General features: G+C 36.8%; 4 protein-coding genes and 1 long non-coding RNA gene across 21 annotated transcripts; 2 read left to right on the forward strand and 3 right to left on the reverse strand.

Moving 5' to 3' along the window:
- Positions 1-6,770: 6,770 nt before the first annotated feature.
- On the reverse strand, positions 6,771-28,641 carry LOC103708067 (putative pentatricopeptide repeat-containing protein At5g13230, mitochondrial). 17 transcript variants are annotated; one of them, XM_039133428.1, is made up of 7 exons: positions 25,723-28,641; positions 23,331-23,521; positions 11,183-11,297; positions 10,922-10,974; positions 9,075-9,336; positions 8,776-8,856; positions 6,771-6,991 (listed from the first exon to the last, which is right to left on the reverse strand). In XM_039133428.1, exon 1 carries the CDS (start codon positions 28,471-28,473, stop codon positions 25,978-25,980), a length of 2,496 nt encoding a protein of 831 aa, XP_038989356.1. In that variant the 5' UTR covers positions 28,474-28,641; the 3' UTR covers positions 6,771-6,991; positions 8,776-8,856; positions 9,075-9,336; positions 10,922-10,974; positions 11,183-11,297; positions 23,331-23,521; positions 25,723-25,977. The 17 variants fall into 17 exon arrangements, 13 of the variants coding, with proteins under 13 accessions (XP_038989356.1, XP_038989355.1, XP_038989353.1 ...); XM_039133427.1 differs by adding an exon at positions 7,642-7,756 and having other exon boundaries at positions 8,776-9,336; XM_039133425.1 differs by having other exon boundaries at positions 8,776-9,336; positions 23,331-23,387.
- A 2,950-nt stretch (positions 28,642-31,591) lies between these two features.
- LOC103708124 (GDSL esterase/lipase At5g03980-like) lies at positions 31,592-34,399 on the reverse strand. Its single transcript, XM_008792903.3, has 5 exons — positions 33,812-34,399; positions 32,925-33,137; positions 32,688-32,836; positions 32,141-32,414; positions 31,592-31,970 (listed from the first exon to the last, which is right to left on the reverse strand). Exons 1-5 carry the CDS (start codon positions 34,068-34,070, stop codon positions 31,735-31,737), a joined length of 1,131 nt encoding a protein of 376 aa, XP_008791125.1. The 5' UTR covers positions 34,071-34,399; the 3' UTR covers positions 31,592-31,734.
- A 1,245-nt stretch (positions 34,400-35,644) lies between these two features.
- LOC103708065 (acyl carrier protein 1, chloroplastic-like) lies at positions 35,645-39,102 on the forward strand. Its single transcript, XM_008792828.4, has 4 exons — positions 35,645-35,863; positions 38,293-38,391; positions 38,528-38,650; positions 38,721-39,102. The coding sequence occupies exons 1-4, from the start codon at positions 35,792-35,794 to the stop codon at positions 38,850-38,852; spliced, it is 426 nt and encodes a 141-aa protein (XP_008791050.1). The 5' UTR covers positions 35,645-35,791; the 3' UTR covers positions 38,853-39,102.
- A 574-nt stretch (positions 39,103-39,676) lies between these two features.
- On the reverse strand, positions 39,677-42,253 carry LOC120113016. Its single transcript, XR_005514753.1, has 2 exons — positions 41,776-42,253; positions 39,677-40,830 (listed from the first exon to the last, which is right to left on the reverse strand). It is a non-coding gene; the product is annotated as an uncharacterized LOC120113016 (long non-coding RNA).
- A 7,272-nt stretch (positions 42,254-49,525) lies between these two features.
- LOC103708064 (RNA polymerase II C-terminal domain phosphatase-like 3) lies at positions 49,526-56,159 on the forward strand. The gene is given in 20 exon segments (XM_039133938.1): positions 49,526-50,222; positions 50,297-50,503; positions 50,683-50,728; positions 50,731-50,796; positions 50,798-50,824; positions 50,925-50,980; positions 51,086-51,146; positions 51,231-52,454; positions 52,456-52,650; positions 53,468-53,727; positions 53,858-53,936; positions 53,938-54,004; positions 54,007-54,065; positions 54,158-54,227; positions 54,230-54,297; positions 54,419-54,687; positions 54,768-54,879; positions 54,973-55,230; positions 55,370-55,416; positions 55,638-56,159. Coding segments are annotated over 20 exon segments (3,585 nt in total). The 5' UTR covers positions 49,526-49,869; the 3' UTR covers positions 55,699-56,159.
- The last annotated feature ends 10,418 nt before the right edge of the window (positions 56,160-66,577 follow it).

Genomic DNA, 66,577 nt, shown 5'->3' on the forward strand with positions numbered 1-66,577 from the left:
CGAGGAATGCTTAAGCAATAAGATATACCAAACGTTTGATTGCCCCAGAGGCTTATATGTTCGTAGCACACTCAATTCTCAGTGCCTCGCATTGGTGTCTATAGTAGGTTATCATGAATGCTAAGGAGCGGTTAGTGTTTGTTTGTATGCGAGGTTCCAAGAGTACTTTTTTTTCGCTGACTTTATATTGCTAAGCCATTGAAGTACTCTTCACCTCAAAAGTACAAGTAAAAGTATTTTTCTTATTGGTCATAGTTGTAGTGGATATGTCTTACCTTGATGCACTCATGTAATGATGTATATATGAACTAATTAAAGTACCGCACCGAATTTAGTGCATGAAGACTCTGAAGGTCTAATTCTTAATAGGAAAGAGCCACATCATGTCTTTGAAGATAATTAAAAAAAAAAAAAAAAAACTTTTTTTGCAGCAGACACTCTAGAGGAACGAATGGTCAAGCATGCTTTGATCCCATGCAGTCTATGATCAGTTTATAACCAAAAATGATTCGGTTCCCTGTGTGTCTAGAAAATTTAAAACACCAATGTCACGAGGCCCAACCATGGTACCAAAAATAACTCTCTGCTACATGAGAGATGAGGAGATTGATGCAGTTCCCAGGGTTGGTGCACTGCATGATGAGCTTGGGGTATAAAGCACCAGCCTTTCATGAAATAAGAAATGCATCTCCGTCTTTTTTAAAACTTTTTCTCTCTTTTTTTCAGGAAAAAAAATGGGCTCTTAAGCATTTTGGAATTCATGACTAACTACTTATTTTGGACACAATATTCACTTTGATGGGCTTCCCAACTTGGTCTCTTGTCATGGTCTTGTACAATTAATGTTTGCCTAGTGACAATTGGATCATTGACTTATTGGTCTCTATATGGATTTGGGTAATGGTTTAAGATGGAGAATAAGTTTTAACTTTTTTATTTATAAAATCTTAACAAAGCAAAACTATGAGGATTTTAAATTAAGCTTAGGCCCCATCTTTGCTTGTCCTGGAATCTTTTTCATCTTCAATTTCTCGCGACTCGCACTTTTGCTAGTGGTGTAGGGTAAATTTGATGGTGATGCTTTAAATTGCTAGATTACAATTGTCTATTGCGCCTTGCATGTCATAGTTTGTAGTTGATGCTGATTTAGAAAGGAATTTGTTAACCACTGAATCACCAAAACGAGTGGTGTTTCTTTTTGAGAATAAACAAAAGAATGTGTAAGTAAGAGTCCCTCTCTCTCTCTCTCTCTATAAGTACACAAATTTACATTTGAAATTGTTGGTGCTGCAATCCTTCGGAACTAAAGATTGTAGGAGTTATTCAATCCATAATCAATAGGCATCCATATGTATTGCCATTGGCATAAAAGTTAACATTCATAAAAAAAAAATTCATAATTTGAAAATGTCACTAAGCACCATTTTGTTAAAAAAATGTACATAAGCCTAAAAACAAATAAAATCTTTTGACAACTTCTAATGATTTTAAGGGTTTTTGCTTTCCATCCTCAAATTTCATTCTCTTCTTTTGAATTGTTGGCGATTGTTACATTCTTCACTTATATATATTTGAGGTTACTCATATATATATATATATATATATATATATATATATATATATATATATATATATATATATATATATATATATATATATATATATATATATATATATATATATATATATATATATATATATATATATATATATATATATATATATATATATATATATATAAATGAGGAAGCTAACAGTATAGCTGATTGTATGGCAACTTATGTGGCCAATTATACAAAATCAACATTATGGGATTCTAAACCACATCTTTCTGTTTCTTTGTTAGATATTTTATTTGCTGATGCTCACATATGTACTTATTCTCATTTGGTTTAATTTATCCAAGTTACCAAAAAAAAAAAGGCAATTACTTTCGTTCTTTAATTCTTATGTACTATCAGTCATTTCAAAAAATTTATGTAATATAATTAATAATTTGAAAATGCATCACTTAAAATTTAGATTAAGGAACCTCCTCCAAATAGAATAGTGCAACCATTACAATTTGCAAAAAAATAAAAAATAAAAAATCAAGGGCTCCTTCTTGCACAACCAATCTATGCAAACAATACAAGCACAATCTATGCAAATAACTTTTCTTGGCACAATCAATAGTAAAATTTAGCTATAAAAAAGAAATCCAAACCCCAAACCACACTGGAAGGATTGCTTCAACTCTTTTGGCAATTGCCTTCAAGAATTTCTCATACATGCTAAACAAAGTAGATAACTTCAAAATTTTCACCATGTCTATTATAATCTTAAGTTCATGATAACAACAACATCATCAATAATAATAATAATAATAATAATAATAATAATAATAATAATAATAATAAAATTTGAGTTTAATAAGAATGAGAATATAATATTGAACGAGGAAAAGGTAATGATGGGCGAAACAGAAAAGCTGTACAGTTTGGGAATACGTTAGCAGGTTCCTTTCGTTCAGAATAATTTATTGTTATTTTGTTGGTGGGTCCCATCGGTGGCAGAAGGCCTACCTCCCATGAAGCCCGGCTTTGCACGCGCGGTCAGGAGTTGGCCGCGGGTCCCGCAAACTACCCCTCGCCTACATCCATGCAAAGCGTGGAATTCCGTGGGCCCGCCCCTGTCGGGAATTATGCCCACGGACGTACGCAACCCTCACCGTGGGCCGCCACCACCATAGGACCAGCCAAATAAAAATAAAAATAAAAATAAAAATAAAAATAGTTACAATACACACATATGGAATGCCCGTGAGTTCCACCGATTACTTAGATGCAGAGGTGCAAATAGATTGAGTCGGATTGGGTCGTGAGGAACTTCGACCCAATCTGGTTTCTTGCTCGAGTTTTAATTTTGGACTCAGACCTAACTCGATAGAAGATCGAGTCGGATCGGGTACATCGCTACAATTTTTAACCCAACTGATCATTTAGATTGGATCAGATCCATGTATAATTCGGACCCGACCCAAAAATTCAGGCCCAGTTTGGGTCAACCAATGTATAACTTTAGTAAATAATTTTATTGATTCGAATCGGATCGAGTTGGGTCGTAGGATTGGAAATCTAAAATTATCCAAATTTCAAATGGATCGGATCAGATCGGATCTGAATCCAGTAAACCTAGATCCGACCCAGAAAATAGAACGAGTTCAATTTTGGGACCCGATCCTACCTCATGAATCCTCCAAAATAGATCGGGTCGGACCTAAGGGGGTCGGGTAGGGTTGGGTCACGGAACAACCCGGCCCATTTACAGCTTCACTTGAATAGTGCTCGTTGGAGTTGGGTCACGTATGATGGTTTCTTTGTCATGTCGCCGTAGAATCAAAGGTTTCACTTTAATGGGCTCTCTCATGATTCCCTTAATGTGTCATCCCTTCAACTCAGACCTTTTCAGACCAAGTTAAAAATGAGTAAAAGCTAGGGCTTTCCTTGAGAGGTGTACCTCATGCTTACCTTGGTAGTAGTAAACTTATACTTCTAATCAAAACTAGTTATCCTTCAACTGCATCCATGTTTCCTTGTGCATACTACTTGTTATGCTACTGGTTCTGATCTCTAAGCAAGTAATTATATATGCAAGTACATTTGATTAGATCAGTAAATTGATGGCTTTTCTCACTTTTTGGAAAGAGGAGATTAATTGGCTTGTTGGTGCACATGATGGGCTCTTTCTTTTTCTTCTTGATGCTGTTGTCTTTGATGCCAAATCAAAGCTTATGGATTGGTTGTTATGGTGGATCTAATTGCAGCTAAAGTGCAGACTTTTGGTGGATCACTTTACAATTGCAACTCTAGTCTTTTTGATAATTATTACTTAATTTAGCTCTAAGGCAAGTAGAACCAAAGGATCCAATCATAACCAGTACAAAGAAGTCTAGCCGAGTAAATTAGGAGCACCTTTCTCATTTATTTGTCTTTTTTAGGTTAATTAATCATAGCATGCACATTTATACATATAACAAAAACAATAAAGAGAGCTAGGTTTCATGAACTCTCTCTCTCTCTCTCTCTCTCAAGTGTGTTCTAGGGTATGCATGCACCTAAGGGAGAAAAAAGGGACTGTGTATGGATTCCCCAAAAGTATTATTTGGCTTGGTCATGATGGGGGGGTGGTGATGTTTTGAGTTAGAAGCATGGAAAGGAAGAAAAGGCAGGGAATATTTGGGGGGCAGTGGCATGCAAAGGGACCTCATGCATGTTTCTTCTGTTTGTTTATTCATCTACATATGTGTGACTATTTTATATACACTACGGACGCAGGTTTATATAGTATAGTAGCTGACATTTTAGGTACAAAAATACTTTGAAAATGAGTTATTCTTTTGATGGGAATGTGGGTGTATGAGCCCATGGCCTGTCATGGTGAAAACAAGGAGGTGTGGACGTGAGGGAAGAGAGCTTTTTTCTGGTGCTACAAGTATTAATAAATGTTGAACCTATTGGAACGACACATGCAATGCAGGACTGCACAAAGGGGAGGAAACCTATCCCGAGGGAAAGTTTGGCTTCCTTTTCTTTTTAATAGGAGCTTTGGAATGATCACATCTTTCTTCTTTCCACCACCTTTGTCACCGCCCACTAGTCAGTAGCCATGCTGAGACTCCCCAACATGCCCCCAAAAGGTATCTTACCATCCACTATCCATTACATCATAGTTTGAGAGACAAATATATACATAATTTCCTAAAAGATCACTCACTTTCCCAGGATTGCAAAAGGAGCAAGGGTGGGGGAGGGGCTGAGAGAGAGAGATTGAGAGAGAGAGAGAGGGACTTAGCAATTACTAGCTAGTGTTAATCCACTTGGAACTGAAGAAGAGTACATGTACATAGTTGTCTTGCTTCATTTCAAATTAAAGCAGAACAAATATTCTTATATTGAAGCAGTAAGTTCCATTGTTTATATCTACCATACCATACTAAATCTTCAAGTGTGCAATATTCAAAGAAACTTCCTGTTAAAGTCCAAGCATAGAACTCTAACCATTTCTGCACTCTCTCTCTCTCTCTCTCTCTCTCTCTCTCTCTCACTTACTCATTCACACACACATTTATTGCTGCTTTGCTTTTGTTGGGTGAATGGCACAAAGCACATCAACAATGTTATAAGGGTATAGTTGAAGTTGTAGGTCATCCAGATTGTACATAATGACAACATTAAGGCTGGGTGTAACAACTTAAGTGGCTGTTGAGCAAGGGTCATAGATTTATATTTTCAGCAATGCAATGTAGGATGTCAATGGGGAATAGAGCTGAAAATTATGCACCAGTATTAGTCTAGGCTTTGAAGAATGGTCAACTAACTGAGCCAACATTTGGATCTTATACCTTGACCTGGGTTGCTCCCATTACTTCCATATGAGACCAACTATTCTACCCCTTTGTGGCCATGCGTGACATGAAAATTAAGGTCGTGAGTGATGGATCTAGACACTCAATTGGATCTAATCGAATTTGAGTCGGCTTAAATCTGATTTTCAAGTGGAGTGAGGTGCCAAACAACTAAGATAAGGATGCATGGCTACCCTAGTTTGTGATTTGCCAATATGAATCCAATACTAATCATTTATAACAAATTTACTTTGTTAGCATCTATTTACAATAGAAGTCCGCTAAGTAAAGGTCTTCAAGGCGTGTGTGCCTCATAACTAGACTTAGTATCAAGGGGCCGAGCCAGGCTCCATCCAAGGTATAACTATAATTAGTCAACCCAGACCCAACCTAGCCAAGCCTTCCTGACTTCGAGCTTCAAGCCAGATTTTGGGCTTCCTTATTTTTTTTTTTTAATTCAAAAAAAAATGACTAGCAAAGGAGAGGGAGGAGGAGGAGGAGGAGGACGGCGGAGGCAGCGACAGTTACCTAGGGTTACTTGTTTATCTGGGCCGGTTCAAGCTGGGCTCCGCCAAGCTTCAAGGCCTAATCCCGAGTCAGGCCTGATTAACACGAGGGATCATATTTCAAGCCCAGCCCAACCCAGCCCAGCCCAGCCCGCTGAGCTTAAAATATAAGCCATAACACGTGGTCTTTGGGCCTGAACGGGCCAGTGAACACGTCCACTACTGGCTCTTTTCCATTAATAAGCCCATATCTAGAGTTGGGTCTTCACTAGGGCTATGTGAAAGTAAAATGTCCCAACACAAACCTAAGTAAAAGGGCTTCAATTTATATCTTCTCCATCATCTATGGATTTATCTGATTGTAAAACCAAGAGAAACAAATATTCTGATTGCTCTATAGTCAACAAATTTTGGACCTTAGAAACAAGGATCAACAACTTAAAATTTGTCACAAAAACCACTTTGGAGAATAACATATGTTTGCAGTCCTCAGGTCATTTCTGAATTATTGCTGTAGAATATTAACATTCCATTCTTCCTTCCTCACTCTTGTTACTGCTCCTAAAACCAAGCTATGACTGGAATGCAAACCATGCATCTTCTAATCGAAATTCTTTACCATATTGGAACTCCCAAGTTTCGGTATAACCTTTTGCGCTCGACCAAAGCCAGTGATTCGGGCTGTATCTGCACTCCCCAAATGTAGGGCAAAACAATTACAATGAACAGAACAGATGCTTACAGTACTTCGGTCCCTCCTCGGCACATTAACTGGGGAGAATTTTCAAGTATGAATCTAACCATCTTTTCCTAAGAAAAAAATAACCATATTTATTCTAATTTAATCCAAGTAGCAATATTTAAGGTAGATGCATCCATTGCCAAATATGAATTTATTTTCAGAAAATCGATTAACTTCCTCTTCGGATAGAAAATTTGTGGACAATGGTATGTTTCAGATGGCACAATTTGATATCTGGATGATGGATCAGCCATCCATTTTGCTAATCAGACACATCACATCGATCCATGAGTATGTGGCACTTTTCCTGTTGCCATAGTTTCAAGATGGTGGGTCTTGATTCCTGCAACCGACAACCTAGACAAACAAATAAGATAGAAAAGTTAAGCTCTTGAAACCAAAGTGCCATCAGCTATATTACCTACCCACTATATGAAGACTGGAGACAAGTTCATGTACTAATATCAGCAACTACTAGTTAGGCATAAAAATCTGGGCATGTTCATGTGAAATGATAGGCAATTCCAAGAAATCTCGAACGATAAAAAGATTAAAAGAATGTCCCCATGATGGACAGCCAAGTCATTTAGTTAAATGCAAATCTCAAGTCTAATCTCTCTGTATGATCGTGTAGAAGTTTAACTTCGACTTGCTGCTTTTGATTATTCATGACAAAGAACTTCAACCAAACAAATGATACTGACATATAAACAGTCATCAATTAGATGGCTTTTAAAGTAGATCTAAAGATATCACGTATGTGAAGCTGAAACTTTAGGCTAAGCTCTTGGATTGCAAATGCTTCAAATATACAACTTGAGATTCATTTCCACTGACTAAGGGTAGGTAAAAGAGTGCTTCGCAAGGATGCGTGACTATTAGAGAAATCTTTATCTGTGCAACTACTGTTACGAAGCATCTAGGTTTTCCAATCAGCAACCCTGCAAATAAAGAAAAAAGGGAAGTAGAAAAGAAGAAAAAGCAACAGAGAGCAGAACGTTCATAACTTATTGAATAACGCCTGTGTAGTTCTCAGGTCAATATTACTTGCCATTGTTCTTGCACCTTCGGTCTCAATAATGACTTCAGACTCAGACGTGGTTAAAACATCTTGGCACGTAGCTATTGAAAGAGACAGAATAACAGTTATGACTTTCAAGCAACGATATGTTGATTAATGGTGCAATCAATATTTTCAAAAGCTTTTTCCTTGTGAAAGATACGTAGGTGAGCATGTTATCTTTGCTCCTGAATTTTTCCATCATAAACAATTCGCTGTGGTATCATGAACACTGCAATGTACAGAAAAGGAACCAAAATGGCTAACAAAAGAAAACTTTTTCTATGACCACAGTGTCACATTCAAAATAATAGTAAAAAAAGATTCAAATCAAGATATCAAAGATCTTGGTTTCATAATTAGATGTTGAGTTTGATGGTAAATGGACCTCTCAGGTTGTGATGAACCATATTGAAAAGCCCTACTTGTTTAACTAGGTCTCTAAAGCCATTACATGCAAAGTAAATAGACAGGCTAAAGAACGAGGAATGTGTAAACATGATTAGAATGTCTTTTGCTGGTAATTGATGCACAGTGCCGTCAGACAAGGATTTGATAATAGGCTTATGCTTAAAACTGGAGAATTGTTTATATATGGAATCTTTCAGGTCTTAAATAAGTCACGTCAGAAAAGGGTGCAATTACATTTGGATCAGAACGCCGGTAGTAAGAATATCAATATTAACTGCTGACATGATGTTGCATGTAAAGGATCAGGCACTAATTCTTCACTTGTTTTTCCACCATGCTATAAGCACTTGAAAGACATTATTCTTTACAAGAAGTTCATAAGATTGAAATAGTAAAAAAACTATCCTATCTAATTAGATCAAGCGAATGATCCATTTCAAAAGAAAACAGAAAAGAATAAAGTTTTGATGTTAGAAATTAACCAAAGGAATAGAAAACATGAAAATATGACAAAGATAACGAGAGAATGACCAACCAAAAAATAAGAAACTGTCTTACTCCTTACTCAAGGAAAAAACAAACCATTTCAAGACACTCAAAACAAGAACAAACCACTTCAAGAGAGTTTTCGAGCAGATTCATGAGTAGTCAAATAAGTACAAGGAGAAACCTGAACAACAGTGTACGCCAAAGGCCTGCTCGAATTCCTCCTTCATTTTTCCTTCTAGATATTTGTTTGATTCACGCAAAACTTGTAGTAGACAGAAAAGAAAACTTTGGTGAACCACATAATTCTAAGATCAAAGATGTATACATAATAGAATTAAATATGTCTGATGGGATTGTGACAATCCTAGCATTTTTGAAGATTGACATGTAGGTTGCATGAGACTAATTCGAGAAGTAGATGTGGAAAGAAGAACGAAGCAGAAGTTGTCTACATATACAATGTGTTATCAGATGGCTCACAAGCAAGTGCCGATGGTAAAAGGTTCCACATGAGTTGACCTGATTGGTTTCAATTTTCAAAGCCAAATAAACATAAGGCATGAAATAAAATTCACAGCCACTTTATAATAGAAAAGGACTTTTAAGTAACCAGCAAACCAAAAAAAAAAAAAAAACTGATGTTTTGTAGTAATAGTTGAGCGGTTCTTATTTCTTAGTTGAGCGGTTCTTATTTCTGAGAAATCGTCCTTCTGCAGAATCAAATTTTACAGTGCCTGAGTCCCTGTCAAAGGAGAAAAGAGAGTCAGCATGTCAAACATACTCTTTGTTGTGATGCTCAGATCTTGCACAAACCAACAAAGTTGTCTATTCAGGCACCAAATTAACAAAACTTCACCTAAGACCAATGTTTTTAAAAGGCTAAAGGTGAAAGTGAGGTGGTTCATTCTAAAAAGATGGCATGTATCCTTGGGGCAATTCAGAGGATTAGGGAGCGGAAGACCGCAAGAATATGGTTAATACTACCAAAACTTTAAAATTAAAAGTATAGAGAAGAGCAAATAAATCAAACAGTTATAAATATCAGAACGACACGATCATCATATTTACATTTGTTTTTAGTTAAAGAAAGATTTTGTTTGCTTTAAGTCATAAAGGGATAGCATATAAGAACATGACAGGGTATGTGCCTTTTATCTACCTAAAAGACCATTTTAAGATGTATATCTAACTTTGAAAAGAGTAAGTTGTAACCTCAAGGCACAAGGCTCAAGGCATTTTGTTATTGCCTTGCCTCTAGGCAAAAAATTTTGTAAGCCTCCATGCTAGCGCTCTAAAACCATGTCTAAAACAAGCTAGGTCAAAGCACCTTGGTTAATAATGGCAAATCCGAAAAGATTTATATTATAGGATTCAGAGTTTTTACATATCATACCATATCGGTCCGTATTGTGTGTATCAAACCATATTAGTGAAGAACCCATATAATATCGAGGCTCGATACATTACCATAAATGGTATAGGTGTTGTGCCGATTTAGCACCTTTACCATGTCTTGATACCGAGGCATCCTGTATTGTGGCATACCACATTGTCAATATACCGATATAGGACCCGGTATCGAGACGATGATCAACAATAAGAGGAAAAACCAATTCTTACAAGCTTTAGTAAACAATTTTTATTAGTGGCAAAGAATTCTCATTAATTCACATATACTTTGCATGGTTACAATGTTCTCTAAATTAGAGAGATATTTTCGAATTACTCTCAGTTTCTTTCTTGACCTAATGATTCTCAGAATTATTCTCCAAATATCTATTCAATTATTCTCAAATTATACATAAATTTTATGATTTGTTCATGAATTATTCCCTACCAACTTAAGAATTTTAGTGTTACAAATTAATAAAATCACATATCGTTTCCAATGGTGATGTTTTTTGCTATCATATGTTATTTTTGACTCACCTATATTATTTTTAAGTACAAAAATTTTAAAATATTTCACAAATTTTATATTTTTAATTTTATGATTTTCTAATTCTTTGTTAGTTGACCTCTTTCCAAGCTTTTAATGAATTTTCTGGATTTTTTACAAATTCCTAACCAATTGCATCTATATGCATAGTTCTGGATCATCAAACTTTTGACTTTGATACTTTGTAGCTGAAAGCCCAAGTTTAATAAAGATCGAACTGACTTGAGGTGGATTTAACTATAAAGTGGACTAAGGTCTTCGTGAAAATCTCCACTCAAGTCTACAAATATGCAGTGTACACTCAGATAACATAAAAAAGTTAAAAATTTCAGAAACTAACTATTTTTTCACCTGAACAAAGACTAAATAAAAGTAAGATCTATGCTACCTTGGGTGCTTGACCTTTGAAAATTTTCACCGAGCAGACTCTGGCACTGAACTCTGCAAATCACGAAAACAATGTCAATATAAAACATCATTCCATCCTCTTACCTTGGTGGAAGAAAGAATAATAATTGGTGCCCACCTAGTAGAACAGTGAACATGGAAAGGACAGGCAAAAAAAAGGAATGATTGTAGAAAACATCAATAGACCAAACTATAAATATTATAATCGACAAAGTCCAACCAGAAAATGGGGAACTGAAACCTGAAAGGGGCCACTGATTGGTCTTGAATGTTCTATTCCATCGTGTTCCAAAATCCAGCTCCTGCTATAATGTCTGACTTCTAGCTCTAAGTTCCAGCATCCTATATGGCAAGGTCTGCATAATTAATTTAGGAAAAAAATGTGTGTATCATATGCATCATTGAATTGAAGCTTGTGGTGATTTCTAAGTGAGACCTACATATTTTATGGAAAAATAAGTTAAAATTTGATTCAATAATTTTCACTTAATAGTTACAGAATTCAAGTAAAGCACATAGCTTAGAATTTACTACATTACTATGAAGTCGTGTTGCTGCCATTCCTTCATCTTGTTAACATCAGCAGGAGGATTGTCAATGATATAATCATGCTTTCCTTTTTGCTTGATGAAAATTTCCACTGCTTTGGCCCATTGAAGATAGTTCCATGCTCCACAAAGCTTGTCAGGTGTCATTTGTGATGACCCAAAGATTGATTTAAAGATTGATTTTGATGATCACAAAAACCTTGAAGTATAAATACTAATGTTTGTGTTGCAAGGAGAAAAATATTCATTTTGCAAGGAACATAGCAAGCTGGAAGAACACAAGAAGGCCTCCAAAGCTCTCAAGAAAAGTTAGAAGAAAGCCACACCTCATTGGCCCAAGATTCAAGTTCAAAGGCTTCAATTTAGAAGAGCAAGTTTTAAGAAAAATTCAAAGGAAAGGCACTCGAGTCGACTCCTACAGTTCTGAGTCGACTCCAAGGAGCAACAGACAGCCGGACAGAAAGATTCATCTCAGAACCTGTCAATGAGTCGACTCCTGAAGAGCGCGAGTCGACTCCGATGCTTGCCGAGTCGACTCTAGGGTAGTACGAGTCGACTCCAGGGAGTCACAGACAGAAAGACAGAGAAGTTATTTTGGACCCTGAGAGCCGAGTCGACTCCGGAGGAACTCGAGTCGACTCCGATGGTTGGCAGGTCGACTCCAAAGGAAGCGAGAGTCGACTCCCAGTGTGATACAAAGCAAAAGTCAGAGAGCAACTTTCGGACACTGAGAGCCGAGTCGACTCCCGCAAAATCCGAGTCGACTCCGAGGCAGCGCAACCCCAAAGACAGAAGACGGTATTTTCGTCTCTGAGAGGCGAGTCGACTCCAAGACAGTTCGAGTCGACTCCAAGGCAGCGCGACCCCAAAATACAGAGGATCAGTTTTCGGGCTCTGAGAGCCGAGTCGACTCCAAGAGAATCCGAGTCGACTCGAGGAAGAAAATCAGAAAATATGTCCTCCGGACTCCATGGGATGAGCCGACTCCGAAAATGCCAAGTCAGCTCCAGAAGTTGGCGAGTCGACTCCGGGTCAAGTCGAGTCGACTCCCAGTCGAAGAGGCGACTTTAATTCAAATTTGGAACAGTGGCCGAGTCGTCTCCAGTAAAGCACGAGTCGACTCCTGCAACAGGCGAGTCGACTCCTGATCGCGCGAGTCGACTCCGATCCCAACGGAAATATTGTCAGGAGGTACAGACTGTGTCCAACGGCTCTATTTTTGTCTCTAACGGCTAGATTCTTGTTTCCACACCATCTAAAGCTATAAAAACAAGAAGAGAGCTAGGGGAGAACTTATGGAAGTGGGAGAGAACATTTAGAAAAGAGATTTCAAAGAGATTACAAGAGAAATCTCCCATAAGCACAAAAGGGCCATTCAAAGCAAAATAGAGAGAAGAAGAGCATCCAAGTGAATCACAAAGCTTCCTCTTCATCCGTGTGCTGCCTCGGAAATCCTCTACTTCGTGCCAAATCAAAAGAGGGTCAAGTAAAGAAGAAGCCGAGCTCCTTCATCTTCAAAACTCGTTTGAGGGCTTCTCTTTACTCTCTTTGTTTATATTGTTATATTTGCTTATTTAAGAAGCTTTGATTTGTTTTACACTTTGTTTTAATATCCTGTAATTTGATTCAATCAAGGGATTGAATCAAGGGGTTAAGGTTTGTTGGTAAGCCAAAGGAAAAACCAACGGTGTTAGGTTTGTTGGTGAGCCGAGGGTAAAACCAACGTGTAAGGGTTCGATTGTGATCCCGGAAAAACAATCGGAGTGGTTCTAGTCGGTGAGCCTGGAAAAACCGACCGAGTTCGTTGTGCGCTCGTAAAACAACAAGTTGGGTTGTGAGCTTGTAAAACAACCGGCTGTAATCTGTAGGATTATAGTGAAATTCCCAAGAGGTCTTGGGGAGTGGATGTAGGTGCTGGGGTGCACCGAACCACTATATGTTTGTTGTGTTTGTAATGCTTCTTGTTATTGTCTAACGTACACACTTACTCACTTAGATAAATAGCATGCTTAACTATTATCCGCGAATTCTTTAGTAGCAAGCATATTCAATCAAGTCACATTCTATACATCAAACTGTTGCTAAGTTTAACTTTCACTGTGCATCTATACAACTTAGCATAATTAATCAAAAACTTTTAGAAGTAGGTTAAAAGTATTAAAAGACCCAATTCACCCCCCCTCTTGGGTTGTATCTACTGGGCAACAAGTGGTATCAGAGCAGGTGCTCTAAGTTTAATTATTGATCTCACGATCAAGAGCCAAAGATCATGACAACTCAAATAGATAGTTTTTTAGGAGAAGGACAATCAATTGATACACCTCCACTATTTAATGGCATAAACTATACACATTGGAAAATACGCATGCGCATTTTTATTCAATCACAAAACTATTATTTATGGAAAATCATAATAAATGACCTTCACACACTTTCTCAAACTATTAATGAAAAGGACTTAGCACAATTGAATGCTAATGCTATGAACATATTATATTGTGCTATTCAAGAAACGAAGTTTAATGAAATTTCTGCATGCTTATCTGCTAAGGAAATCTGGGATACTTTAGAAAATATTTATGATAAATCTCAGATTAGCTCACATGTGCTTCAATTGCATACTAACAATGAGACTGCAGAAAAAGATGTTGAATCTCCCACCTCAGTCGAGTCGACTCCAAGTATTTCAGAGTCGACCCTCAAGTTAACCGAGTCGACTCCAATTATGTCCGAGTCGACTCCGAGGCAAATTAGCTTCCTAAAGACAAAGAAGAAGAGGAAGCAAGAAGAAAGGAAGAAAGAGGTAAAACGCAAGAAAGCCTTGACCAAGAGAAAGTCAGACAAGGAATTGAAAGTTAGGAGCAACAATGAACCACAAGAGGTAACTAATTTATGTCTTATAGTACAAGAAGATAAAGTAGAATCTGAATCTAATCTTACACCAAATGAATTTCATGAAGAATATTCTTATAATGAACTTTTGAATGCTTTTCATGATTTGTATGGTGAATGTAGAAAACTAGCTATGAAGAATAAAAATCTTAAGAAACTAACTTCTGAAAATGAAAGCTTAAGGTCGTTTTCAGAAGAATTGATTCAGAAAAATCATAACTTAATTAAAGAAAATCAAAACTTAAGTAAAGAAATTAATCAATTAAAATCTTTTATTAACAAATTCACCGTAAGCTCTGAAAAATTAAAAATGATGTTTGAAAGCCAACATGCTGATTTTGATAAATCAAAATTTAGCTTGACCCCTCCACTTAGCCATAAATCTCTAGAGAAAAAGGTTATCAATTCACCAAGCAAACCATTAAATAAGATAACTTATTTCAAACATGAAAAGAATGGGCATAACAACTTTACCTATCGTTCTAACATAATTAAATCAAATGGTAAAGTTATTACTATTAAACAGATTTGGGTTCCAAAAGGAACCATATGTCCTAACTCTCAAGGACCCAAGCAAGCTTGGGTACCCAAAATGAGGATGTACACATAGGTGTGCCAAGATACCCATGGAACAAAAAGAAACTTAAAAAGTTATTAACAAAAATAATAATAATGAAATCAGTAATCCTTGCATCTCATCATTATTTTTGTTTTAATATTTGATTAAAGTATGAATTGCATGTGTTGATCAATTTTGTGATATAGAAAATACTTTTGGAAATATAATCAAATCACTTCATTTTATAGGATACTTTACTCACCATTGGATAAAGTTGCTAAATGATTAATCATTATTAAGATTAATTCTATAAATTCTCTATATGCTTGATTGAGAGTTTTTATCCATGGCATTATTGTTTATTGATCATAGATATGATAATGTGTACTTGGTATGCTTTTGAATATATGCACTATGAATACCAAGATTAAAGAAACCATCCTTGGCACATAGAATCAACTCATGCTAGTATGTACTTAATCTCAAAAGACCTTGCCATAGGCTTACTTAGATTATCTACTTAAAGGTCAAAGTTTTGCTATGCATGCTAACTAAGGAAACAAACAAAAATCATTTCTAAATCTAAAGATGTTGTTTCCATCTCTAAGTTTTCAAAAGCTTACATTGGATTTGTTCTTGGGAAATAAAACTGAAGTATTTTTCTGTATTTACTAAATCTTGTAAAAGCGTTTCAAATGAAAAAGGTTTCCAAACTGTGAAGATCATGGCACAGTGTTGAAAACCAAAATCCTGATTAAGGTTATACAGAAAATAATATTAAATTCAATTATTTCAGCTCCAAGGACATCATAAGTAAAATAGGGTTAATAGAATTCTTGAAGAAATGAAAAAGACAATTATGTATGATAGTCATCTACTTAAATAATTTTTAAAAGACTATCATCACTGCTTGTCATACATATGATTTCTATTAGATCTATTTTTGATGAAAATTTTGATCTTCTGAAAACTGGAAAATGAACCATTGCATATCTTTCATATTTTTCAGTCGTACATGTTATGCTTGATATGCTCTAATGAAAATAATGCCAAATCTGATAAAGATACTTCTATCCTTGGATATCATTCATCAAGCAATGCATATAAAACATTCATGAAAAATTCTAGTTGTAGAGGTATCAATTCATTTTATTCTTTATGAGACTAATGATTTATTATCAAAATACTAAAAACAAATTATATATGTATATGGTTAATCTTTTACATATAACAATCTGAAAAACTTGTTAATAATTAGAACCAAAATTGGATTTTTCAGATATGCACTTAATGAAGAAAAATTGATAACTACTAAAAGACTAAATCAAGAAAAGATGAAATAGATCTTGATAAGATTTTTGCATGATTAGAAGTAAAGATCACCATTATCATTTGTTTGCTTTATGAGCTTTATATTCTGTCAAATGAATGTGTAGAATGCACTCCTATGTGGTTATTTCATTAAAAAGGAGATCTATGTTAAATAACCACCGTATTTGAAAACACTCATTACAAATATGTTAAAGCAATATATAATTTGGAACAAGCATCAACAGCATGATACAAAAGCTTAAGCAACCTTTTTGATAGAAAGTAATAGTGATGAATCTTTGCATCAAAAAGAAGAATTTGTGATATCTTACTTGCTCAAAGTTTACATTGATGACATCATTTTTGGTTCTACTAATGAAGAGTTATATGAAGACTTTACTTAGCTCATGCAAGGAGAGTTTGAAATACGTATGATGAATGAATTAACATCTTCTCTCAAACTCCAAATTAAGACAAACAGGAAAGGGGATCTTCATTGACCAACGTTAGTCCACAAGAAAACCCCTATAGAAGATTGGCATGAAGAACGTATATCTATGACCCCATCTTGTAGAATTTGAAAAGGATGAGCAAAGTAGATCTATTGTTTAAAGCTGTATTGAAGCATGATAGAATAATTATTTTATCATACAGCTAGTAGATCTGAATGTATGCTTATTATGTGCCCTTATGCAAGACTTCAATCCAACTTTAATCATATTTCATTGATAACAAATAAATCATAATCTGAATTTTGATAGAAACAACCGTTTAAGATAAGCTGATTAAAACTTAGCTAACATGTCTTATTAATAATTATCTTAAGCAAATAGAATCTAAGCTCCATTGATTCTGAAAATAAAAAAAAAATTTTGATTTGACCTTGATAAATCTTCCTATTGCCTCACATGCTTGTCCTTGAACTATCTTGGTTAATGAAACTATCTCTTTAGTTCAAGTGATATGTGCTTGCTTATATTTAGGCAATCTCTTGAGTAAAGTGATTCAATATTTAATTATTGTCATATCTTATGTTGAGTCATCTAATTAAAAAAAATTATATGTTGAATGAATATTTTGTATCTTAAAGAAACTAAAGACTTTCTTTCAAGAAAGAAAAGGAGTTTGTTAATAATGCAGGATCCTTGAGCAAGAAAATGAAAGATCTCAACTTGAAGGATATGTCCATGTAAGATACAACAAACATTCACATGCAAACAAGAGAGAAGACCTTCTTCAGCCAAAAGTTCATACATAAGAAATCTAGTAGGTATTTGACTGAAGAATGCAGAATGAATTGGTAATTCTAGATACTTCTCTCATAAATTAATTGAGCAAAGTCAATAACTTAAATCTTATTATGGCATGATTAAGGTCTTTAATTATTAATTTTTGATTGATTTATACTCTTAGAAATTGTTTCATGGTTTGCCCAAACTAAAATATATCTTTGCCTATGTCATAACAATGAAATACACAAGTTTATGCTTGAACTTTTGATTTAAAATAACTTGTGAGGAATGATGAATCCTTGAGCATAATGAAAATGTTGTTTGCATGATATACATCTATATGATACATAAGATTAATTCTTTATTATGCTCTTTCATGTAAATTACTTGAGAATAACAAAAAGAGAGAGATAAAGAAAAGAAAATGAAAATTATTCAAGAGAAGTAAAATCTAAGTAAAGGCAAATACTTCAATCTTAAGAAAAAGCAAAACAAGCATAATATATTCGGCACATTTGGAAGGGATAAAATCCATAATTAATTATACTTAAACAGGAAGAGTTTGAAGTAAACATTTTAACCTTTCTATATTGCTCATCATAGGGATGGTGCCAATGGGGAGGCTAGTGGTAGTACCCGGCACTATTTGACCCAACTATTCGGTGTAGGGCATATTAGGGACGGCACAAGAGGGAGGCTAGTGGTAGTACCTCGTGCCCCTTCCCAACTCCACCGGATAGGGAGCAAATAGAGTATAGAGCATAAGAAAGTAAAAATGAAAGACAAAGTTAATGAAATTATATAAGAAGAATCAAGTCAAATTTATTAATCACTTGAAAACACACTTTAAGGATGAAATCAGTGCAAAATTATATTTAAATAGGGAGAGTTTATTTGAAAAGAATTGATTTTGATCCTTGACATTCTTTTTTCTTAATATTTTAATGCATGACTTAACACATGATATATTTTGCATATGGCATGATGCTTTAAATTATGGATTCTCAATATTTTGTAATGCTTCATGCTTGGACAATTTGATTGATTGTTTGAAATACTACATAAAATTTTTGTTTGGTAAGAAAATTCAGATTTGTCATTCACAATCATCGTTAAAATGTGAAAGTTGAAATGAGAAGAGAAAGATATCTCTATTTAGGCAAAATGAATTGATCTTGATCTATCTTTCTACTTGCCTAACTTTGATACATAATACCCTAATACTTGTTAAAATATCCTCCATTTTGTATCGAAACTCAATACTAAATACAAAGATCCTGAAAGTGCTCTAATGTTATTGAAATATGTGTTTTCAATCTTAGTAATTTAAGATGAGCTACAAAGTAGAAGATACATATCTCAAATTTTGAGAGCCTTCTTGGAAATTCTTATGAAAATTCAGAATCTGATTTTGTATAAAAGCTTAAACTCAATATGATTTCTAAATAAAATCTTAATTTAAGAAAAACAGAATTAATTTTGATGCCTTGGCTGATTGCTCCGATACGCATCCGAAACATATCTTTTCTTATCATTAAAATCTACTAATATTGGTCTAAATGATCAATGATCTTGATTGCAAGCAAATATTTTTAAATATATGATTTTACTTTGATATTAAAAAAAAAAATCTATTGGGCTTCATGTATACATTGCTGAAAAACTGTGATTAAGAAATTGAGTTCTATAAATATATATATTTCAATGATCATCTATATGTTTTTCTCTCCTACATTATTAAAGACAGAATAGAGTGAATGATCTTAAAGCAAGAAATATTTCAGCTCACTCGAATGATTCTAAAAGAAAGAAAATGTAAATGCCTTTGAAAGAAACTGAGCTTCAAATGAATCATTTTCTGATTAATATTTCTATACATTTTTCTCTAAGATTAGGAGAAAGCATAACTTGTTCTTAAAGGATTAGAAAGAGTGATTACTATAAATTTTGAATAATTCTAGATCACTCTACATTCTTGATATCATAAAGTTTCAGGTTTATTCACGTTGAACATTAAAATCTGAAATTCAACAAAAGAAAAGAATGATTAAAGAAGTATGCATCTTTTGAGGGGGAGCTTTAGATATCTTATCCTAAAGTTACTTCAATTTGAAGCATACCTTGATTTTTATGGATTGATTTTGATGAACCTCCTTATAATGCAATACTTGCTTTAATTATAAGTTTATGCCTTGAGAAGAGTTCTATAAAGGTTGTCTTATCTCATACCTTGAGTCTTATGAAAATAAGCTGAAACTTATGGAAAACATATTTTTGAGATTGACAATTTTATTGAACATTATCTTCAAACTCTAAACTGTTAAATGGAATAATCAATTGAGGGGGAGAAAGAAAATTTCAGAAGGAGAGGTATTATGGAACTTAATCGCAAAAATCTTTATGATACACCTTGAGGATTGTTATTTGGTTAATATTTCTTATGCATACATCATGAACCAAATTGCAAGTCAAACAGTTGATCTTAAGAGCCTCTAACTTAATGAAAAAGGGGGAGAATAACGTGTTGAATTTTTTTTTTTTTGAGTATCTCTTAGAAAATCTATTTTGAAATTCACTAATGAGTCCAAATTGGCTTGCTCTTTAGAACTTAAATTGTGTGCCAATTCATATTTTTTTTTATGTATCAAATTGTGCTTATTTTCTAAAAGAACAAAAGAAAGTCTTTAAAAGAGCTCTGAGATGAATCATAAATTGCATGAATTCATATTTTGGTATTTGCGCCCCAATGCTCTTATTATCATTAAAGAACTTTGAAGTCATTAAGAATTAATGATCCAACATGATGATATGTTTTTCAAGTATATGAGTTTTGATCTTATACTCTGAAAATTAATTAAATTGCTCTCATGTTGATAAAATACTTAATAGATTGGGCAAAAGATCTTAAATAAACAAGCTTTCATACTTATTATTAAAGAGAGGTTAGATTTCCACTCATGTGTTTCCTTGAATATCATTTATAGTACTTCTTGTATTAACCTAAGGAAGATTCCACCTATACTTGATTAGAAAACTATCTGTGGTATCAAATTAGAAAACTTCTTGAAATCACATTCGATGTGTTCTGCTCTGAAATTATCTTAATTGGCTCTGATCTATGCTCATTAATCTGATTCTAATATTATTGCCTTGAGTTTTATGATTCATATCCTTGCAATAATTTGACATGCAAATCAGAGTACAATAAGGAAAAGAAATATTTGAGTATTCTTATCTTTGTGCTTCATGTTTCACTATCTTTTTGATGTTGTCAAAAAGGGGGAGAAATATCTAAGTATATGCTCAAAATGCTTTGTGTTTTGCATTGAACACCAACTCAGCTTAAATTGAAATATGTTGATTGTGTTAAGCTGATTAAATCTAAAGCATTATCATGAAGTATGTTTTTAAATATATATGTTTTCTACTTCATGCAACTTAGCTATGTATTACTTCTAGAACACAATATATTTTATATTGCATATACTCCAAGTTTTGTCATCATCAAAAAGGGGGAGACTGATGACCCAAAGATTGATTTAAAGATTGATTTTGATGATCACAAAAACCTTGAAGTATAAATACTAATGTTTGTGTTGCAAGGAGAAAAATATTCATTTTGCAAGGAACATAGCAAGCTGGAAGAACACAAGAAGGCCTCCAAAGCTCTCAAGAAAAGTTAGAAGAAAGCCACACCTCATTGGCCCAAGATTCAAGTTCAAAGGCTTCAATTTAGAAGAGCAAGTTTTAAGAAAAATTCAAAGGAAAGGCACTCAAGTCGACTCCTACAGTTCCGAGTCGACTCCAAGGAGCAACAGACAGCCGGACAGAAAGATTCATCTCAGAACCTGTCAACGAGTCGACTCCTGAAGAGCGCGAGTCGACTCCGATGCTTGCCGAGTCGACTCCAGGGTAGTACGAGTCGACTCCAGGGAGTCACAGACAGAAAGACAGAGAAGTTATTTTGGACCCTGAGAGCCGAGTCGACTCCGGAGGAACTCGAGTCGACTCCGATGGTTGGCAGGTCGACTCCAAAGGAAGCGAGAGTCGACTCCCAGTGTGATACAAAGCAAAAGTCAGAGAGCAACTTTCGGACACTGAGAGCCGAGTCGACTCCCGCAAAATCCGAGTCGACTCCAAGGCAGCGCAACCCCAAAGACAGAAGACGGTATTTTCGTCTCTGAGAGGCGAGTCGACTCCAAGACAGTTCGAGTCGACTCCAAGGCAGCGCGACCCCAAAATACAGAGGATCAGTTTTCGGGCTCTGAGAGCCGAGTCGACTCCAAGAGAATCCGAGTCGACTCGAGGAAGAAAATCAGAAAGTATGTCCTTCGGACTCCATGGGATGAGCCGACTCCGAAAATGCCAAGTCAGCTCCAGAAGTTGGCGAGTCGACTCCGGGTCAAGTCGAGTCGACTCCCAGTCGAAGAGGCGACTTTAATTCAAATTTGGAACAGTGGCCGAGTCGTCTCCAGTAAAGCACGAGTCGACTCCTGCAACAGGCGAGTCGACTCCTGATCGCGCGAGTCGACTCCGATCCCAACGGAAATATTGTCAGGAGGTACAGACTGTGTCCAACGGCTCTATTTTTGTCTCTAACGGCTAGATTCTTGTTTCCACACCATCTAAAGCTATAAAAACAAGAAGAGAGCTAGGGGAGAACTTATGGAAGTGGGAGAGAACATTTAGGAAAGAGATTTCAAAGAGATTACAAGAAAAATCTTCCATAAGCACAAAAGGGCCATTCAAAGCAAAATAGAGAGAAGAAGAGCATCCAAGTGAATCACAAAGCTTCCTCTTCATCCGTGTGCTGCCTCGGAAATCCTCTACTTCGTGCCAAATCAAAAGAGGGTCAAGTAAAGAAGAAGCCGAGCTCCTTCATCTTCAAAACTCGTTTGAGGGCTTCTCTTTACTCTCTTTGTTTATATTGTTATATTTGCTTATTTAAGAAGCTTTGATTTGTTTTACACTTTGTTTTAATATCCTGTAATTTGATTCAATCAAGGGATTGAATCAAGGGGTTAAGGTTTGTTGGTAAGCCAAAGGGAAAACCAATGGTGTTAGGTTTGTTGGTGAGCCGAGGGTAAAACCAACGTGTAAGGGTTCGATTGTGATCCCGGAAAAACAATCGGAGTGGTTCTAGTCGGTGAGCCTGGAAAAACCGACCGAGTTCGTTGTGCGCTCGTAAAACAACAAGTTGGGTTGTGAGCTTGTAAAACAACCGGCTGTAATCTGTAGGATTATAGTGAAATTCCCAAGAGGTCTTGGGGAGTGGATGTAGGTGCTGGGGTGCACCGAACCACTATATGTTTGTTGTGTTTGTAATGCTTCTTGTTATTGTCTAACGTACACACTTACTCACTTAGATAAATAGCATGCTTAACTATTATCCGCGAATTCTTTAGTAGCAAGCATATTCAATCAAGTCACATTCTATACATCAAACTGTTGCTAAGTTTAACTTTCACTGTGCATCTATACAACTTAGCATAATTAATCAAAAACTTTTAGAAGTAGGTTAAAAGTATTAAAAGACCCAATTCACCCCCCCTCTTGGTTGTATCTACTGGGCAACAATTTGTATAGCAAGTAAATCTCCCATGGAAACTCCACCTTTCATACCAACTTCTCCACCTGCCATGGTGAAAGTTGTAATAACAACAGACAGCAACTTTCAGCAAAGAAGCAATTTAGGAATCACTGCAAACAATTTAGCTACACTCAGGACCAGCAAAGAATAAGAAAACCTTAACAGGACAGTAACTGAATCAAAAGCATCATCCTTTCTGAACTTCTAGACAGCAGAAATGCCGACTGCTGATTGAGAAATGAAGTGAAGGCTCTTACTGACATCCAGCAATCCTGGGATCACGAGGTACATGTAGAATCACTCCTTGACAGAGACTAACATGAAATAGAATACCATCAGTCCTCAAAAGCCCTCTACCACAGTATCACATGCTTTGTTTGAAGAAAGAGGGCATTGCTACAAATTGTGGGATTAATGCACACCCCACAAACTAAGATAAGAAACATTCCTGCAGATAAAAAGGAGTACTTTATTTTCAACTAGATTTTCCTCCTCACTTCTGATTTCAAGCAGCAAAACAAACACAGAAGAGACCCTAACCCGGCTCTCATACCATGTAACAGATTCAGGTTAAGGGAAAAACCAGAAAAGCATGAAAGCATAAAAGATTGGAGACGAGAGAATAAGATAAAAGGAAGAGAAGGGAGAAAGTAGATGAGATGAGAAGAACAGAGGGATTAGTGTGGCAGCATCAGATTTATTAAAACTAGGATGTAATCCGCGCGATATGCTGGGTACAGTTTTTTCTTCATCTCCTGTCTATTCTTGAAATGCAATATAGCAATGTAATAAATTATAATAAAAAGAAGGTTTCAATAACCAAATTTTTATTATACATCAAACAATTAACTTTGATGATGGTCAAGCAGAAACTTCCTTCAATAATATCAGCAGCATTAATACCTGCATTTACATAGCAAACAGAGAACTCTGCACAAGTTGAGCCTTCGTGAAAAGCTTTCATCATTAATACTAGCATCACTAATAATGGCATCACACAATTTTCTCATTTTTCTAACTGTTGTTGAAATGCAATATAACAATATAGCAAAGTATAATAAATAGAAGACTTTAATAGCCAAATTTCTGTTGCATATTAAGCAATAAATTTTAATGATGGCCAAGCAGAACTCCATCTAATATCGAAATTGATATAGTATTATTGGTTTAGAGAATATAATACTTATTTATTTTTGATAGATAATATTCTTGAGTATCAATTACACTTATATCAATTATATAAGGATAATTAATGCTTAATATTGATAATAGTAAGATACTACAATATCTATCACTTATCATAAAAGAAACCGAAATATAATACTTATTTACAATAGATATCTGCTAAAAATTGATCATTATAAGCACGTCTTCCTCTTGTATCAGTTATAAGAGCCCTACATATTATCCAAAATAAAGGACTATATTAATGAGATATAAGAGTGCTACTTATTAGATATATATAATAAAATAAAATATATGTAAGAGTGCTACTTATTATCCGAAATAAAGAACCGTATTAACGATATCATTAATATGGGTGTCCATGTGGCAAATGGAGGCTCAGCATGGAAAGCTCAGCACAAGCTGAGCCTCCATTTTAGTTATATATAATAGATAAGGGAGCCGACCACCTATTTGGGCCTCACTGAAGGCCCAATAAGCGAGAAAAGTATAATGGGCCCAATAACATCAAGTACAACAGCAGATTAAAATTAAAAACGTCATAAATATTTTCAAAAATTTTAACATCTAGTGCATATCCTTCCTGAGAAGAAACAAGTTTCCCCTTCTACTCTAATGCCCTAGACTACTATGATCATCTACCTGCTAAACATATATTATTTCTAGAAACCATTTTCAGTTCTACCACTTCAGCCCCATAGGCACATGCACATTAACAGGTTGCACTAACAGATATCGGGAGAAGGTTACGCAGATTGCACGTTTAAAATTCTTGCAATATCAAAAAAGCAGTGTAAGAGCGAAAGAGGCCTTTAAAAAGTCATGCAGCCAATTCGAGGGTAGAAAAGTAGTACATACATGCAAATGAATGCAATCTCATTTAAACTCATCATGCACGCATACAACATATAGATAATAAAACCTCTCATTGGATTTCATGATAGAAAAATTGGCAAGGACCTGGTAGCAACAAATACAGTCAGCTTTTTTCTTAGTCTAAATCAAAGGATCTAAGCGCACTTAACCACCAGCAACATACAGATATCTTCCCTCTTGGGCATCAACTATCTCCAATGCCATGGCTGCTTTTATTGATTAACAGTTAAAAGTAAAAACATTAGTCCAACAGTAAGCCAAAGTCGAACATGAAGTTGGAAAATGGAGAAAGCATGTTTAGAAAAGTGAAAATGGACCACAAAAACCAAAGTGAAGACTCGAGCATGGTCAGCAAATATAATGTTGCAGGTTAGATTAAATATTTAGATCAGCAAGATAGTTATCAAGTACAAATCATAAGTGATGTCATGCTTGACATGTGTAATTACAGCCAAACCTATGTGAAAACTATGTCGCACGGAGAAAACAAAAGCAACCACTTATAATAGTTACAACAAACATATGCTCTGTTTTGAAATAAACAAACAATATGTCATGTGAGATCATAGTACATAGTATTCATGTTACCTTGGACATTAAGAAGACTTCTCACTTGCATGTGGATGTAAAAAGCTCACTTTTCTCGCAACAATCACTGCAGGCTTAGACTTTCCATTTTGGAATGCGTTGAAACTTCAGCCAATCAACAATCGATGGAGGCTATACGTCCCACAACTGCCCATAGACAGGGTGTGGCAGCTCCTGGGACAAGGCTCAGAGGCATCAGTTTAGGTGGGCTGCAGATGACGTGCACTTATAACATCCCTCAGGAAAAAAAAGGCATCACCAATAATCATCACAGGAGCAAATTCCATCCACAAAATGATGAAAGCGGTTCATATCTCTCACAATGATTTCACGTTGAACAACCTTAGATATTATCTTGAATGCAGAATGACAGTCTGAGCAAAAACGAAGATTCTTGATAATACGGATTGGACTTCCAGATGGTACCCTTATAAGTGCATATGCCAAGGCCAGCCTCTCACTATGTACCCATACTAAACGTTCTTTTTGGTCCATTGCTATATCATGCAATACTACATTACTATCTGGAACATAGCCTGCTTTCTTGGTCTTCATTTGTAGCCATTCCAGCATTGCATTGATCACCCTCATATCTTGGTGGGATGCATCTCCAACAGAAAAAGAATGGATTTCACCCTGAATCTCAATCCAGCTGAGGCCAGGCTCCTTTTTCACTCCTTTACTCCTCATGGATTTCCTGATGAGGGCCACGTCGTCCCAACTTCCTCCTGCAGCATACAAATTTGACAACAAGACATATGTTGTCTTATCCTGCGGTTCCATCTCAAGCACCCTTTGTGCACAAATTCTCCCTAGCTTGACATTTTTGTGGACCAAACAAGCACCAAGCAATGCACGCCAAACCATAGGACTAGGTTTCATTGGGATTTCTTCAATAAATTTCATGGCATCATTAAGACGACCCGAACGTCCCAAAAGCCTAACCATGCAAGTGTAGTGCTCCATACAAGGTTCAATGCCATATTCCCTATCCATAGATTCAAAATAAGACAAGCCCTCATTCACTAAACCTATATTGCTACATGCTGATAGAACACCAACAAAAGTCACATCATTGGCCTCAACCTTCATTTCCCTCATCTTCCTAAACAAACTTAAAGCATCCAGACCTAAACCATGTATAGCATATCCTGAGATCATAGCATTCCAAGAAATCACGTCATGCTCTCTCATCATGTCAAAGACCCTACAAGCATCTTTGATGCTCCCACACTTAGCATATGTATCGATAAGAGAGTTACTTACCACAATATCATTGTAAAATGGGGTCTTGGCAACCAAGGAGTGAATCTGACTTGCCAATTCAATGGCTGCTATGCTTGCACAAGCCCGAAGCGCACTAGAGTAGGTGACTTGGGTCCCCGGTACTTGAGCAAATTGCATCAGATGAAAAAGCCTCAGAGCATCCTCTCCGAAACCTACTTGAACATAACCAACAATCACTGTATTCCAACTCACATCATTACCATGGGGCAATCGAGAAAAAAGGTCCATTGAGGCCTCCATATCTCCACACTTAGCATAAACATCAATGAGCGCGTTTGCCACAAAAATCTCCAAGTCAAAACCTATCTTGACAACATGACTGTGGACCTGCTTGCCCAAGTTCAAGCCTCCCATATTTGCACAAGCTTGTAAAACACTAGAAAAACTAAATTCATTTGGAACTACTGAAGCTTGCCTCATTTGACGGAAAAGCTCCAATGCCTTCTCATTCTGACTGCTTTGAGCATACCGAGCAATCATGAAACTCCAAAGAATAACATCATGATGGGGAACCACCTCAAAAACTGATCGGGCATCCTCAACATCCCCACACTTCGCATACATATCAAGCAAAGCACCACCCACATAAGCATCCGATCCATAAGAAGTTTTTATCGAGCAACCATGTATACTTTTGCCTAACTCTAGTGACAGCAAGGAAACGGCAGCCTTGAGCAAACTAGTTAGTGTAAAGTTGTTTGGCTTCAAGCCAGCTTTCCTCATCCTAGAGAAGATTCGCAAGGCACTCTTGGGGCAATCATTCTCGGCATAACAGGATACCATCCCGGTCCAAGCAACAATGTCCTTCCCTTTGATTCCATCAAACACCTTCCTTGCATCACCAACAAGACCACAAAGTGAATAAGCATCAATTACAGCTGCCCCCACAAAAGCATTTGAGTCATGGCCGAGCTTACAAATGCAAGCATGAACACACCGACTAAGCTCCGGCAGCTCCATAAGCACAAAGAGTTTCAGGATCGTTGTGAACACAAAATGATTAAGCTCATGGCCTTCTCTATGAAGCCTGAGAAAAAGCTGAGCTGCTTCTAAGAATTGGCCACACTGAGCATGACCCTGCATTACGGTGACAAAAGAAACCATATTTCTCTCACGCATTTCCCCAAACAACTTACAGGCATCATCTACAAGATCGAATTTTACATACAAATTGAGTAGAATGTTCCAACAGAACAAATCCAAACATCCACCATTCTTAAGGGCATGGCAGTGAACTGCTTTGCCTCTGAATTGATCCCCGTTGGCAATGCAAGCCTGCAAGGCTCGGGCGTAGGCATAAGAATCGAACCTGGGCGATCGGCTAACGTAATACTCCTCTTCTATCACCGATTCAGCAGCGTTTGCCAGAAAACCGCATCGAGGGAAGCAGGCCAAAGGATGAAATTGGTGGGTGAGCGTAAAAATTGGCCATTTGGATATTCTAAACAGCGAAAATCTAACCATAACTTCGGAAAGACAACGAGAATGCACTCAAGCTCTCACCTTTACAGGAATCCAATCAATTTTTGAGGCATTTGAAAGGAAACAGAAACTAACGTGTTAAAATATCTGCAGTAGAAGAAGAAAACAATGGAAGAAAGAGAAAAATAATTTTATTTCCCTATTCTATCGCATTTGAAAGATCACAGGGTTATATATATATATATATATATATATATATATATATATATATATATATATATATATATATATGCTTATGTAGCATAATAAAAAATAATACTCGTTGACATAAATTATTATATAATTCCTAAAATTATTCTAACAAAATTATACTAATGAAAAAAATAATACCGACCAATACAGAATCGCGCTAACAAATAAAAATATTATAGGCTGATACACATTGTTATGTGATCTCTAAAATTATGTTAATATCCCTCAGACTTAAATGATATTATAGGTGCCAACTTGAGTTGGAAAACTAGATCACAAATGTACCTAAAAACTGACGTAAGAGATTAAGAGCTAAAGTAACAACTCAAAAACTGACATGATAGACTTGGAGCTGATGTAGTAGCTCAGAAGCCAACGTGATGGACTAGGAGCTAACATAGCATCTCAAAGGATGATGCAGTGGTAGATCAAGAGTTGTCATGACAGCACAGAGCATGATGTGGCAGAATATGAACTATTATAGCAGCTCAAAAACCGATGTAACAGATTAAGAGTTAACATGACAACTTAGAAGCCGATATGGTAAACTGATATGACAATATAAAATTTGATATTGCAGAACAGAAGCTGATATAGTAGCTTAAAACTAATGTGACAAATTAGGAAGCTAGTGCGGCCAACTAGTATGTTTAGCAATGCCGACGTAGCTAACTGACGTGGTAGACTAAAGTTCCACTAACATGACTGACTAACATGGCAAGCTGGTGTATCTATCAATGTGTCTGATTAATGTGACAAACTGACGTATTTGCCAATTTAGCTGATTGACTTGTTTGATGATGTGGCAGCAAGAAGACAAATAGAAGATGATAGTTGCAATGAAGACGGAGCTCAGAGAGAAGGCAACCAAAGGTTAACAATCTTCGTAGATGGAGGCACCATAGAAGAGGAGCAATTGGTTAATTGACTTGTCTGTTGATATGGCAGTGAGAAAACACATAGAAGATAATAGTTGCAGTGAGGACGGAGCTTAAAGAAAAGACAACTGAAGGTCGACAATCTCGTAGGCGGAGGCATCATGGAAGAGGAGCAAGAGACCTCAAACTGGATTGTGAAAGAGCTAGAATCAGCAAATAAAACTGGGGATGGAGAGAAAGGGGCTAAGTGACGGTGAGGAGAGACGACCAAAGATCTAAAGTTGAGGAGAAAAACGGTGGAGAGGAGTTGCTGATTCATTAGAAAACAAAGAATTATCAGGTATTAATTTACTAGAAATAGAGAACATACAGATTTACTAATGAGATCTTCAAATGTTGATTCACTAAAATCAGAGGATCTGTGGGGAAATAGAGAATCTGTGTATCCACCGAAGAATAGAAGATCTTTGGGTGTTGATTCACCCAAGAACAAAGATCGATAGATCAACAATGGGGATTTTCAAAGCTTTTGGACATGGCAATGATGGCCATAGCAAAGATGGAAGGGATGGTGGAGGCAGATTTGGTGATCGGTGGCTTTGATACCATATCAAAATATTTGTAGAAGAAGAGGAAAATAAGAGAAAGAAAGAGAAAAGTAATTTTATTTCTCTATTCCATCACATTCGACATATCTCAAGAGTTATATATAATCGTTTATAAACTCCATACAAGAAAAATAATATAGGTTGATATAGGATCATGCTAATAAAGAAAAATAATATTTGCTGATACAAGTTGTTATGTAATTCTTAAAATTATTCCAATAAGATAATGCTAACAAAGAAAAATAATACTGACTGATATGCTAACAAAGAAAAATATTATCAAATTGATACAGATTGTGACGTGATCTCTAAAATTATGCTAACACAATGGAAGAATCAAAATGGCGGAAATCATTATATTCCATCCCTTTTTTTTTTGTTTCTCCAACTCTAAAGCAATCAACTCGCCATCACAATGTCAGGCGGGGCGACCTTAAAAACTATTTGAAAGGAAACGGTCGGGATCAACTCTTATACCAGCCGTAGAAAAAAGGTAGGAGCGGTAAGAAAATGGGGATGAAACGGTGCACAATGTTCCTTTCAGGCTTTGAGCTAAGCCTGATTAGAGATGAATAAATTAATAGAGATAAATTTATGATGAAGTATTTTTTTATTCTTGTTAGAAAGTGGGAACCGATTGTCTTGTAGCTCTAATTACTCTCGAGGCTTATTATACAGCACTAGATATGTAGTAGTTACTTGTCAATATGTACATGCCTTTTTTGATCTAAGTCAATATGTACATGTCATGCATCTAAATTTTATGAAACACAAATGCCACCGATTTGGTGGAGATTAAGTATGATGCTACCACTTTTGGAATTAATTGAATTTATTATATAACAATAACATAATTGAATTTATTATATACTAATTTGGGTAAAAAAACTTTTTGAATAACGACATGCATATACATAATTGAATTTATTATTTATTAATTTTTGGTAAAAAAAATTCGAAGAACAATGAGCATAAACATCCTAACTAATTAGACTGGCTAGTCTTTACATTTGCAAGGACTAGGTAAACTGGATCATTAAGAGCTTGTATAGGTATTCCCATAGGAATATCTTGCAGAGAGAAGGCACAAGGGAAAGGGAACAAGGGTGGAAGATCGGCGACAATGAGAAGACATTAGAAAATATAGAAAGAAAAAAAAATCATAATGTTTTTTTTTCTTTTTCTCTCGCATGATTCGGGCCAGGCGTGGTGGGTCGATATGGGGCTATGCCTAAATGGACTGCCTAATCCATGAATCCAATAGAAAATCTAATCTAATCCTACTGTATTATCCAAATAGGCCTTAAGCATATGATGACTGGTTGCAATGGTCCCATGTTTTTGTTCTCCCTAGTGTGATATTCTCTAAGGAGTTTAATAATAGAAAGATGAAAATAAAGTTCAAAATAAAGTTGACCAATATGCAGCAACAGTGACCATTCAATTTAGTCCAAAATGTGCAACCACCAGTGAATTGTTTACTTGCTCTTAGCATACATATGCTCATGTTTGCACATGATATTATGTGAGATGCAGGACACACTCAATCACATTATGATGGGTTACTAGCACCCCCATTCCTCCTGGACTCTGTAATTTGGGTAAGCAAATCCCTCCATTATCAGTGATTGTGCCATGACCTTATATGCCTCCTGTGTAAGATGAATGCCATCCCAGCTGATGTGTTTGCTTGGGTTAGAGCATGTTGAAGCCCCAGGCATGCCACACATGATATTCATGTTGAAGTTGTGCTCACCACCTACTCCACAACATGCTTGTAGTAATGAATCCTTGTCGAACCCTGGTCGAAGAATATTTCGTATGAGCATTAGGAAGAGTTCACAATCTTTAAAATGGTTGCTAGTGAGATCAAAGTAGCTTCCTCTCAAGAATAGGGTATACTAACTAACAAAATATATGAAGCATCTTCTTTGTTAGAGTTTACAAATAGTGTTTAGTGATTGAACTCACCCAATTCTGGGGCCTTGTCAAGGAGATGAAGGAAAGCTTGGTAGTAATCTGCATACATGATTGTAACATGAGGGTATGCATGTCTGAGGTCTTCAAGTGCTGCCTGAAGTTGTTTGTTATGATGCATGGCGAATGCATTATATTCTTTCAAGCACTTTTTTTCATCGTAAGCCCCGGGATCCAGGGAGAAGAACATTGTGAGGTAGCTTGGCATGCATCCAATTGGAAAATTTCCAGGAACAACTAGTTGAACAGCTCCCACATCAATGACTTCCTAAACAAAATATCCACCAAGTTATAAAACTCATGAGTTATCACTGTCTCATAGAACTATGGTTGTCTTGATTATATTTTCAGACTGCGAGTCGAGCACTAATTAAACTCTTTCTATTTGCAGCTAAGAGAAGAACGAATTAATTATATAATTGTGGGACATCTACCTCCTCATGCTTGCTCTCCATAAAGGTTCCAAATTCTACATTGGAGAAAGAAGAGGAGGAAGAGGTTTCCATAAATGCTTTAATTAAAAAAAGAGAGAGAAACATACCTTAGCAGTCTTTATTATGCTTTGCACAACTTGTGGCACATAGGTCATCACCTTCTTTATAGATGTTCCTTGGGTAAAAGCATAATTATAATCATTGCCTCCAATCTCCCCAACAAGGAAGAGTGCCCTTTTAAGAAGTTTAGCACACTCTACAGGAAAAATATTTAGACAATCATGAAATGATCTCATGCTAATAACAAGTATGCATGGATATGGTTTTAATATATATCGACTTACTTGTTTGCGAGGAGCATGTTGAGTTGAGATGTGTCTTGAACCATTCAAGCTGAACACTGAGAGGGCTATTAGTAACGGTTGGAAAAGTAGCCCTCTTCAGGAAAAAGGAATTGTCCAGTGCCGTAGCTCCAGCAACAGCAAAATTAACTCCATTATCAAAGTTTGCAGTCCTATCAAGGTAAGGGCTTATGAATGAGAGGTTGAGGGCCAAGGCTGAGATGCCAATAGTAACAAAGAGAACACAGTAAGTCATATGAGATTAAGATTAATCAGGCATAAATATTCTAAAAGAATATGACTGGAATCGACTTCATTGCTTTTCCTCCTTTGTGATCAAAATTAATATCAAGAAGTTATTCTTATGGCATTTAATTAGGTTGAAATGAAAGCTTTTTATCATAAATTATTGAAGGGATAAGTCCTTAACCATTACGGGTTTAACTCTAGTGGACATTGAATTGTTAGCTTCCACAGTACCATACAATCTTTGATGCAGTAGAACTTCTGAAGCTATTTCAGAACTGCAATTGTTTCCTTTCTAGGTTAGGCAGCCTCCTCACTTGACCCTTTCTCTAATTTCTTTTGCATTTGTTAATCTCAAGATTACAATCAAAGAGAACCAAAATTCTTCTCCCTTCCTCTAGTCTAAATATGTGACAATAAGGTGCCTTAGACAGGGTTGGTCCATCAATAAACTAAAAGGTAGGCTAGAAGATGAGAAAAAACAGAGCTTTTTATGAAAAACTCTAAATAGCATCTAGCATATGCTATTCAGTTATCAGTTGTCATATCTATATAGCAAAAGAACAAGGAAATCATGCAAGTCTAGACAGTCAGGAGGCATCAAACACTGAGAGAAGAGTTGCAGGAGAGAAGTGATGACAGACCAAAGTAGTCGATCATGAGAAGACCGTCGGAGCAGCGGCCTGTGGGCTTCTTGAAGGTCTTTCCATAGGGAAGGCTGCCAATGGGAGCGAAGAACCCGGCCGGTCCCTCGCGTAGAAGGTTGCCTGTGTCGGCTATGGAGTCACCAAAGCTGTATATGGCATTGATGAAGCACTCTTTTGATTCTGCAAGGTTTGAGAAACCTTGGAACACTACCAACACAGATAGCAGGAAAGAAAAGTAGATGCTGAGAGAGGCCATTTGCTTGTAGTACTGATGAGTGGAAGACTGAGGAACTCTTATAAGTGGGGTGTTTCAAATTTGGTGGGAAACTTCACTCTCCTTATGTCATGACTTGCAGGCAGTCAACGGGAAACAAACCAAAAAACAGCCCTATATTAAGGACCCATGTCCTTGGAAATGAACTGAAACAGGCTTATTGATTCTAGAAAGAGTTGATAGATATGCTTGGTGCCTACAACATTATCTGTATGGTACTTTCATCTGCTTTAGGGGCCCTCCTCAAACATTCCAGTCCACCTGTTCTTGATGAGGCCAACATTAGAAATCAGATGGTTTTCTCCAAGGTTTCACTTAATCACACTGAAGTGGGCATACTGGCAGTAGACTTTGGAGTTAGAGATAAGAAAATGGCTGCAATAATTGAAAGGGTAGGCTAACTTTGTAGTAACCAGATAGCAAAGGTAGTGTACGGTTCACCAACATCTCATAAATTAATGAGTTTGGAAACTTTTCAAAACTATGGATGAGATTAAGATGCAATGCGTTTTCCATGACAAAGGATGGATAAGGTCAGCACATTGGTTTCCCTGCATACTGGACTCCAGTTATCAATATCTTCTGCAGCTTTAAAACTTAAAACTTAAGCACTTTAAAACTTGAGCACCAAAGAAAGAAACAAGAACTTCCGCGCAGAGTCAAATTTTATACCATCACCTAATTTGGCTCATACAAGATTATTATCCAGTTATGATCTCAGCAATCCGTAATCCTAGGAGAGACAAACTAAGAAAAGGCATACTCTTTGGCATATTCTTTCTTGCACAAAGAGACTGTTCTTTCATGACTTGAACTCGGGCCACTGCGTTTGTCAATCCGAGCCTTTATCATTACATTAAGTAATGGCCCCTATAATCATCTAACTTCACTATTAAGGGAAAAAATCTTACCGTTCTCAATCCAATAATAATTTTTGTTTGTCTCCACCTAAATCATATCTAGTGCTTACAATATTTAAAGAATACGATCAAAGCCCGACAAGACTTGTGAATCAAAAGGATATATCAATATTCAAAAGATAAAATAAAAAGTTAAATATGTACCCCAAAAATAATGCAGGAAATCAATTCTAAAAATATCAATAAATAAATAAAAAAAATCTTCAATTGATCATCCAAATGCTCATTGCTCTAAGTTGCTAAAGCTTTACAAATTTGAAAAAGAGTAGCATAAGAACAACTCCACAAAGCTAAATGCTAATTTGTCCAAAAAAAAGTTAAAAATAAAATATTAATTTTACAATAAAATTTAAAAGTAATTAAAAATCAAGCAGAAAATTTATTATAAGAAAAAGTAAAGAGAAATAGAACCTAAAATTTAAAATTAGAAGGAAAAATCTAAACCGGTCCTCCATGTAAAAACATAAATGCGACGTATTCACATAAACAAAGATAAACTAGATTTTTCTCAAAATTTTCTGAAATCAAAGTTAAAACTACTTTTAGGCGAAATAAAATTTGGAGCAGATTACAACCACTGGATGATCGACATAGAACGGGACCCAGCCGGGGATAAAGGTTGAGATCGGGTGGATAAACTTTCCGACACAGCGGGCGGACACCCGCGGCTCGTACTTCAAACGTGATCCCCACAGAATCTAATCCACTCCCTCCAAAATCTAGGTTTAGGGTTTTCTCCGTTCCCCAATTCTGGAGGCTTCTCCACTCTCTGCATTGAACCCAATGGCTGCCGTCTCTGCCACCTCGATCAGGTTTGGATCCACCTTCAAGCCCGCGAGCTGGAGCAGTAACCAGGTGAAATTTTACTTTTATGACGAAAAAGATGGGATTTTTCAGTTTGGAGATATATTTTCCAGAAGGTTTCAGGGAGTTTGTGACCTTTTAATCGTTTAATCTGATTGTGATATGATCCTTTGTGTGATTTTTAGCGTCGTGGAGAGCTAAAGATTCGAATTTTAAGGGAACTTTTTGAATTTTAGGCTTGTTTATGGCTCTTTTTTCTGATTGTTGAGTAGAATCTACCGTGTCTGTGTTACAAGATGCAATGAAAGTAAACTCTCATCAGGGAAACGTTTTCCCAATTGAAAAAACTTGGTTTTTTTACCCATTCAGTGTGTTAAAGCTGGCTTCATTTCTCTCTCCTGGAATTAAGGGTTTCTTGCTTCCATAAGATGACTCTATTCTCAGTCTTTTTCTTACTTCGTCTGGCATTTTAGCAAGTGATTGCTAATGCTAACGGAGGGAGTTGATGGTTGATTATGGTAGATAGTCTAGGATGAATTCTAAAACTCGATTGACTGTTGTAGCAAAATAAATAAATGAAAAAGAAAGAACTGTACAGACGGAATTCTATTCTGATGCGTAAACAATTGCACACTTGAGGTAGAACATAGTTGAATTGAATGAAAAATGTTAGAGATACAAAATGTGAAGTATATTCAGCAGAGCCAATATAGAGGATCCGGATATGTATCAAAAAAGTGGGTCTGCAGAATTCAAATTGAAATTCTAGTGTAAATGCTCCTGCTTATCCAGCTTTCCAGTTTTGTACATTTTCTGTGCTGTCAAATTTTTATATGGTAAAGATAAAATCGGTGGGTGAAGAGATTTATAATGTCTGTCATGTATTTGGTAGCGTTATAAAGACTGTTATCTTCAGTTCGAGATGAAAATATGAATATATTTCTTTACTGTGAAAGGTTAAAAGATAGAAGCTTTAAAGGCCATAATCTTTTAGTAACTCTGCATTTCTTTTAATGTGTGTTTAAGCCATTTGTGTGTCTTTTACCTTTAAAATTTATGTTTTTTGTGATTGAACACTTGGCGATAAAAAAGATTTAATATTGATATTCATGTCTATTCGAGTCTCAAGCAGCCTCTCAAAATTACTGTACCTGATCTCATCTTCTCCTGCTTTATTTGAACCCTTAGTTTATATCTCTTCTTGATAATATATTGCTTCTTGAAACCCTGGGCTTTGTCTCATAATTCATTTTCCTTTCCAGACTTTTTTCCCTTCTTTTTGTTTGAACTTTTTTTCATTTTCAAAATTTAATGAATCCTTTTGTAAGGGGTTGATGCACCAGGATCCTGCTTCTGTTTGGTTATGTATTTAAGTATATCATTGTTTTGGCACTAATAAATCCAAACCAGAAAAGTCTAAACAGATAGGCAGAGCTTTATTGTGTGCTTTTAAATTTGAACTATGCTCAATAATCGACCCTTAGTTCAGATGGTTGGCTTCTCCCTCCACTTCGGAGAGGTCTAGGGTTCAAACCATGGTGGTGGCATCCCCACTGTATTTGTCAAAAAAATTGAATTGATTTCAAATGTTTCATTGATGGCTAAGATGGCTCAGAGACACTATAATGTGATGATATATGTCATCTTGGATCTGTGACTGAATAATGGGTAAATAAACAAAGGCATATGAAGACTCAAGAGGAACTAGAATATGATGGTGTCGGAGTGAAGAGGTGTTTTTGGAGAGTTAAGTGATCATTATGTACATTTGAGACTTAAAAGAATTCTATAAAAATTGTAGGGCCTATACCATGGATCATATTGCTGGGAAATGAAGAAGGTTGAGCCACTCAAGAGAAAAAAGACAGAGAGTATTGACGACATACGTGTATGGTAGAACAACATGCATAGTTTTATAAATGTGTACTTTAAGAAGCATACAAATTGCTATAATTGAGGATAAAGTAGTGGAGAATTGGAAATCCTGATAATTACTGTTGTTCGAGTTTATGTAAAGGATAGGAAAGATGACGACAATGCTGGAGGTTATCATGGACAGAAGCAGTGGAATGGAAGTTGATAGCTTTGCGGAAACAAAGGATGTGGTCCTCCACAAGAACTAGTGGCGACAAAGGTGTTCTTCTTTTCATTTTCTCGTGAAAAGAATTGGCAGGATATCCCCATCTGTTATTTCTTGTTTATTTTTATTATTATTGAAATGTTTTATATTCTGAAGGACATAGCTCGTGATTTTTATTTTCTTTCCTCTGGAAGTTCCATTTTCTTCATCTCATTAAATCAGGCACCCTAAAACCTTGGTTTGAATGAATCTTATACAAAGGGGAAGGAAAGAACTTGTAGCTAGCGGCAAATTAGCAGCTGACACGTGCTGCATGTTCTAGCAGGATGAGAATTAAAATTCATACTTCACATTTTTAAGCTCCTAAATCTTTTGTCACTCACCAATCTAACTAATGCAGACAGGTGGAAGGATTTCAAATGTGAAGTTGGTCTCTATGGGCATATCAAAGAGGATCTTACCCTCCTTGAGGTCCTCACACTTCCACATTTGCTGTGCGGTATCCTCTTCTGTTCTAGCTTGGTTGTTTCCACATTCAGCATATTTCTTTTCCTTCAGACTACTGGTGAACAAATATTGATGAGAAAGTGGGAAAAGGAATGCCATATGTAATTGCTGGATTGGGGTGTTTACAGGCTAAGCCCAAAACTGTGGAGAAAGTTTGTGAGATCGTGAAAAAGCAGTTGGCGTTGAAAGATGAGATAGTTCTCACTCCTGACTCCAAATTTTCTGCCCTCGGTGCAGATTCTCTGGACACGGTATCTCATTTGCATCTCAATTTCTTTACATATATCCACCCTCTGTGACACACCATATAACGGATTGCAGGTAGAGATTGTGATGGGTCTGGAAGAGGAATTTGGCATCACTGTGGAGGAAGATAATTCCCAGAACATCACTACAATCCAGGAAGCAGCTGACCTAATAGAGAAGTTGGTTCAGCAGAAAGCCGAGGCATAGAGAATTATATAAAATTTGTAGAGAGGGTTATAGTGGAAATTTTGGATTAGTTTCATGGTGATTCATAGACATGTTACATTATTAACCATTCATACATTCTTCTGGAATTTAAACAATTATTTTGTGTCTGAGAGTTGTCGGCCCTCAGTCTTCATCGGAAAACTATGATTGCTTGGTGAGTGCTGCTAGTATAGGGGGAACTAAACCTATTTCATGCAAATGTCATCTGCTTAACTCCTTTTTGTGCTAACTACTGAATGTTTTGTCACCCAGTATTGCAATAGTTACACAGAAGTTCAAATGGCTTTTGAAGGATAGAGGGTCATGGTAGTGATGGTAGGCACTGCCTGTTCATATGAACAAGCATCATGTGTTGCTACCGGACACTGGGGACAGATTTTCTTCTATTGCATGAGTGGAAGGCATTATTGACAACTGTCTGGCTGATATTTTTGTGTGGGGCTATAATATGAGTTGGCTTGTTCTTCTTGCTGCCCACTTTGGACCCTATTCTTGGTGTCGGCGAAGGTAAACAAAATCCTCTGTTCAGAGTATGATTCTTGTTATGGATCTTTGTGGTGGATCCATATGTCTTCAATAAACCATGAAGGACCACTGAGGATGAATGAACAATTCAATAACATGTGGTGCTGGATTTGACGATCTGCAGTTGAAATTAACAGACAGCTTACATCAACCTGTGGTCCTGAATAAAAGGCTGAAAATCTTGTCTTGGCTATTTGTTGGTTGATTTGCAACATCTTTTACAAAGGGGGATAAAGACTTGAATAATGCATGTAAAACACCCCTTTGCGGGGGGATACAACAATGGAGTTTCATTGTCAGAATGGAGAGATGAGTTTCAAAAATGAAGCACGAATTTGGAAGCAGGGAACACTTCATCAAGTATCTGACAAAATCTTGATTTGCATTGTATCTGAAGCTGGTTAAGAATTTTGAATCAAAACTTTCCCAAAGCCAGGAGCTTATTGTAGGTGTAACTGTGGATTTCAGAAATAGAGCTATTGACAATCGTGCTTCTTTTTCTCTTTGTTCTTGGAATCGTCTTTTTTACCATTCACAGTATGGTAGAAAATTTTGCTTCTTAATAAAATTATATATTATTCTTTCCATTGCTCCTATTGGATCATTTTTAGGCATCAGCTAATTATTTTGCTTGCTTATTTGGATCAGTGCAATGCCTTCTGATTTAGATTATTAGTCTGTACTAAGGAAATTATATTTGAGGCCCTTGTGGAAACTATCAACGAGACAATCCTTTCTTCATGAAGATCTTTGAAGATGTTTTAGCATATCATATGAGAACACAACTGACAATTGAAATGAAACTTATATTTCTGAACTGTACTTCTTCAGGCTTGTTCGGCGGTCGTGACTAAAGATGCTTTGTAACTGGAGACAAATGGGATATTGGAACTACATTGAACTTTACCTGAAGCAATCTCTAAAGAATGCTACAGGTTGCCCCAAGCGAAACTCAACCACCAGCTTTTCGGCTCGAGTCTTAGGTTGCAGCATCTAGTTTACTCTTTGAAGGTGGAGTTACATGTGATTCTCTAGTTACAGCAAAAAAATAAACTCCATATAGGAGACAATTTTAGTAATCTGACTTGCAGGTGGTCCTGTGACATGCGACCAAATATGCTAATCCATGAAAAATTGGGGTTCCATGCGCATCCGCATGCATAGATAATTTCTTGTTTATTTTCCTTTTAAATATTTTTCAGTGTTCACAACTCACAGTATGTGGGATAGGGTGCTTGTGCTTATATTCCTTATCCCTGAAGTTGTTGATTTTAAGGCCTGCCATGCTTTTGCTCTGTCCCCTATCTTCCTTCTTGCTTTCTGCTGGAGGAAAGGTAGTTGTCATTTTATTGTCTGGTGTGGGTGGATGAGACATTCCCTGTGTCTCTAAAGACAAAGAATGCCAAAGCTTCTCCTTCCACTTCAAAAACCACTGTAAGATCCCAATCAAATAAGAACATAGTAAACATGGTAGTTGTAGCTTCCAGTCAATCATAGAGGTAAATCAAGGTTCTGGGAGTTTCAGTAATGGAAAAAAAGGATTAGAGGCAGATTGGACACTGTCCAATCTTTTTTCCCTTACAAAAGAAAAAAGGTTCTGTTAAATTGCTTTGAAAGTAATTAAATGCTATAATTGTACTTGAAGGACATTCTTTAGCATCATTATCTGGTGCTGCATGTTCTAAAATATGCTAATAGTTTGCAGTTGTGAATTCAGGCTTGCATGAAGTTCTCCTTGTGTACATAGCATTTTGCCAATCTGTGAAAAGAGTTTTTTTTCCTTTCTTTCCTGTTGTTGTTGTTAGATTAGTGAAAGGAATTTATTCCAATCATTGTATTTGATGATCTTGCATCTGCTCTATTCCTTGCTTGCCTTTTCATCTTATCTTCACTGGCTCTTGGAAAAAGAAAATTTGGCTGGAATAGGAGTTGTTTGCATAATTTGCTGTCCTTGTGTTGAAACTGGAGAAATTGGCGCAAAGTTTTTAGATTTTTATGATCTTATTCTCATTTCATCTCATACTAGTGATCATAACAAACTGAAATCACGGGGCAATGGTATTCATGACATGTCGTGCCCAAAACAAAACTCAAAGTCTTCTAAGCTTTTGGGAAAGACGAAATCGCGCGAATTACACAGAATTTTCACACTAAAAATCTTGGTATATGAACTGTCTAATCTAATATCAGAGATGCAGCTCTATGTATTTGGCAAAAAGAATTTAGCTGAAAATAGCTATCTTCTCCCTTCTTCATTGTAATATCCCATAGATCATGCTTTTGGCTTTTAGAAACCATTTCAGACTGCGAGCTAACTAAGCAAAACCAGAACTGTAAACAGCATCCAACCATTGTATAGAATTGCAAAAAAGATTACCTCTTCTGAGATTTTTGACCTCAATTCCTCCTGAAATTTTCTTTTGCAGCTCAGTCTGGTTATTGATCAAACAATAAGAGGCGAAGATGGACAATTTATCAAGGGGCTAAGAAACAAATAACTAACAAGCCATACATTACATCCGAGAGAAGATCTCAGATCATTTTACATTCACTTGATGAAGTACATTTGAAGCATTCAATCCAGGGAAACTTCAAATAATCTAGGAAAGCTTGTCGCGTTATCAAAGCAAAAATGAATGCATTATGTTGATGCTTTCAATCACCTTTGGCTTCCTTTCCCTTGGGCTTGTTCTTCTTGGTCTTCATGAAGCAGAAGCATGAGCAACATGGGCATTGAACCAAGAACTTCATTGCCTTGGTCTTAGCTCGCAGGCAATCAGATATCTAAAGTTATATAAGCCAAGCAATGATCTGTGAGCCACTTCTCCCTTCCTCTTTTATAAAGAAAAGATGCCTAGTGAGTCCAGCCTTAGAGGGGCTAAAGGAATAGTTGAAAGAATACAGTATTGTTTTCTTGCGGGCCACTTGGAAAGTGGAACTTGCTGTTGTTTTATTACAAATAATCTTGGGGTGGCAGACAACAAAGCAAGAAATATGATTCACATTTTACTAGATTCCCATGCTCTACTGTTTTGTCATCCAAAATAATTAGTTTTTGCTGGAAAATGACATGGTGCAATAATAATTACTTAGGATGTTATTAAGTTCAATTTGTTGTATCATGATTTCCTTCACTCTGAATAAATTTTCTATTTTAGGTTCCATCCTGTTGAGCCTTTCCTAGTGAGAAAGCCATAGAATTCCATGATATTTGATGAATTATCTCATGCGTGCACCTTTTAATTATGACCTTTTGCATGTCGAGCAAAAGCAGTTAGAGCCATCCTAAGTAATTATTATGATGTCGATATTAATATCGATGCATTTTAATTACTGCGATCTTTGCTTAATATCCATATTGATATTGCTCCACCTTTTAATTATTACCTTTTGCATGATAAGCCATCCTAATAAGTCGAAAAAGTCGATGAATATCATGTCGATCGATATTGATATCAAGGAAAAGACTAAGAACAAAAGATTCATTTTGTATACGAATCAAGAACTGAATTACCTTAAGAAGTGGTTGTGTTTCCTGGCAAGGATTAACATGAGAGCTTGATGCAATGTGGGGTTAGGCTATGAGTATCACAATATCACATCAATCTCTTTTTTTCCTCTCTCTTTTATCTATTTTGGAGGACACATCAGTTTCTAATGGAAGTGGTGGGGTTGATGAATGCTGTCCATTTTATTGGACTTTTCCTTCTTTCTTAATCCCTAAGAGGTAATTCGGGTCTTATCATCAACAAGTGGAAAGGAAGACATGGGAAAATATGAGAGAGCGTCGGTGGGATGGTAGGTCTGGACCTAGGACCCACCATCCACCTAGAATCTAATATAGTTTATTTATGAAAGCTTAGTATATATATCCAACTAGGACAAACTGCCTTTAACTAAGGCTTGAATCCATTTTCCCTAGTGGAGTCATCAAGTTGTAAAAGTATATCGAGCTCGTTAGGGTTCCTAACATAGAAATATGAATCAAATTGAAATCAGAAAGAGTTCTCTAATTCCATAAATTTTTAGATAATCGTCTAATAAAGCATTTTAGTTACTTATAATATAACAAAAGGATGGATGGAATGGAGCTGTAAGAACAAATCGGTTTCGAACCGATGAATAGAAGTCTTGCGGACTTCTATCTTAGCTAGATTTCTCTAACTAGGTTAAAGCCGGGTTTAATAAAAATTTGAGCTTGAACATCTTTAGGGCCGGACTTTGCCCACTAGCTTATTTTGTGGGCTCAAGCCTGTATTATCTACAGATTAGTCCATCAACATACTTTGCAGCTAAACTCACACATTGGCAACTTGAGAAACAATTCTTGGCAGTGTATAACATGACAATAGGAACTGATCAAGCAAAAGCTCACCAACTCTGGATCACTTATTGCATAAGAATCCTCCAAATGAAGTGGTTGCAGGATTAGGTATCACATCACCATTGTATATAGAGATAGAATATCCCATTATTGGCATCAGATGGCTAGGTCTTTGAATTATCGAGGAATAATAGCCCCATACCGGATAAGTTAAAAACTCTTATAGTGCTAATATACTCTTGGGCTCAGCTATCTAAATGCTTGAGTTTTTTAGATATGATCTTAGTATGATATCTGAGAGAGGATGTTCAAAAATCATAGTTCTCTATGGCAACCATAAGAGTAGATTTTTTTTTTTTTTTAATTAGAGCGATATGTACATGTTAGACTTCAGGTGCATTTTTTATTCCAACAACTACTGATGTACTTGAAGAAAGGGAAAAAAAACAGCCTCCATAATTTATAATTAATCAAGCTGTGTCCCATTTTTTCCACAAAAATACTATATGTCCAAGTTATCCATTGAGGAAAAGATGGACAAGAGAGACGAGCAATACTCTCTACCCTGGGTATGTTATCCGAGGAGCATGTTACTTCTCTTATCGAAGTGGATTTCATGCAGCAAGATCCATGTCGAGGGTATACTAATCACGATCAACGCCTACCCCTCCAAAGTCCAGCAAAATCCCTAACAGGAATATCAGATTTTTCACTCCAAACTGTGGATAGCAACCGTACATTGGATATCTTGTTCCAAATTAATTATCCGAGCTTTAACGTTCCTTTATAACTACCAAGTAGAATAGGAAACGGAAATGGAGAGGGTTCTCAATAAACCTACATTCCCTCAAAATCCAGGTGTCTTAGGATTCGTGCCTGGAGGACCGAGTCCTAACAGGAAATAAATCTTAAAATAGTTTTAGCACTAGGTTAGTTCACATGAAAAAGAGGGTGGTCAATGAAAAAAATTGAAGAAATTAAGGTATATATTTAGTTTAAGTTTTCTATAAGAATAAGATTCATGGAAAAGAAAAATTCATGTTGAATATGAAAAAGTTTGAATCCCACCGGCTAGAAATTAGGATAATTTTTTTGTTAAATATGTCCTCAAGCTTTTAGATAGAATGAGATAAGGTATTTTTTTTTTATTGAGAGGCATATCAGTTATTTTACACAACTTTTTTCAGAAAAATAGATGTTCAACCAAACATAAGTTACTCTAAGATGTACCACTTTTTCATCGTCAACCAAATATACAAAAAAATAACTGTTATTCTCAAGACTATAGATAAATATTCAAGAATATTTGGCTACATGTTTTCTTTTTCTAGATTTTTTTTCTTTTTATTTTCCAAAATTTCTTGGAACAACCGAAAATACCCTAAATGAAGTGCCTTAATAGCTCCATTAATGCAGCCATTCAGTTAGCAATCCAATATGACATAGTTGTGGCTCACTCTCTTAAGGTTTGCTTACAACTCAACTAACTGTTAGACATTAAAAAGATGAAAGACCATCATGTTTTAGTGCATTAACCTCTGTATAATGTCACTGAACACATGATCTTTAAGTTCACTACTAGTTTTGCATTTTAATTATCACATGTTGGATTTGCACACATCCATATATCACGAGTAACACTTTAGAAATCATTTTACTCATTCAAACTCAATTGATCCATTGGTTCAATTGAAGGTGAAATTAAAAAAAAACAAACTCTCTTATTAGGGTCTGTTCTAAAATAAGGCAGAAAGCCACCGTCCAAAGAGAGAGGGCAAGAAGAATAGCTGCACAAAATAAGATGTTTGCTGCTCGAAAACTTATCATATCTTTTAATATTATATTATTATATATACTATATATATTACATTACATTATAGTTAAAATAATAATATTATATTATTTCTATTATTAAAATTATTACTATTATTAGTATTATAAGTCTTATATGTATTATTATTAGTGTTATTGTTATTATTAGTATTATTACTATTAGTAGCATTATTACAATTTTTATTTTTATTAATATTATTAATATTATTAGTACTATTAATATTATTAGTATTATTACTATTATTAGTACTATTAGTGTTATAAGTATTATTAGTATTACTATTATTATTACTCTTATTAGTATTATTACTATTATTAGTATTATTAATAATATTTTTTATGTCAATTTACGTTAGTATAAGCATGTCCCGTTTATGTAGTTGCCTTCTTTTAAGATTCTACAATTTGAAAATTTTCTTTAATCATGAATTTCACGATCCAACATATACCTAAACAACTTATCTTAATAAGCACGTGGTTTCGCAAAGTCAAATGCTATGACCCTATGCTAAAACACCTAAAAAAGAACTTCAATATACCTTTCAATACCTAGGAAAAGGACTTGCCCAAGAATATAGGTAAATATTTCAAGAATATTTGGCTATATGTTTTCTTTTTCTAAATGTTTTTTTTCTTTTTCTTTTCCAAAGTTTCTTGGAACAACCAAAAATACCCTAAATGAAGTGCCTCGATAGCTCCATTAATGCAGCCATTCAGTTAGCTATCCAATATGACATATTGTGGCTCACTCCCTTAAGGTTTGCTTACAACTCAACTAATTGTTAGAAATTAAAAAGATAAAAGACCACCCTATTTTAGTGCATTAACCTCTGTATGATGTCACTGAGCACAGGATCTTCAAGTTCACTACTAGTTTTGTGTTTTAAGTATCACATGTTGGATTTGCAGACATCCAATATAACAGGAGTAACACTTTAGAAATCATTTTATTCATTCAAACTTAATTGAATGAGGCTTGCATTATTTTTATGATAGGTGGTCTGGGAGTGCCTTCCGACGAGTTTGGTACTCAGTAGATGTGGCTTGAGGATTTTTCTAGAGTGCAAGATATGTGGTGTTGATGAGACAGTACACCATGTACTATACCACTGTGCGAGGGCGAGAGGAACTTGGCGGATCACAAAGACTCCACCGGATGCTTGGAGTCAAAAGGATCAGTTCTTACAGGCCATCCGTCAGTGAGTGAGTAGTCCACGGACGCGCCGGGAGGCTATTAGAGCGACTTGAACGCTCGAGTTTTTGAAGAGCGCAACATGTCACCGAGGTTCGTAGCAGAGCGCGCCTGGGCGTAGGCTGTAGAGATCAGTCATGACATTAGTTCAGACAGGCCTTTGACAACTAGGAATATCTGGGGTTCCCATATTGCTTATGTAGCTGCCTGTATGATGTTCTTCACCTGGGAGCCCCCACCCCTGAGCTTCCTCAAGGTCGGCATGAGGGGAAGTGCGGATTTTGTCATCAGGGACCCAAACTCCAGGGTGATGGCAACGGGCGACTGCTAGCTATTTGGCATCTCGATCCCTAGCATGGAGCTGAGGGCTGCCTGGGCGAGCTTTCGACATACGTGGCAAGTGCTACGAGCCAGCTCAGTCATCTTAGAGAATGACTCGACCATGGTGATCAGTTGGATCCAGGGGTCCCGAGAGGTGTTAGCATGGATCACCCCTTACTCCGAGATATCTGGGTGATGATTAGGGATGGAGGGGCCTTTCAGGCCAGGCATATACTAAGAGAAGCTAATAGGACTGCAGATTGGGTAGTTGCTTACGTGGCCAACCATTCCGGGAGTACCATGTGGGCTGGATAGAGAGAGAGTTATTCCGGGCACTCTGTGATCTTTTATTTTCTGACTTTATTGGGTATATTCGTACATGTACTATATGCAATATCTACTTTAGCAAAAAAAAAAAAACAAAACCTTAATTGATCCATTGGTTCAATTAAAGGAGAAATTAGAAAGAGGGAACCCTCTTAGCAGGGTTCAAAAAAAACTGATTACCAAATTCATGCCAATCTTAGATAGTGTTCCAAAAATGTGGGATTGGTTTTGGAGCAGAACTAGCCTTTAGAACTAACATCTAGCAAGACAATGCTGAAACCATATCTAACCTAAGTACTCAGTTCTTATCCTCAAGAAGTTCCTATCATCTACCATCCCAAGTCCCCAACTATAAATGTGGATGCTTCTAATTGGGAGAAATGAGCATAGCCCATACATAGTTCTACAAAGACAAACAATTAAATCCGAAAGGCCGACATTCACTGCATCAGCATTTCAGTATTGGCAGCATTCCTTGGACTTTAGAATAGTCATTCATTTTCTTAGACTTTTTTTTTTTTTTGTTTTGAAGGAATTACTTGGACTAATTCCTTGGTCCAACCATATGAAAAGAAAAAAAAGGGAATCACCAATAGAAAAAAGACAATCATTTGATTTTTTTTTTTCTTTGGCTAGAGAGTAAGGGAGGATTTAGGTTTCAATAATTGGAAATGAGCCATTTAAACCGAGCACCTCTGCTTGGCTGGTTGCTAGGTACAAAGATCTTGAAATTAAAACCTAGTAAGATAAAATATTTAATAGAATCCAATATGGTTGATCAAACCCATCCTTATTGAGTTTGCCTCTCTTGTTGAGACCACTGTGAGTTGGAACTCCTAGCTGGTATTTGATTGATACAAGAATAAATACTTCTGAAAGATATTTAATTTAAAATTAAAATTACTACAATATTAGTCAAAAAAAACTATATTTTATCCAATCTTCAGTTAATTCCTACTGGAACCTTACATGTGATGTGCACTTGTGAAGTTGTACACTGAGTAAGTTCTGCAATTGAGAAGATAAACGAAGGATCTTTGCTATATGACAAGAAATAAGCAGTGTGGGGAATACTTTTAGAAAGGTAAAAAGAAAAGCTAAGAGGAATTCCGTATAGAGTGATGTGCAAGTATGTAATATAAGCAAGTAGTCGTACAAGGAGCGAGTAGTGCACTCAAGAAGTTAAAAAAAAAAAGGTATGCGAGAATATTCTCAGAAAAGCCAAAAAAAAATAAAAAATTAAACTCCAGGCAGATATGTACCCTTGGTAATAGTTTTTTTTTTTTCCGCTAAGACGTGTAATTAATACTATTCTAGTACGGGCATATTTAAAAAAGTAAAAAAAAAAATTCAGAGCGCTCTAGGCAGCTCCCTCAGTCCGACCTACTGAGTATCTCTAAAGTAATTAGCCATGTACGAGGCCAACAAGTCCGCAGCCCCATTGGCGTCTCTGTAAACATATCTGGCCTGAAACTCCACGCCGCCACTAACTATGGCCCGGATATCTCGAAGTAGAGGATGACGCCCATACACACCGTCAGTGCCTTCCTAGATCTAGCCGATAATCATGGCCGAGTCACCCTTAAGTATAGCTACTCTAACCTGCAACACATGCCGAGCATGGCCTAGCCCGACCCATGCCGCCTTTAACTCAATCCTCGGCACCAAAGTGTCAAAAATCTAGCAACCACCAATAACAACCACCATGAAGTCCGAGCCTCTGACGACGAAGTCAGCACCTCCGCTTCTGCCGCTATCTAGCATGCATCCATCGAAATTGATCTTGAAAAAACTCGGAGGCAGAGGCTCCTAGGTAAAAAACACCATCGTCCGAGTCCGAGGCGCTCCATGAGGCCAATTACATAATTCTCTTAATCTTGGACACTAAGCAAGCCTAATTCAATTGGTTCAACCCACTCATTAATAGTTTAATTAAAATGTACATATTTTTTTTAAAAATGATTATATATCCGAAATTAATAATAATAATAATAATAAATAAATAATAATAATCCTCGAACTAATTCGGACAAGGTCCTCCTTCCTACAATCAAAGACTCCGCGGCGGAGAGCTGCGGTCACCGGTGACGTGTACGGCCGAGATTTAAAGCAATCGCTATTAAACCAAATGCCCACGAAGTCCCGAACCCACGAGCTCTCTTCCTTTCCCTAATCATCCCCTACCGTCCGTAAATCTTCGTTTTTCTCCTCCTCTCGAGCTTGATCGAGGCGATCCTCTCACGAATTTGTCCTCAAAACCTCCGATTTCCAAGGATAGAAACCCCTCTCGATTGATTCCTCTCGCCGAGCTCTCCAGAACGAGCTCTATTTTGCTCCAACCGGCGCTCTCTGCGCCCCGATTCGAACCCTAGAAGCTCTCAATCCCTAAAAAGCTAACCCTAGAAGGACTGAGATCGCCGGATCCGCCGAGAATTGCTCCCCTGGGATCGCCGGAGCCGCGGCCGACGGCCCTTATGCGCGTCGCCGGATCTAGTCGATTTTTCTTGAATCCTAGCGAGAAGGAAACCCTAACTTGGATGGCGAGGGACCGGCCCCGCGGCGGCGCGAACCGGGCGGGGGAGGGTGAGATCTCCGACGGTGACTCGTCGGCGTCGCTGGAGGAGATCTCTGCAGAGGACTTCAAGCAGGACGCCCGGGATCCCCCGGGATCCAAGGTCTGGGTGGGTTACCCCATGTCGAGGAACTACGCCCCAAATCTCTATAGCTTCGCGTGGGCGCAGGCCGTGCAGAAACAAGCCTCTTGGTTTGGATTTGAAAGCCGGTGGGCTCGGCCGATCCCCCGGCGAAGAGCGCCGGCGGCAAGCCGGTGAAGGAGGAGGCTTACAATGTGGTAGATAGCAGCGAGGAGTCTGGCGGGGGGAACGGAGAAGGAGGAAGGTGAATTGGAGGAAGGGAGATTGGGTTCGGGTCAGAGCCGGTAGGCGGCGAAATTATCGATCTTTCGTCTGATAAACAGGAGGACGGCTCGGAATCAGAAGAGAAGAAGCTATTGGGTGGGAAAGAAACAGAAGAGATTGGGGAATTTGATAGGCGTGTAAGCTTAATTCTAGAGGAGTTAGAGACTGTAACTGAAGAAGAGGCGGAGAAGTAAGTTTAAACCTTGAAAGGACCCTAAAGAAGAAGAAGAAAGAACTCTAATTTGAAATAAAAGCTTAATTTTGAGTATGTTAAAACAAAAAGATGATATCTTGTTTTTGTTATGATGACAAAAGTATGTTTTTGGAGAGGTTTTTTTAAGACTTTGTTGGTTTTGTTCTTCCATGTAGATCATTTGACGGTGTCTGTTTGGCGACTGCGTCAGTCTTTTGAAATGTTTGAAGCCAATGTTTGCGGAGACAGAGAGCCCTGTTCCGGTGCTAGATGCTCTTGTTCAGCAGGCATTTTGAAGGAATTAAAACAGTCCATTCTGTAAGATGATCTGAACTCTTCACATTGGTTGTGGCTGGCTTGGTTTGTTCTTTATCTTGTGTTTCAACATAAAAATCTCGTAATCATCCTAATGCAACAGGTGCTTAGGTCCGAGAATTTAAAGAAAAAGGAGCAGAATAAAGATTTTCTTCTGAGGTTAGTTCTGTTTCTTATTCAAAACATTCATTGAAATATCATCCTGTTGGTTTTTTTAGTAGGAAATATTCTGAACAATAAACTCTCTTGCTGGATATTTTGTAGGTTGTTAATCCACATAAAGAACCAATACTCTAATATTTTATCACCTGAGCAGGTGAAAGAGGTCGGTTATGATTTCAGATAGTTTTTTTAAGAGTCACTGATGGCAGTTTATATGAAACTTAGAGTCAGTCTTTTCATGTAACAGATAGATACCAGAGTGCAGTCATTGGTTTTTGAGGATGATAGCAACAAAGAGAGCAAGTTATATGCTGGGAGTGGCACCAATACAAATGATAAAACTCATCTACCTGAAAAGCCTGATATCTCTTCTTTTGGTTTGGTTTCATCTGGGAACTCACATGTGGTCAGTTCTATAGGCAGCAAAAATGTTCAGGCTGGTCTGCCTAAGTTAGATACACCTACCATCTCGAGAGGTAGAATAGTGAGTCCATTGCTGGATCTTCATGCAGAATATGATGAAGAAAGCCTTCCCTCGCCCACACGCGAGAATGCACCACCATTGCCTATACATAAACCAATTGGTTTTGGAACTGGGACAGTTGTATTCACTGAGCCAATAACTACCAAGAATGTCGAAGCTGAAGATGATACTCCACATCCCTACATAACAGATGCCTTCAAGGCTGTTTCATCCTACCAGCAGAAGTATTTTTTCACAAGTAACAAGCTCCCAAGCCCAACACCTTCTGAGGAGTGTGATGATAAAGACGATGCTCACGATGAAGTCTCTAGTTCTTCAGCCAATGGTAATGCTGGATGTGTGAATACAACCAGTGAGATTCAGGTTGCTACCAACAGTGCTGCTTGTACAGATAGCTCAAGTAGACATCAGCCAGGTCCTGTTAAACCAGTTGGGCAGTTGGGTTCAGCACCAAACCCTGCTATAAGGCCTGCTTTGAAGAGCAGAGACCCAAGGCTTAGGTTTGTTAACTCTGAAAGTGGAAATGCTTCAGATCCTAACAGACGAGCGATGTCTTTGGACTTTAGTGCTCCAAATAATGACCTTGTTGGAGGAATAACCAATCCTAGGAAGCATAAGGCTGTGGATGAGTCTTTTCCTGAGAATCATACCTTGAAAAGACAAAAAAATGGGCTTACAAATTCATCTGATGTGCAGATGACGCCAGGAAGAGGAGGTGGGTGGTTAGAAGACAGCAGTTCGGTGCGCTCTCAACTGAGTGACAAGATTCGATTAAATGAAAACATGGAAATTGAGATTAAGAATCCAGGAAGTGTAGTCATGTCTGACAGAAGACCGGATTCTAACCCTAACATCCAGGTAACAAATACTGGAACTTGCATGATACCATCTAGTACCACTGCCCCATCTAGTAGCACTGCTCCATCTAGCAGTGCTGCTGCTTCTGTTTCTTTTCCTTCTTTATTGAAGGACATTGCTGTAAACCCTAACAATGCTTATGCAACTAATTCAAATAGAACAACAAAGATTATCAGCAGAGGCACAGCAGAAAACTGTTGGTTTGATGCATAATATGGCACATGCTTCAAGTCTCAATGTATTACCTGGAGCTGTTTCTTCAGCAAATGTTGCTTCTATGAAGTCTGCAGAAGTTGGGTCACAAATCCATCCGGAAGACCTCAAGTGACTGCCCAAACAGTTTCAACGGTGAGGTCCACCACATTGATTGTTCGTTCTGCTGTACAAGTTTCCTGTCTTCTCTGAGTTGTCTCAATATCCTTATTCTGTCTCATATTCTTGTTCTTATTGCCTATATCCTACTGCTATGTAGAACTAAGGAAGATTTTAATACTTGCTGCAGACAGCTCACAAGTGATCTGAACATCAGTATTTCATGGCTTAGCGTATATAACCTAACGACATTAATCTATGGACCTTCTTAAAAATATTGGAATGAATAAGTGGTTGGTGATTTTAACTTGTTAGAAGGCTAAACAAATGCCCAGCATAGCTAGCTGGATGTTTGCATAAGAGGCTGTGCATCTCATTCCCCTTCTGTTAGTACACTTCTCTTTCGTAATGAATACTCTTTTAATAAATGATTAAGAAAGAAGAAAACAGGTACATTGAAGGGGAGGGTACTATCATATCCACTCCAAACAAAATCACGATTGGTGGTATCACAATTATCCATCAAATTCTCCTTCCTCTTGAATAAACATTGTAGCCTCTACCCTAGCAGTCAAGCCTTGTCCCAACTATTGGGGCAATAAATTGGTTGAATGTCAGGCCTAATGAGCTACATCCTTGCTTTTCTAATCATTATTAACTTTTTGGTGCTTTCTTTTATATGTATATAATTTTTTAAGGATATGTACAGATATTAATCATGCAGTGATTATCTCTTCACTTTTTTTGCATATCTGGTTTGTTTACTGATTTGGAGCCCAAGCATTATAATTCATGGTAATCAATTATGCTATTCTTTCTCAAATTTGCAGAATTCTCAGAGTGATGTAGGAAGAATTCGTATGAAACCTCGTGACCCTCGCCGGATTCTACATAATATGGTCCAGAGAATGAGACCATAGTTTCAGAACGAGCAAAACCAAATGGAACACTCTCCATCGGATCCTCAGAGTAGCAAGGACCATTTAGCAATTGGAGAGCAGGGAGAGCAGGCGCAGGCCATTGGTTTGCCTACTCTGCAGCTTGCTAAGAATCCCAAGAATCTAGGGATATTTCTTCTCCTTTGCAATTGACCACTACTCCCCTAGCAGTTCCTCAAATCATCTCCCAACCAATTCAATTTTAACATAAATAAGGTGGACCTAAGACCTGCTGCAGCAGTGGTGAATGATCCAAGACTCTATCTACTGTGGCTTCTGAAGGCAGCACAACAGTTGCTACACAATCAACCCAAACGCATGGGGAGATGTTGACCATCTACTGGATGGGTATGATGATCAAACAGAAAGCCGCCATCCAAAGAGAGAGGGCAAGAAGGATAGCAGAACAAAATAAGATGTTTGCTGCTCGGAGCTTTGTCTTGTCCTTGATCTGGATCACACACTCCTAATTCAGCCAAGGTATATATTTGTTTGTAAATCGTGGACTTTGCAGGTTACTACAGTTTATCTGCATAATAACTAGAATTATTGATTTGTTCCTTGCCTCTCTAGTTGTAGAAGTAGATCCCAGTTCATGAAGAAATTTTAAGAAAGAAAGAAGAGCAAGACCGAGAGAAGCCACAACAACGGCATCTTTCCGCTTCCAGCACATGGGAATGTGGACCAAGTTGAGGCCAGGAATTTGGAATTTTCTGGAGAAGGTTAATTTTTTTGTGGAGATTTTTGGTTAAATATGTATATATGATGCTATGTTTTGTGTCAATTTATCGTGAGCAATGACAATCAATTGGCAATCTCATGTTTCGTCTTTCCTTGGTGTAGGCTAGTAAGCTCTATGAAATGCATCTATACACAATGGGAAACAAGTTATATGCTACCGAAATGGCAAAGGTGCTTGATCCAACAGGAACTTTGTTTGCTGGCCGAGTGATCTCAAGAGGAGATGACAGCGAGCCTTTTGATGGTGATGAGAGGGTACCCAAAAGCAAGGATCTAGATGGGGTTTTGGGTATGGAATCAGCTGTCGTGATCATTGATGATTCTGTGAGGGTCTGGCCTCATAACAAACTCAACTTGATTGTTGTAGAGAGGTATCCTCGATTACCTTGTTCCTGTTTTCTCCAGGTAAAATTCATATGCTTTGGGTACTTAATTTGGTAATCTTTTGCAGATATACTTACTTTCCCTGTAGTAGACGACAATTTGGACTATTTGGGCCTTCACTCCTTGAGATTGATCATGATGAGAGGCCAGAAGATGGGACCCTTGCTTCTTCGTTAACGGTAATGACGACTCCTCAATGACATTTTGTAACGTTCACAAGTTCTGTTGGAAAGTTCATCCTTCTGATGCTTGCTTTTGCTATGAAACAACAGGTCATCGAGCGAATTCACGACGACTTCTTCTCTCATCGCTCTCTAAATGATGTGGATGTTAGAAACATACTTGCAGCCGAGCAGCGTAAGATCCTCGCAGGATGTAAGATAGTTTTCAGCCGGGTTTTCCCGGTGGGGGAAGCCAATCCCCATTTGCATCCGCTGTGGCAGATGGCTGAGCAGTTTGGTGCTGCGTGCACCAACCAGATTGATGAACAGGTCACTCACGTTGTTGCCAATTCTCTTGGAACTGACAAGGTACTTATCGTCTCTAAACTCCAATGAAACTTAGAAGTTGATCCCTGAAGTCAGAACTTAAATCTCCCTGAACAAAATTAGAAGTCGATATCTTAAATTCTCTTTTCCTTTTTTCTTCCTAATCCATTATGGCTTGCAGGTGAATTGGGCTCTTTCCACAGGAAGATTTGTCGTCCATCCTAGCTGGTGAGAGTGCATCCTTTGGTATTTTAATTAAGCATTTGCTTCTATTATACCATAATATTCGCGTGCGCACGCAGCACCGCATTGCGAGGATTGAATGGTCTGATCATCCATCGGACAATGTTTATTGCAGTAAGCTTATGGCGCTTGAGTGCAGCTTTTATCTCAATAGTCTACACTAATTAGATCACTATTTCATATGACTAAACCAAGGTCTCTTAACAGGTGGAAGCTTCAGCTCTTCTGTATCGGGGCGTGAACGAGCAGGACTTTGCTGTTAAATAATAACCAACGCAGCCCCCTTCCGTCACTCAAACCACTAAGCCCATGGTAATTTAAAAAGCTTGGAAATATGGTGGATAACAAATGATGAAGATTGGTGCCACAAAAACATATTTAAATTTAATATCAACACCAGTAAAACCTGGAATTACCATTTATCCTCTTTGGAAGCCAAAGAGGGTAATTTGGGAAGGAACAACATGGTGCAGAACTCAAGATGAAATGGAGGAAAGAAATTGATGGCCTAAAAAATTGTGTCTGCTGGTTATACTTGATAGCATAACCAACGCCCAAAAGAGATTAGAATTTTTTAAGCCAGCTGAAAACGATGTAACCTCCGACCTTTTGTGAGATTCTAGCGGGGGAGCCTCTTGCATTGGATGTTTCTTCTTTTTATTTTTGTTTTAGTGTAACAATTTTTGAACTTCTGGAGAGAGAAATCAAAAGAATTGAATTTTGAAACAGGAGGAGGCTAAGAGAAATTAATTACCAGTAAAATTCTCTAGGTGGCAACCATTGATTGCAGGCCGGTTTGGTGGAGTGTGACGCGGCACGTGTCAGGATGAGGCACCTGAGGTTAGGTTGGGAGAGAGTGTGAATCTCTTGGGGACTAAATGGACCTTTGCCTTTCTAAATGTTGAAGTGCTTTCAGATGACCGGCTTGTTCAAGTTTTCTGCAGCCAAACCTACCTACCATAAAATTATTAAATCCAGTGTTATTTTCTGAAGTCTATGTAACTGAAGGAAAGTACTTAAACAATTGTCAAAGGGGGGGTTTGATTTTTTTTTTACTTTTCACTTGAGACAACTTGTTGCAAAAGAAATAAATTGTTGGAGACGCTAACCATTCTAGCAAAGGAAAAAAAAGGTTAATATTTGCCTCTAGAAAGAAAGTGATCATATTTTGCCGATTTAACTAAAGTTAAGTTAATTAGATTTATTGCCATAACCATCACATATACCTAATGAAAGTATCAAAGACTCGTTTGATTGGGAGGAGAAAAGTTTAATTTTACCGGCTGATTAGAATAGATAGAATTTTTTTTCTTATTAGAGTATAATATTTATTATTTTTATAGAAAGTAGGTGCTGTCATATTGCTTCATAAGACTTCTATTTAGATATCATCAGAAGTATGCCACCTATTTGGTGGATTCAACTTTAATAAATCATTTTTTCAGTTTAAACTCAATGTCTTTAGAAAGTTTAAACTGTCAGATATAAAAGATGATATTTTTAGCCATTAAACACTATTTCGTGTATTTCCCTTGCAGATATTATTTGTTTGGAAGGCATGCATGTGCCATTTGTGGAAGCTGCTTGTACTAATATTACCAGCACATGTTTGCAGTGGCATTGTATTGATTCAGGCAGATGAAAATATATTTAACATAGGTTGTAGACAAACCTATGTTGATAATGAACATGAGCAAATATTTTATTCTTTGACATTTTGAAACCTAACCTAATAGCTTGAATCCAATAATCTAGAGCTGATACCATAAACTCTATTGGTTTGAGTTTAGCTGTGGTCCTCAAACAATAACTCAAAAGGATTCTAATTTTATTTACGTATGGTAATTTATTAAAGTTTCATACTTTTGGGGGCACCATGCATTTTGTATTCTCTATGTCAAATTTTTTTTATATCATCTTTCTTTTAGAGATAAAGAATCAATTTAAAATGTTAAAAATTATAATCTATAAAAAAAATATATTATTAGTTTTATTATGCGTAATTACTTCTGATCAAAAGAAAAAAAAATAATCTCAGTTGTTCAAAGGCTGTAGACATCGAGAATTGAATTCAATCCCTCATCCTATTTGGCTGCAACTTTTACTTTTACTTAATGATCAGTCGCTTGAATGTAAATGTGAAGTGCCCTTTTGGCAAGGGCTCACAAAGAACATCTGCCTACTACCCACAACTCAGGTTTTCACAACTTCCTCCTTTAGATCCACCCAGCCTCCCTCCAGTCTCTCCTACTGGCTAAAGAAGTCAGTCTTATTGGTCTCATGATCTGTTGATGAATTGAAGCAATCTGCACTCAGCGATGATCACGTTGAGACAAATCCTTGAAGTCGTAGTGTAGAATGCGAGATTGGTGATGCCAAACTTCTCCTTTTGCTTGCATGTCAGGGCATGCACAGGCCATGCGCTGATACCAAGCTATACGATCTTAGGTAGATCGTTGGGCTCTATCATAATATTTTGAATTAAAAGAAAGAGAACAATAGAAAATAATGCTATTTCTAGCCCTAGCTATCGCAATTTCTTTCTTTTCTCTTTTTATCAAAGATAGAAACAGCATGATTTTATCCATAAGATCATGTTCAACTTATCATCAGAACAAAGCCTGCTAATACGGTGTCTATCCAAAATGCGCAATATTAAATAGAAGATATACCAGAATATCTAGCATTAGTCTCTCTTCTCTCTCTCTCTCTCTCTCTCTCGCTTGCTCGCTCGCTCTGTGAAACCCAATAGACTGGGCCAGTCCATTTGACCGGCCCAGCCATTTTTAGCTTAAAAAAAAAAAGAAAGAATTTTAGCACATGCCACGCATGTGCCTAGAGAGAAGGACTTCCAATCAGAGTCTTCTTCCTCTCCAAGAAGGTCAAATGGAATCCGACTCCGGGTCGATTTCGGTCGCAGTTGAGCTCTATTTAGAGCTCCTGCCCACTCTCTTGGCCCTTCACCGATGATTATCGAGCTTCCTTCTCTTTACTTTGTTTCCATTGAGTTCACCATTGCCTGATCTTCTGCCTGCCGGGAATGGGGGTTGTTGGACGCCAGCGAAACTGAGGTAAAACCCAAGCTTCTTTCCCTTTCTTCCTCTTCTTTCCATAGCTTAAGCACTGCCACCAGCCGAGAAATCAACTGAAAATCAATAAAAGACTTCCTTGTTCACCATTCCTTTTAACCATTTCTTCTTCTTCTTTTCGACTATCGGCACTGCCACCTCTTGGCACCGGACCTCTAGTTGAGTCCAATGGCCTCCTTACTCTTCTCTGGTAGAGCCATGGCCGCCAATGAGTGGCCAACGACCAAAATCAAGGGAAGGGCTTTGGTTCCCCTATTTTTCATGCCATTTTCTTGGATTTTCTCATCTGCCGGCCGTGCACTACCTCTGGCCAGCCATCATCCACTCCTTTCTTCCCTATGCTACCAAAGAGAAAAAAGAATGAAAGAAAAAAAGAAAAAAGAAGAAGAGGATGAGGAGAGAGAATCCACCCTCTTATTTATCTCTCTGCAAAGTTTCTCTCTTTATGTATACTTTCGCTCTCTAGGGCTGATTAGACCTCGTAAGTATGGCTCTCAATGATTTTTGGACCGACCTAGGCAAAGGGTCCTAATTCAGAGTCGTCGGATAGTGTATCAACCCCCATCCTGGCCTTTGTAAGTACTATTAGATTTGATCACCTTCGATCTCTGTTGAACCATCTATGCCCTAGTGCAAGCATGGTTCGATGTAATCACCTTGATCGAACCAACCCGGATATCGGGCACTACTGCTTGGTCAACCCTATGAAGGTGTTAGAATTTAGGATTTTTATTTTTAAAATTAATTTATGCAATTTTAAGAAAAAAATATAACTTTTGAATATTAGGCTTTGAGAAAGATTTTTGGAATTAATTGGACCTAAAATTGGATTGCCTTCACAAAGTAAGTAATGTAACTCGTTTTTAGATTTATCGGCAGGTTATAAATATTTTCTAAATCGAATTATTCTTGATTTTGAATTTGATACATGGTGTTATATATACTTCTTTCTAGAATATTGTATGATTCTTAATTAAATGTATTGATTTCAATATGGGTATATTCGATTAATTTCAATATCGTATGATTTTATGTATCTTATGATTTGGAACACTGAATATACTTTGAGTAAATGAGTTTTTACTTTGAAACGGTTTTGGACTCGCAGCTAGACTATGTAGATACCCTGCCAATGAGTTTTATTCGCTGGTATATCGACACCTTGCTAGTAGGGATTATTCACGGATATATCGATACCCTGCCCGTGGGGTTATTTGTTGGTATATCGACACCTGGCAGTGGAGGTTATTCGCTGGTATATCGACATCATGCTAGTGAGGGTTATTCGCTGGTATATCGACACCCTGCCAGTGGAGGTTATTCACTTGTATATCGACACCCTACTAATAGGGGTTATTCACTGATATATCGACACCCTACCAGTGGGGTTATCCATTGGCATATCGATATCCTACCAGTGGAGGTCATACGTTAGCACTTTGATGAGCTTATTCTGGCCAACCACAATAAATGTGGCCATAGTTCATGACCATCGAAACAAACTTGATAATTTGAAAGAAATTGATTTAAGAGCAAGATTTGAAATTTGTATCGACTGGATAGCATATCGTTTTGATTTTGAATCGATGTATTTTTACATACTTAATTTCAGTATATTATTAATAGTTTGATACTTTACTGGATTGTTTACTGGATTGTCTAACTCATTATACGATTTTTTTTTTACTATTTTTGCACGTCCGAATTAGCTCGACTCGGAGATTTATCATGACACAGCGATTAGAAACAAGATTTTGATATCTTTATTTAGACTAGATTATATTTTAGATTTGATGCAAGACTTTGGAATATTATTGGTTTGTAAGACTTTTAATTTTTTATTTAATTAAAATTTAAATGTTATTATTTAAATATTTATATTATTTGATTATGATATCATGGTGAGATGCTTGCATGTTCGTGAAAAGAATTTTCTATGAATATGCGGCAACTAAGCCCGACTAGCAATCTTGGATCAGAGCCGTGACACACACACACACACACTCTCTCTCTCTCAAATGTTAAATTGCTCACCATGTTCATCATATTAGACTTGATACCTTTTATTTGATGCTAAGCAATAAGATTCCTCGGTCGGCTTTTTTTAGGAGCCTTTGTAACTAATCCTAGAACGAGCGCAATAAACAACATGAGGAATTAAAAGACAATGTTATTTCATTAACTCTGATAAGGGTCATGAATTCAAAAAGAAATACAATCAATGGTGGTTGTGATGTTTGTTTTTTTTTATTTGAGAAAGAAAATTCTTTATTCTTATTGTGTAAAGATTTTTACATTTTATCACTGGTAATAGTTCATATTGTGGAAATTTCAAGAGTTGCACTTTCCACGCTTCTAAGGCTTTCATGTTCTTCAATAAGATTTTAAGATGGTTTTAGGTACTGTATTAGAATCTCAATCATAGGCCATAGCTTGTATGAGCCCTCTTGGGTGCATTAGTTTTGATGTCTTGATTATTCTTTTTTATTTTTTGAAAACAAAATGTCTTGACTCTTGATTGATTCTATCTTGAGTATTCTTTTACTTTCATTTTGAATTCATCCATTAACTACATTCAGGAAGGTCAAAAGAATCAGATATCTCTTGCGTTGGTTTGGTAAAGAAATTAAAGTCCTGTAAATTTAATTTTATTTAGCTACCTTTTGACTCTGTGCTCTCTAGAGCTTGAAGAAAACATGAAAGCCATGCTGACACTGATACAACAAGATGATGGCAACACTTTCTGCTCACAAAGCTGAAATTCTATCAAAAAAAAAAAAAAAAACAGAGCTCGTGAAGAGGGTTGAAGATTTCCAAAAATTATATTATTTGGTAGTAGAATGTAAAGAGCTATCAAATTGGAATTGGAATCATCTGACTCAAGTCCAAGTCTGGGGTGGAAAATCCTGAACTCAAAACTAATCCAAAGTGTTGAAAAAAAAAAAAAAAAGAAAAAAAATTATTTTCTGCCCGTTTATTACAATGCACAGGAGCAGCCTTTATATAAAACTAGAAGACTAACTAAGTTTGGTAAGGCCAATTAAGTTTGGCACAATCAATCACAAATCAATCAATGTGAAGTTTGGTAAAACAAACTAAATTTTGCACATCGGTTTTTCTAAAGGCCGATTATATTTGGCACAATCAATGGTCTTACAATAATTTTAGCACAAAGAGTGTCACTCAGTTAAATTCACTTGAAGCTGCAAATGAGTTAGAACTTCCCAAGAGAGATTTACTAATGGAGAGCTAATTGACTACTATAGCAAAAAAAGATGTTCAAAAGAGAAATGGTCTCACTTTCACTTTCAATGCAAATACTTTTGAAAGTTCGACATATTCTATTCTCTAGAGCAGCAGATCTCGTACTTTGAACAGATATCAGGGCTCATGAAGGAGAATTGCGCCCACCTGAACAAGCCAACAAGAAGGAATGAGGAGAAAGAGAGAAGCCAATAAAGAGTTAAGGAGTCAGATATTTTTTTATTCTTGCCTCTTCTAATTTTATTTTTAAATAAATAAGCCTACAAATATTTTACAAGACTTACTATGCTAGTTATGTTTTTTTATTCTTAATTCTTGATTATTCAATCTCTATATGAACTTCCAAGAATTTGCCGATTCTTTTTCTCAAATTCAAAGTTTTCATCTGATTCTTTCTAAATGCCAAACTTGTGAGTTGAGATTATGCTCTATGTTTCTTGAAAAATTAAGATTAGAAAAAAAAAAATTGAAGTGATATCGATGTTCATACGAAAAAAGACACTAGCATCTTCTAAGTGAACAAATGAGGTAGAGATATGGGCATCTGAACTATGATAAGAGAATATGGGAGGAAATAAAAACCATGGTGTATGGACCCCTCTCACATTTTTCTCTATTTTTAGATCTTGTAATGGGTATCGATCCAATAATTTTTGTGTTCTACATCAACAATTATGCGATCTTGTTTCTTTGAGACCATTTTTTTCCCCTAATCACCTACAGTTCCTTTTCATTGTGCATATTATTTGGCATCGAAATTCTCTTTACATATTTCTATAAAAAGAGATGATTTTATTTTTTTTTACCTTTTTTCTTTTAATAACTTGGTATTATATTATCAAATTTAAGGTTCAATTATCAAAATTAAATTCGTTATTTTATTTAAAATCATACAGATCTTTATCTTCAGTCAAAAGGCTCAAAACTCTTTGCTGTGAAATGGGCTTGGGCTGGGCCAACGTAAGGTTGGGCCGGGCCATTAAAGTTATGAAATTATGTCTGGGCCACAAAAACTAGGGCCACATCGAACTTGGGCCTCATATGGGCCAGCTTAGGACCAGTTTTGGACTATAACTAGTTGCCCAAGACAACCAGATGCGTCCAACGTGATCCGTTTTTGTTTGGCAAGAAAACATGGCCATCTTGAAGGCCCCAACCATACGCATAATCCAGCAAATAACGTGACCATGACTAGTCTTTCATCAAACATAGCTACTAGGTAGGGTAGAACTTCTACTTCAACTAGGGATGGTAATTTATGAATTGATTCGTCAATCCGATTGATGAACGATCTGCTTTAAACAAGTTTAGGTTTGATATAAACATATTTGAATCATAACAGATCAACCCGTCTAAACCTATTTATTAAATAGGTTGGGTTTATATTTAAACCTTTAACCCATTTAACCTATTTTGATTTGTTTAATAATTGAATCGGATCATAACCCGACTCATTAGGGCTTTGAAATATCGAAGGGGTAAAGGAGATGAAGCATAGGCTTTAAGAGGTTGAGCGGAGGAAGGATATGGAAGATAAGAGAAAAACGATTAAATAAGTGTCCATACGGCTATTCTCAAAAAGTTTCTAATTCAGGTATCCTTTAGGGTAGAACTAATGTTCTATATATAAAGAAAGAGTAGAATGGATTGGTTGAATAAGTTGTGAGAGTTTTTCATGGACATCATGCAGGAGATTAACACACACCCACAAAAAAAACCATAAATCTAATCAGAAAAAATCGAAGCATACCTCAAGAGTCTTGAGTGGCTATTAATGATTGCCAGGTAACATCTTACAGGAAACAACAGCACAAAAAAGAATAGATTTTTCTCTTCTTCGTCTCCTTAATGCATGTCTCCTTAATGGAATAGGTGCCCCCTAGGAATGCAAAGACTTTGATGCCCTAGAGTTTCTCTATGGGCAGATATATAAAGAAGTAAAGTAGGAACCTTATCCAATTAGTAATACTAATTGGTTCATCTATTATAAAGTCCACTAACTAAATCATGCCTATACAATACTCATCACACCATATAATTAAGACAATCAAGTCTACAATAAATATACCCGTAAACTGATTTGGACATTTTAAATATCTATTCAGACGGCAATTTAGTCTCCATAATAAACGGAAGTCCATCTTTATGAGAAATTTCAATACAAGCTTCTAGAATTTTCTAGAAAAAATGGAATATTACATGTATATTGGATTAGCTAGAACCAGATGTTATGGGTAAACCAGAAGGATAGGATATAGAGACACGTAAGGTTAGGAATATAGTAGTAGAAAATGATGTTGCTCTCGTCCTCTAATTTCTGGCACTTCACCAACTAGAAAATGGTCAAACTCATTTTTTTGTCAACGTTTTACGAAAGTCATCGCACGGAGTCATGATCATCACGTGATGCTGATCACGTGGTGTCAAACAAATTACAGTGACAAACAATTAGAAAAAACCCTCGGAACACCGCAAAAGAAAGAGCAAGGATTTGCGTCGCATGGGTCCCACCTCACACACGCGGCGATTTTCAAAACCCGTAAAAATTCGTCAACCCATTCGTCACCATCCCTGTAACTAACCCCAAATAAAATTAATACTCGATATCCTTTCGGACATCGACCGAACGCCAGATCCCGCTCGGATATTGCGTGTCGCTTTTTTATTGGTCGACTTATGAAGTAAGTTTGGTACACGATCTTCGGGTCCCACATGATAGCCAATAGCATATCTCGACGTGGACCGAACGTCCCGGTTTGCTGTCCAAGAGACGACAGCCGATCCGCCCTCCCGCCGTAGACTTTGGATCTGAATCTGATACGCTCGATGCCCATATATGGTTGCATTTTTCTCCCCTCGTTCTTCCCTGAGTCTTTTCCGGTGAGGTCTCCGTTGTTCGATTCCGTTCCGACGGTTTATTGAGATGGAGCAGAGGGGGCGGTAGCCGATGAACGGGAGGCAGTACGGGGTCGGCCGGTCGGGGGCGTCGTCGCGGCGCACCCGCTCTCGGCGGCGGCCGGGAGGCGGTCTGGGGTACAATAGGCGGGCGGAGAAGGCCAGGTGGCCACACGCGCCTCGCCCAGGTGATGATGACGGGGAGGAAGCCGGAGTACGATGCATACGACGACGACGACGATGACGGCGGCGGCGGCGGGTACCGGAGTGGGTTGCCGTGGGTGGGGATCGATGGCAGCAAGGCGGCGGCGGCGGCGGCGCTGCTTCTTCGCTGGACAGGGCGGCGGCTAGGCATCCCTCGCCTAGGGTAATCTCGGAAAACCCTGGCATGGCATGCGTTATTTCTCTTTTCTCTGTTTTTTTTTTCCTTCAACAAAAAAATCTTGTTCCAAACTTCCAATTATCCAGCTGTTCGTAAAAATAGTAGCTTTAATGCTTGTGTGTTTTCTACGTGAAAGCAGGATATATGTCTTTTTGAAAATATGAATATGAAACATTTTGACATTAATCTCAAGCAATAATGCTGACCAATAATGTAAGAATATTGTATATATGGATTATGGAAACATAATGAAGAGTGAAGAGACATAACTATATATATATATATATATATATATATATGTAGACACACACACACTTGCTTTTTTATCCACTTTTTGACCTTTTCTTTTTTTATTCATATAGAGTATTTTTTGGCTTCTTTCTAAAGTGTCTATATTGCTTAGAAAATTATCAAGGTGCAACTAATAGTTATTGGTTATTTTTAACATTGTGTAGCTTGGATTTTTTAATTTTTACCTAGTTTTAATTATTCTTTCTAAATTATATTTTAAGTAATGTTGATGTTAATTTTTAGTTAAACTAATATCTATGTTGTACAAATTGCTTAGTTGAAATGGTTCTTGGTTTGCCAGGTTTGTTGACTCAATCTACCCTAGATGGGGAAAGAATAGTGAAATTAGATATATTTCTTATTGAATTAATGTTGAAGATGACTTGTTCTCAAGTTACAGAAGATAATATTTGTATAAATATAAGTTTGGATTTTTTATTTTGAAATAAAATATATCTAACTCATTAATCAAAGAGATGTTTATGCTTTGACGTGTCAAAACATAATAATTTGTTATTCCTTAAAGATTTACTTAAACCCAAAAGTATGGGTAGCTTCCACCTACCTTGTACTCCCATCTAAAATACATTAATCCATACATGTGTGTTCCCTTGCACCCACAAGATCCTGTAAAGTTTCAACACGGACCTTAATAAGCTTGACCTTAATGACTTAAATTATGTCAAGTTCTTTTTTCAGTTATTGTTGGATTATCATCTGATATCAATCTAAAAACCACCCTTCTAATTATTAATATTTTCCTCTTTAAATGCTATTACAAATAATGTGATCAATTTTACATATATTGAGGATCATGGTATAAAAGATAATTTAGAAGGATTTATACAAAAGTATTAGTATTTTTACAAATAATAGTATTTGTACGTATTTTGGTAAAACTCAGTAAAGTCTAAGTTAATAGACAATAAATTTTATAACATTTAATGTGTATGTGAAACAAGATTAATTGTTAGACCAATGTTTTCACGAGGACCTCAGAAATATCTTTCCACATGAGCTTGTATTTATACATGTTTTAAATACAGCAACACTTTAAAATTGATCCATGAAGCATAAATTTTAGAGATATTGAATTTGATTTTCATTATAATATTCTATAAATTTTTAGATATTATTCTTGATTTTGTAAAAAAAAAATTATGTCCAAGGGCGCAAGACATAACATTAGTTGTTCTTTATTTTTTTAATTTTAGAACAAGAATAA

Source organism: Phoenix dactylifera, chromosome 14 (genome assembly GCF_009389715.1).
Source record: "Phoenix dactylifera cultivar Barhee BC4 chromosome 14, palm_55x_up_171113_PBpolish2nd_filt_p, whole genome shotgun sequence".
NCBI classification, from domain to species: domain Eukaryota; kingdom Viridiplantae; phylum Streptophyta; class Magnoliopsida; order Arecales; family Arecaceae; genus Phoenix; species Phoenix dactylifera.

Coding starts and splice junctions, on each gene's coding strand:
- LOC103708067 (XM_008792835.4), bottom strand. CDS start 28,473: ATGGTTAGATTTTCGCTGTTTAGAATATCCAAATGGCCAATTTTTACG.
- LOC103708124 (XM_008792903.3), bottom strand. CDS start 34,070: ATGGCCTCTCTCAGCATCTACTTTTCTTTCCTGCTATCTGTGTTGGTA. Junction 33,138..33,811: donor TCTCATGATCGACTACTTTG/GTCTGTCATCAC, acceptor TTGGCATCTCAG/CCTTGGCCCTCAACCTCTCA. Junction 32,837..32,924: donor AACATGCTCCTCGCAAACAA/GTAAGTCGATAT, acceptor TTTTTCCTGTAG/AGTGTGCTAAACTTCTTAAA.
- LOC103708065 (XM_008792828.4), top strand. CDS start 35,792: ATGGCTGCCGTCTCTGCCACCTCGATCAGGTTTGGATCCACCTTCAAG. Junction 35,864..38,292: donor CGAGCTGGAGCAGTAACCAG/GTGAAATTTTAC, acceptor TAACTAATGCAG/ACAGGTGGAAGGATTTCAAA. Junction 38,392..38,527: donor ACTTCCACATTTGCTGTGCG/GTATCCTCTTCT, acceptor GGGTGTTTACAG/GCTAAGCCCAAAACTGTGGA.